We start from the raw sequence: 72,089 nt of genomic DNA, 5'->3' as shown, positions 1-72,089 counted from the left end.
ATACTTAAGGGCACTAGGAGAGATAATGTCTACATCATTAACCTACCAACATCCTCAATAAAGTGTTTTCTAATACAACAAGAGGAAACTGAGTTGTGGCACAGAAGACTGAGACACACTCACACTAGACTCATTGCAAAAATGAGTCAAAATGGTCTAGTTAGAGGTTTGCCCAAATTAAAGTTTATTGAAAACTCAACCTGTAATGCTTGTGAACAAGGTAAACAAACTAAGGCAAATCATAAATTAACTAACCTTAATAGAACAACCTCAATACTTGAGCTCCTTCACCTACACTTGTTTGATTCACATGGAGCCAAGTCACTAAGTAAAAATCAATATTGCTTAGTGATAATCGACGATTACTCAAGATTTACTTGGGTAAAATTTATAAAAAATAAAAGTGAAACCTTTGAAGTATTTAAAATCTTCTGTAAACTAATAGAAAACGAAAAAGACACTCAAATAAAACGAATTAGAAGTGGCCATGAGGGGAAATTTGAAAATCACAACTTTACTGAATTTTGTGAAATTAATGGGTATCAACATGAATACTCTTTCCCTAGGACCCCCCAACAAAATGACCCAGTAGAACGTAAAAATCGAACCCTACAAGAAACTGCTAGGACTATGTTAAATGAATACAAACTATGCAACCAATTCTGGGCTGAAGCGATAAACACAACATGTTATGTGCAAAATAGAATCTTAATTAACAAATCTCATAATAAAACACCTTATGAAATACATTATAATAAAATCCCTAATCTAAAATATTTAAAAAAATTTGGATGTAAAGTACACATTTTAAACACTAAAGACTACTTAGGAAAATTTTCAGCAAAAACAACTCTAGGAATATTTTTAGGGTATTCAACAACCAGTAGGGTATATAGAGTGTACAACAAACATACCCTAAAAGTTGAAGAAACGATAAAATGTAATATTTGATGAAGATAATAAAATAACAAATGAAAATAATACAGAAAATTTCAACCCAAGAACTATTGAAGATGATGAAATTCAATCTAACACTAATAAACCAGAGGAACAAACTTCTGACCCAAATATAAGACCAACAAGAGTAAGTACTTCTCATCCACCTGACAAAATTTTGGGTGATCCAAACCTAGAAGTCAGAACTAGATCTTCCTATAAAAACCTGAGTCAGATTGCCCTTACTTCTAAGATTGAACCTAAGACCATTGAAGAAGCCCTACCTGACCCAGACTGGATCATTGCTATGAAAGAAGAATTAGCCCAATTTGATAGAAACCAAGTCTAGGAACTTGTACCTAAACCTGTAGATAAGTCCATAATTGACACCAAATGGGTATTTAGGAACAAATTAGATGATCAGGGTGATATAGTGAGAAATAAGGCAAGACTAGTAGCCAAAGGGTTCAGCCAGGTTGAAGGTTTGGACTATGACGAAACCTATGCACCAGTAGCTAGACTCGAATCCATTAGGATGCTACTGGCTTATGCAGCACATAAAGGATTTAGATTATATCAAATGGATGTCAAGTCAGCCTTTTTGAATGGATTTATTAAGGAAGAAGTATATGTAAGTCAACCTCCAGGGTTTGAGGACTTAGACAACCCAAACCATGTATTTAGACTGAAAAAGGCATTATATGGATTAAAGCAAGCACCTAGGGCATGGTATGAACGGTTATCCAATCACTTGATATCCAAAGGCTTTAACCAAGGTCAAATAGATCCGACCCTATTTGTAAAAACCGTAGAAAAAGACATTTTCATAGCCCAAATCTATGTTGATGAGATAATTTTTGGCTCAACCAACTCTAAACTTTTAAAAGAATTTATTAAACTAATGGAAAATGAATTTGAAATGAGTTTGGTTGGGGAACTTAACTTCTTCTTATGCTTACAAATCAAATAAACCAAAGATGGAATCTATATTTATCAAACTAAATATGCTAAGGAATTAATTAAAAAATTTGGCATGAAAAATTCAAAAATTATAAATACTCCAATGGTAACCAACATCAACATTGACTCTGACCCAGAAGGAAAACCAGTAGACCCAAAGTACTATAGAAGTGCAATAGGTAGCTTACTCTACCTAACTGCAAGTCGACCCGAAATATTATTTGCAGTAGGTATGTGCGCAAGATACCAATCTTGTGCAAAAGAGTCACACCTAACATATGTTAAAAGGATACTTAGGTACATTAAAGGTACCCTATATGTAGGACTTTGGTACCCTAGAACTTGCACCTTTGACCTTTTTGGCTATTCTAATTCAGACTATGCCGGGTGTAAACTAGACAGAAAAAGCACAAGTGGTAGCTGCCAAATTCTAGGTCAGTGCCTAGTAAGTTGGTCAAGCAGAAAGTAACACTGTATTGCTCTATCCACCATTGAAGCTGAATACATAGCCCTAGGAGAGTGTGCTTCTCAACTCTTGTGGATGATGCATACACTAAAAGACTATCAACTGGAATACAAAAATACAAAAATTTCAATTGACAATATGAGTTCAATTAATCTAACCAAAAATCCAATTCACCACTCAAGGACTAAACATATAGAGATAAAACACCATTTTGTAAGGGATCATGTAGCCAAAGGTGAAATTGTACTCAACTATGTTGAGTCCAAGTCAAACCTAGCTGACATTTTCACAAAACCCTTACCTGAACTTGAGTTCAGTGCACTTAGAAGGCAAATAGAAATGTGTTGGGTAGAATAGATTTTGATTTTCAAATCAGTTTCCTACCTTTATTCTTAAATATTTCACTTGTTTTCAAAATAATCTTGTGTTTTAAAAAATTCTAGGAAAAATTTTGTTTTCAAAATTCTAATTTTACTAGATTTTCAAATTTGGACTTAGCCTAGGCTCTACCTTAGAAATCATATTCCCCTAGAATTCAGCAGAGTATCTCACAAACACCTAGGCTTACCTTGATTGTGCTTGAAAATTTTAGAATGGTGTGAGATGCATAGGGTATAGCCTGGACTCAAGAATGCTTATATCTGTACATCAATATGAGTCTGGGCGTTAAATACCTAATTTACAGTAATCAAGTCAAGTCATCCAGTCCTAGTCAAATCTAACTGGATCTATTGACTTAACTTGACTAACCAAGTGAAAGTTGTTGTCCTCTAGACAATCAGCTAGTAGCTAGATGGTTAGACATGTGGCCAAGAAATTAAGTTTTGATTTTTTTAGGGCTACTCAACCTGCACATTAGGGCTTTGATACCTTACTAAAAGAACTTAGTTAACTTGCTATCAATTTAACTCGACTCATGCTTGGACATTAAGGTTTAAACTTATTGCTCCTCCTTGGCTGTTAAGTATTTTGGAATTCATTATTCATTTACATATTTTTAAAAATAGTCTTGGACTTTCTTAATATTTTTTTATACTTTTCAGAATCTTGTGAAAATTTAGTGAAGTTTATTTTTTTCTTTCCAAGTTTTTGTTCAAAAAGCTTGTTCAAAATTAAGAAAACATTTACCAACAAAGCCTTTCGAATCTATCTAACAGAGTTTGAAAATTTATTTTTCCCCAAAGATTTCAACTAAGTTTCAAAATTTACTAAAGTTATTTGTCAAAGTAAACTTTTTACTAACTTAGTTGAAAGAAAATTATCCCTTTAGACATTTAGCTAAGAATTTTACAATAAAAATTAATTATAAAAAGCTAAGTGTTTGACAAGTTCTTTAAATTAGCCAAAATCCTTTCTTTAAAGCTAAGTGCTTTCTTTAAAAGTTTTTTTCCAAACTTAATTCAATTTTCATACTTAAGAAAATCTCTTTTACAAGACTTTTAAGTTTAATGAAAAATCTTTAAATAAAGTCTTTAAAAGCTTAAGTTTTCAAAATTTTGGCTAAACAGAGTTGTTTTGCACTTAAACTATTTTTACTTAGCAACATTTTTACTAAGTTTTTCCTACAAAGTTTCTTGATATATGGCAAAGGGGGAGAGTAGGACAAAAATTCAAATTAAGGATAGGATAAAAAATTCAAATTAAGGATAAGAGTTCTCTTATTAAGGGGGAGCTTGAAAATTTTAAATTTACCTTAACTTTTGTAAAGTTTAAAATTTCTTTAGCTTGTACTTAATTTGTTACTTAAGTATGCTTACGTTTATGCTTAAACCTCTTATTTAAAAGCATGCTTATGTTTATTTATACATTTTGTTTTACTTAACTTTGAATTTGAGTTACCATAATCAAAAAGGGGAAGATTGTTGGTGCGGGAAGCATCAGACGATCGAACCCAAGTTTTGATAATGGCAAAGGGTTCAAAGTTAAGTCATCTTGTGATCTAACAGTTTGAATGAGCTTGCAGGAAAAGTCCTAAGTGGTACTTAGGCGAAAGTCCTAACTGCCGTTAAGCAGGTGGAAAACCTTAGGGGGTGGTAACCCTAGGTCATAGGGGGTGGTAACCCTATGCAGAAAGTCTCGGCGGGTCGAGAGCTTGAGGCAAAAGTCCTATGGGATGGTAACCCTAGGTGAAAAGTCCTGGTGTCGCGAACCAGGTGGAAGACTGGACGGGCCGGGAAGCGGAAGTCCAGCAGAAAATCCGGAAGCTTCGAACACTGAGCAAAAGTCCAGTCAATCTGGAGGATCGCACTGGCAACAAGTAAATCTCCTGAGTGGAGTAGGTGAGGACGCGTTCCCCGTAGAGGGAACAGTAGGTGTCGGGTCGACCTAGGATTTCTGGTTGGAAATCCGAAGTCAGACCCGGACAGTCCGATACTGTCGATTATATCATTTATCATATTTCTATGCTAACTTTGTTTTGCAGGGTTTGTGTTTGGGACTAACACATTTTGCAAGAACAAAGAAGCACATTTGACCTCGGATGAACAGTGTCCAAGGCACCTCCATGGGGCTTAGAGGCGCCTCGGGTGCAAGCCGAAGCCAGCTGTCCAGAGGAGCTGGAGGCGCCTTGGATGAAGCTGGAGGTGCCTTGGACCAGGGCTTGAAGACGCCTTGAGGAGGCTTGAAGGCGCCTTAAACCTGATAAGGTGCGACCAGGTTTGCGCTGATCCACCCGTGCGACTCGGCGGCCTGGAGGCGCCTTGGACAGGCATGGAGGTGCCTCCAGCACAGTATAAAAGAGGGGTCTAGGCAGCAGCTCAAAACAACAACTTCCGAGCAATCCTAACGCTACAAGCTGCTAACGAGACGATCCCGAAGTGCTGCAACATCATCCCGACAACCCGGAGCTTCAGCTTTCATTTCTTTGTTGTCGGTATTACCTAATTCTGTTGTACTTAATTCATATCTGTACTATTGCGATTTAATAGTGAATTGCCCAAAGTAATCGCTCAACGAGCGAGGGTCTTAGAGTAGGAGTCGCCCAAGGCTCCGAACCAAGTAAAAACACTTGGGTCTTTTCTGTGTTTGGTTTTTCCTTTATTTCCGCTGCATTACTCTCGAACGATTTCCAAATACGAAATGAACAAAATTGCCATGAGTGCTATTCACCCCCCCTCTAGCGCTTTCGATCCAATAGGAGGCGCCTCCAGCACAATATAGAAAGGGGGTCGAGGCAACAGCTCAAAACAATAACTTCCGAGCAATCCTTACGTTACAAGCTGCTAACGAGATGATCCCGAAGTGCTGCAACATCATCCCGACGACCTGGAGCTTTAGCTTTCATTTCTTTATTGTCGGTATTAAGTTAATTACTATTTTTCTCTGTACTTAGCTTGTAATACATTTTCGAGATTATAAGTGTTGCCCAACGTAAACGCTCAACGAGCGTGGGCCTTGGAGTAGGAGTCGCTTAAAGCTCTGAACCAAGTAAACTCCTCGTGTCTCTGTGTGTGATATTCTCTTTACTATTTTCCGTTGCATCTATTATCTCGATTAGTTTTACGATTCCGAAACGAACGAAATAGCCACGAGTGCTATTCACTCCCCCCTCTAGCGCTTTCGATCCAACAGCTGCTACAATGATATAGTAGTTAACCGTCGAAGTAGGTACTACATTATTGTAGCTGCTATACCTTCGAAGTTGCTGCTATAACATTGTAACAGCTAACCGTCGACATAGCTACTATACCGTTGTAGCAGTTACCCGTCGAAGTAGCTGCTACAATATTGTAGCAGCTACCTGTCGAAGTAACTGCTACAATGTTCTAGCAGTTAACATTCCAATTAGATGCTACAATGTTGTAGCAACTAGCCGTCCAAGTAGCTACTACACCATTATAGCATTTACCTGTCGAAGTAGTTGCAACAACATTGTAGTAGCTAGTCATCGAAGTAGCTACTACACTGTTATAGTAGTTAACATTTCAAGTAGCTACAACGTTGTAGCAACTAGCCGTCGAAGTAGCTGTTACGCCGTTTTAGCAATTAGCTGTCGAAGTAGTTGCTACACCATTGTAGCAGCTAGTCGTCAGCATTTGTCTGACCGATCGTATATTAGGATCTTTATATGATGCATTCCAAGGTTCACCCGGGCTTTGACCGATCAAGCGCATTCAGGAAGCCCTATGTTTGATTGGCCTCTGTCCGACCGATCGTATATTAGGAGTCTGCTAAGGTTTAAGTATCTCGAGCCCGGACGACCTCCTAACCAGTCGAGCCTCCTTGAATTTTTCTTTAGTCTTAAAGTACCATTGCGTTCTTAGATATGATCAAGCTTGTGGTTGACCGACCTTATCCGAGAGTCTTACTCTGGGACCATGTGGGCTGGACTTAGGAACTTTGTTGCTGGGTATCTCCATCTCAAGTGAGAAATATTCCTCTAATTTAACTTTGACTCAGACTTTTGACAGCCACATCATCTTGACTTTAACTATCATGTTATCCTCCCCATCCGTTTGATAACCATTGATCGTTCCTGAAATTTCATATCGACTACAGTGATCCCGTGACCCCCATCCTGTGTCCCATGACTTGATTAAAAAGGGGGTTTTGACCTTGGTTCGTTCTCACTGCACTAATCTTACCTTTTCTTTCTCCATCTTCTCTTGGGTATAATGCCGAGAGCTATGAATTCAAATTTTCCTCCTTGGGCTCAACTATTATCTGAGAAAGAGCGATCCCTAGCCGAGGTGATACAAGCTCTGGATCTTCATCACTCACAACAGGGAGAACTTGAGGTGCGTCTATCTGCTGCTCATTCCCAAATTTGAGTTGAAGTCGCCTTAAGAGAAAAAACCTATTTTGACTTAGAGCAAAGGACCGTCGAACTGGATGACTTAGGATTGAAGCATGCTTCCGTGATCACCATCTTGACAAAGAAGACCCAAGTAGATGGTCGACTAATATCGCAATAGCAGTAAGATTTGGAGTAGCAAGCAGATAAAATGAGGTCCTTACAAGCTGAATTAAACCAAGCCAACTCAGAGATAGCCTCTCTTTCATAGACCTGTGAAGGTAAATCTCATAAACGTAGGAGGATGGAGCAAGCGTCTCATATTTGTCCAAATTGTTATTCAACCACACACCCCTATCTAGTGTTGGAGGAACAATCCGACACTTCCACGACGCAAGACAAGTAAAAATTTATCTATTCAATGTATCTCTTATGGTGAATTCATACTAAAAGGTCTAGAAGTTCTATCACTGATTGTATGGTTATTAATGACAATACAAAGTTCTATGTTAAGTTATTATACCTTGTTGTGTTGATTCATTTATCTCTTGATTATCTTTCCCAAGAGAAAGACGATCTATCTTTCCAATAGGTTAAATGTCATTAATGTTCCCAATCTCTCTTTAAAAATGGTAACACCCTATAAGTAACAATTTATCTCTTTATTCCTCCTTTAACCAAATCCTCTGTTACTAATGACCCCTAACTTGGAATCTGATAAACTCCAACAACTTCGCCAACAAATGAACCAACTGAATCTACTGCTTGCTCAAAAAGAAACAGCTCTTGCAGAGGCGCTGCAAGATAGAAACTTGTAGTGCTCTCATCGAAAGGAAACTAAGAAACATTGGGTAGCTTGTAACGACCCGTCTTCTACTGACTAGGTTGTAAGGCCGGGCGTTACATTATGCTAACTATTCTTGTGCGAAAAAGAGCTGAACTAATTTAAAACTCTATGCTGTGTGCCATAAAATCTGAATTTTATATTCGGGATTCATTTATGAAATTATACATATGCTAAAGAAGGAAGCTTAACTTTCTATTTGGTCAAAAACTGAAGTTAGGCACTTCTGGCTGAAATCAGATATTCCAATCGATCGGCTGATCGATTGGAGTTGTCTGATCGATCCACTGATCGACTCAACTCGCTACTGTGCACGGGGACAAGTCTGGATTGATTGGCTGATCGATCTAGCTTGGCCAATCAATCCGATGATCGATTCAGAGGCTCTCTGTTCGCGGGAATTAAACTCCCGATTGATCGGCTGATCGACCCATCACCGATCGATCAGCTGATCGATTCATCAGCTTTTTGTACGCGGAAGTTCGCTTCTAGTCGATCGGCTGATCGATCAAGGACTTCTCAATCGATCAGCTGATCGACTCAGTTGCTCACTGTTTGCGGGGAATCACCTCCCAATCGATCGGTTGATCGATTGAGGACTTCTCAATCGATCAGTTGATCGATTGGGTTTCTGATTTCATTGAAATCAGCCATGAACTCATACAGAATTGTCAGAACTCTCAACTAAACCTAAAACAATATCACTAGACAGGTTATCACTTATACTTCGCTAGCTAATATCAAGATAATAAGCAGTCTAAGCATGACATAATATCTAGTTTCACAATTTATGATACTTAGCATCCTAAAAGTGCAGAGAAATAACAACATAAGGAAATACTAAGTTTTTAAGTTTGCTAGTCTCTCCAAAGATCTTCATTCCAAGTTCCTGCTCACACACATCTTCATAGCATTGCCTCCAGCCTCCGCTATTCCATCTTTCCTTTACCATTATCTACAATATAAGGAAAATGCAACTATAAGCTTGGGAGCTTAGTAAGAATTAAGAAACCATCTACCTCACAAAACATGCATTTGCAGAAATCATGCTTTTTAAAAGATGCTATGCTGATATGCAAGCTGAGAATCTTACTAGAAATGCTAAAACATGGCACATGAGCAGGTAAATCATGGCAATAAAGAACTAAACATAAAGCTATCTGCTATGTGAATAGAAAACTGAACTGAAGCTAAGCTGAATCCACTTATCTGGTTTGTGAAGTTTAAAAACTATTTTCGTAAATAGATAAAAATACTAAACATGCTGTTGATGGGCCCGACAACTGTACTTACTGTGCGCGCATCCCTAACTAGGCCCGAGGTAGCAAGTCCCGAATCTAGTAGGGTTACTAGGTTATCTAAACCTAGGGACGACTATGGGAGCCCAACCCAAGGACAACTGAAGTCCAGTACAGTGCCACTAATAAAGTAAAATACTGTTTATAACTGATTTATCATATCTTGCTTTTTACTAGGTTATCTGAACCTAGAGCTAGGTTATCTGAACCTAGAGGCGACTATGAGAGCCCACCCATTGGACCGTAGTCTCATATAACCGAAGCAAGGCTATGTATGCTATTTAAAATGTATCTAGGGCATTTAACTAAGCTATTAAAATGCCTATTGTAACCTTTAACTACACTAGGCATTTTATCGAGCACTTGGTGTGCTCTAATTCTGCATATGACTAAACTGAGAACATAAATGTGAACTAAGGCATGAAAAACCTACGATTAGCTACTTATACTGTAGGTGAGGGGTTACTTACATCCTGCGCTAGTTTTCTTACGAATCTGATCGCTAGGTTTCCGGAGAAGATAATCTCTTCGGCGATCCTCTCGCATATGCGTTCTTCTCGTGGAGAGGAGCGTCCTTGTATCGGAGACTTCACCGGGAGGTGCTCCTACGACCCTAGGGATGGAACCCTAGATCTCTTGGGCTTGGGCGCCGAGAGGATGAGGAGGAGGTTCGGCGGTGAGGGTTTGAGTGTGAGGAGAAATTGTCGTTAAAAATAAAATCTCTCACTTAAATTCCCTATTTATATTAAGTGATAATTACACCCCGACTAAACCTTAAATATAATTATTCTCCTCTTCTTTCAGCATACCTCTGCTGGGGCCCCTTGGTTACTAGAGTCATCTATAAGTCGTAGAGTTTAATAGGTCTCGGGTTCAATTCCCGCTTAGGCTGTTTTACGTTTTTGTTTATTTTTGCTACTTCGGCTATTCTAAAAATTCCACAAAAATATCCTAAAATTCCAGAAAAATAATAGAATATTTTTAAAATTAATTTGAGAATTTTTTGGGCGTTACAATCCCCCATACCTTATAAAAAGTTCGTACTCGAACTTAGAATAACTCTGGGTACTTCTGCCTCATACTAGCTTCTGTCTCCCAAATTGCCTCTTCTGTCGTGTGATTTTGCCAAATAACTTTTACTAATGGTACTTCCTTGTTCCGTAATTTCTTAACTGCTCGGTATATTATCTGAATAGGCCGACTGTCATAGCTGAGGTCTTCGCGGACTTGTACTGACTAGGGTTCAATCACCTGGGTGGCATCTGGGATATGCTTCTTCAGCATAGAGACATAAAATACATTATGAATAGCTGACATCTCCTGGGGTAACTCTATCTCATATGCTACCTTACCAATTCTTCTAGTGATAAGGTATGGTCCCACATATCTGGGACTTAATTTGCCCTTCTTCCCAAAACGCGTTACTCCCTTCATGGGAGCTACTCTGAGGAATACTGTATCTCCAACTGAAAACTCTAAGGGTCGACGCCGTGTATCAGCATAGCTTTTCTGGCGGCTCTGAGCTGTCTCTATCCTCTGGCGGATTTGCTGTATAGCTGCTGTGGTATCTGCTACTAGATCTGTCTGGAGTTCTAGTTCTTTCTGTTCACCACTCTCATACCAGCAGATTGGAGATCTACACCTCCGCCCATAGAGAGCCTCGTAAGGTGTCATACCGATAGTGGCCTGATAGCTGTTGTTGTATGTAAATTCTGCTAAAATCAGATATTTGCACCAACTCCCCTTGAAGTCTAGGGCATACGCTCGGAGCATATCTTTGAGTACCTGATTTACTCGCTCCGTTTGACCATCTGTCTGAGGATGGAAGGTTGTGCTAAACTTTAACTTGGTGCCCAATGCTGACTGTACACACTCCCAGAAGTGTGATGTGAATCTACTATCTCTATCTGAAATGATGGTCCGTGGAACTCCATGCAGTCTAACAATCTCCTTAAGATACAACTGAGCTAGCTGCTCCATGGAGTAGGATATCATGATAGCTAAGAAGTGGGTTGGCTTAGTCAATCTGTCGACTATTACCCAGATGGCATCAAAACCATTTATAGTTCTGGGTAGTCCCACTATGAAATCCATAGAGATATCCTCCCACTTCCATTCTGGGATCTAAATAAGTTGCAGAACTCCTCCTGGTCTCTAATGTTCTGCTTTGACCCTCTGACAGGTCAGACAGGTACTAACATACTTGGCGATCTCTCTTTTCATCCCAGGCCACCAAAAACGTTTCTTTAGGTCTTGGTACATTTTGGTGGAACCAGGATGCATCGCATAAGGAGTCCTGTGAGCCTCGTCTAGGATCTTCCTACGTAGTTCCTCCTGATCCGGAGCACATAGTCTGTCACCAAAATATAATACCCCACTATCAGCTACTCTGAACTCTCTACTTTCTTATTCTGTTAATCCTTGCTTGATTCTTTGAATTTCAGGGTCCTGACCCTGAGCTGTCTGGATGTCACCAAGCAGGGTAGACACTAATGTCATAGTAGAGAGTTGCCCAACTATAAGTTCGAGACCGAAATCTGTAATCTCCTTTTGTAAGGGCGGTGACATGGCTGATAGGGATAATAAGATGGCACTGGACTTCCTGCTAAGTGCGTCTGCCACCTTATTGGCCTTTCCTGGGTGGTAGAGGATGTCTATGTCATAGTCTTTGACTAGCTCGAGCCATCTACGCTGTCGCATATTCAGATCCTTCTGAGTGAAGAAATACTTCAAACTCTGATGATCTGTATACACTCTGCACTGAGCTCCATACAAGTAATGTCTCCAAATTTTGAGGGTGAACACAACTGCTGCAAGCTCAAGGTCATGAGTAGGGTAGTTCCTCTCATAGTCTTTGAGTTGTCTGGAGGCATAGGCGATCACCTTACCTTCTTGCATCAGTACTGCTCCTAATCCCAATTTAGAGGCGTCACTGTAAATATCAAAGCTGTCTGTGTTTTCTGGCAGAGTCAGAATGGGAGCACTGGTCAATCTTCTTTTGAGCTCCATGAAACTATTCTCGCAATCCTCTGTCCACTGAAATTTTCTGTTCTTCCTGGTGAGAGCTGTCAGTGGGGAGGCTATCCTGGAGAAATCCTCTACGAATTTTCTGTAATAACCTGCTAGTCCCAAAAAGTTTCTAATTTCACTGGCGTTCTTAGGTCTCTTCCAGTTACTCACAGCTTCTATCTTACTGGGGTCTACCATGACACCATCCTTGGAGATGATGTGACCCAGAAAGGATACCTGATCGAGTCAGAATTCACATTTCGTGAACTTGGCGTACAGCTGGTTCTGCTGAAGAGTCTGTAGTACTATCCTCAGGTGCTCTGCGTGTTCTTCCTGAGTTTTGGAATAAATATGAATGTCGTCGATGAACACGATGACAAACTTATCTAAGTATTCTTTGAATACTCTGTTCATGAGATCCATGAAAGTAGTTGGAGCATTCGTCATACCAAAGGGCATGACTACGAACTCATAATGTCCGTATCTGGTCCTAAAGGTTGTCTTGGGTATATCACCTTCTTTAACTCTAACCTGGTGATATCCCGATCTGAGATCTATTTTAGAGAACACTGCTGCTCCCTTTAGCTGATCGAACAAGTCTCTATCCTAGGAAGAGGATACTTGTTCTTAATCGTGACCTGGTTTAATGCTCGGTAGTCTATACACAGGCGCATGCTCTCGTCCTTCTTCTTCACGAACAATACAGGTGCTCCCCATGGTGAGTGACTAGAGCGTATGAAGCCTTTGTCAAGCAGCTCCTGTAGTTGCTCCTGAAGTTCCTTCAGTTCTGCTGGAGCCATGCGGTAGGGTGCTTTGGAAATGAGGTTTGTACCGGGGATGAGTTCTATCTCAAATTCAATCTCCCTGTCTGGTGCTAGGCCTGGTAACTCCTCAAGGAAAACTACTGGGTAGTCACATACAACTCGGACCTCTTCTAGCTTTTGGTCCTTGTCCTAACTAGTATTGACTACATGCGCTAAGAACCCCGTACATCCTGAATTCAATAGTTTCTGTGTTTTCAAAGCTGAGAGAAACTTCTTAGCCTTTCTCTTTGGTTCTCGGATGTACCCAAACTGCACTCCTGCTTCGGGTTGAATACAACTTTCTGTTTACGGCACTCTATGGAGGCACCGTACTTGATCAAAAAGTACATTCCCAAAATGACGTCATAATCAGCCATATCTAGCACGATCAGATCACTATAAAGTTCTCTGTCCGCTATAATGACTGGTACTGCTCGGAGCCAGTGTGTGGATGCCATGATTTCTCCTGAAGGTAGTGTTGTCAAAAACTGACCACTGAGTACCTCTGGAGATATTGCCAACTTTTCGACGAATGTCCTGGATATATAAGAATGGGTTGCTCCAGTATCGAATAAGACAGTTGCACTTTGCTGTAAAATACTGATATGACCTGTGACAACTGTCGAGGCGTTCGCTACGTCCTCTCTGGTGAGTGAGTAGATCCTCGCGTTCGTCGTGGCTGAGGGGGCTTCTAGTCTGCCCTGACTGATATGTGGTCCATCTATAGCAGCCTGCATCTGATGTAGCTGTGCTGGCTTGTCCCCGTACTGAATCGGCTGCAGTAGAGGAATACTGGTCGTGTTCGGGCATTGCTTAGCCATATGCCCCTCCTGGCCACATTCGAAGCATCCTCGTGTGCCCTTGCGACAAACTCCGGGGTGGAATTTCCCACAAGTAGAACACTTGGGATAACTAGGTTGTTTACTAGCTGGTCCTCCTTTTGGGTAATTCCCTGGTTTGCATTTGTGGCTGGAGTTCCCTTTCCAGTTAGAGTTGTGGCCCTGGTGTTTCTGAGTGTCCGAGCCTCATTGGCCCTTAGACTCTGAAACGGCTTGCTTCTGTTGTTTGATGTTGTTCTGGTAATGCTCGGTGGTCAGAGCACTACTTACTAGTTCTTCAGTAGTTTGCGGCCTATGCACGCCGCTGGCCACATTCATTGCTATTTCCGGCCTTAACATTTTAAGCATCAACCAGACCCGTTCTCTTTCAGTGCTGACTAGTTCGGGGCATAGACGAGCCAGTCTGTTGAATTTCTTCACGGCCTCCTCAACTGAAAGATTGCCCTGACGAAATTCAGTGAACTCGTCGTAGTGGCGGTTTGTGACCCGCATGTGAAAGAACTCTTCAAAGAATTCTCTCTCGAAGTCGACCCATGTCATCTGGTTCACTAGGCGCTTCGCTTTAATTCTCTCCCACCACATATGTGCGTCTCCTATTAGGCAGAATGAGGCGCATTTCACCTTTTCAAACTCTGGCCAGTCCAGAAGCTCCATCGTACTCTCCAGTGTTTTGAACCAAGCTTGGGCATCCCATGGGTCACTGGTGCTTGAGAAATTCTCTGGCTTGATCTTCTGCCACTAGATCAGATAAGCTTCTCTCCTTGCCCTTGCTGCTGGGGCTACTGGTGCTGCAGGTTGGATTGATGGAACCTCTATCACTACTGGGGTTACTAAGTTAGGTTCTGGAGTGATAGTGGGAGTGTTCTGCTGATTAGCCCTTAAGGTAGCCATCTCCTGTTACTGTTCAGCTAGTTGTTTCTGTAACTGGGCCACTACTGCTGCAAGGTCTGGGGGAGGCATTGAACTGCCTGCCTCATGCTGGGGCTCAGTAGCTGGTGTCTTTTTAGTTGGGCGTCCTCGTACCATTTTCTAGAGAATAAAGGATATGCATAACTAATACAATCATAGGTACATAACTACTATTATCATGTTAGATGTTATCATATATAAACAAGCTCTAGTAATCTATAAACATGAAAGCAAACAAAACATAAATAAAGTGAGAGGTATTCTTACTTGGAAGCTGCAGGTTCAATGCTGATGTGTGTGTGAGGAAGTATGGAACTTGCTCTGATACCACTCTGTAACGACCCGCCTTCTACTGACTAGGCTGTAAGGCCGGGGGTTACATTATGCTAACTATTCTTGTGCGAAAAAGAGCTGAACTAATTTAAAACTCTATGTTGTGTGCCATAAAATCTGAATTTTATATTCGGGATTCATTTCTGAAATTATACATATGCTAAAGAAGGAAGCTTAACTTTCTATTTGGTCAAAAACTGAAGTTGGCACTTCTGGCTGAAATCAGACATTCCAATCGATCGGCTGATCGATTGGAGTTGTCTGATCGATCCACTGATCGACTCAACTCGCTACTGTGCATGGGGACAAGTCTGGATCGATCGGCTGATCGATCCAGCCTGGCCAATCGATCCGATGATCGATTTAGAGGCTCTCTGTTTGCGGGAATTAAACTCCCGATCGATTGGCTGATCGACCCATCACCGATCGATTAGCTGATCTATTCATCAGCTTTCTGTACGCGGAAGTTCGCTTCCCAGTCGATCGGCTGATCGATCGAGGACTTCTCAATCGATCAGCTGATCGACTCAGCTGCTCACTGTTCGCGGGGAATCACCTCCCAATCGATCGGCTGATCGATTGAGGACTTCTCAATGATCGATTGGGTTTTGATTTCATTGAAATCAGCCACGAACTCATACAGAATTGTCAGAACTCTCAACTAAACCTAAAACAATATCACTAGACAGGTTATCACTTATATTTCGCTAGCTAATATCAAGATAATAAGCAGTCTAAGCATGGCATAATATCTAGTTTCACAATTTATGATACTTAGCATCCTAAAAGTGCAGAGAAGTAACAACATAAGGAAATACTAAGTTTTTAAGTTTGCTAGTCTCTCCAAAGATCTTCATTCCAAGTTCCTGCTCACATACATCTTCATAGCATTGCCTCTAGCCTCCGCTATTCCATCTTTCCTTTACCTTTATCTGCAGTATAAGGAAAATGCAACTATAAGCTTGGGAGCTTAGTAAGAAACCATCTACCTCACAAAACATGCATTTGCAGAAATCATACTTTTTAAAAGATGTTATGTTGATATGCAAGCTGAGTTTCATACTAGAAATGCTAAAACATGGCACATGAGCATGTAAATCATGGCAATAAAGAACTAAACATAAAGCTATCTGCTATGTGAATAGAAAACTGAACTGAGGCTAAGCTGAATCCACTTATCTGGTTTGTGAAGTTTAAAAACTATTTTCGTAAATAGATAAAAATACTAAACATACTGCTGATGGGTCTGGCAACTGTACTTGCTGTGCGCGCATCCCTAACTAGACCCGAGGTAGCAAGTCCCGAATCTAGTAGGGTTACTAGGTTATCTAAACCTAGGGACGACTATGGGAGCCCAACCCAAGGACAACTGAAGTCCAGTACAGTGCCACTAATAAAGTAAAATACTGTTTATAACTGATTTATCATATCTTGCTTTTTACTAGGTTATCTGAACCTAGAGCTAGGTTATCTGAACCTAGAGCTAGGTTATCTGAACCTAGAAGCGACTATGAGAGCCCACCCATTGGACCGTAGTCCCATATAACCGAAGCAAGGTTATGTATGCTATTTAAAATGTATCTAGGGCATTTAATTGAGCTATTAAAATGTCTATTGTAACCTTTAACTACACTAGGCATTTTATCGAGCACTTGGTGTGCTCTAATTCTGCATATGGCTAAACTGAGAACATAAATGTGAACTAAGGCATGAAAAACCTACGATTAGCTACTTATACTGTAGGTGAGGGGTTACTTACATCCTGCGCTAGTTTTCTTACGAATCTGATCGCTAGGTTTCTGGAGAAGATAATCTCTTCGGCGATCCTCTCGCGTCTATGCGTTCTTCTCGCGGAGAGGAGCGTCCTTGTATCGGAGACTTCGCCGGGAGGTGCTCCTACGACCCTAGGGATGGAACCCTAGATCTCTTGGGCTTGGGCGCCGAGAGGATGAGGAGGAGGAGGAGGTTCAGCGGAGAGGGTTTGAGTGTGAGGAGAAATTGTCGTTAAAAATAAAATCTCCCACTTAAATTCCTTATTTATATTAAGTGATAATTACACCCCGACTAAACCTTAAATATAATTATTCTCCTCTTCTTTCAACACACCCTTGCTGGGGCGCCTTGGTTACTAGAGTCATCTATAAGTTGTAGAGTCTAATAGGTCTCGGGTTGAATTCCCGCTTAGGCTGTTTTACGTTTTTGTTTATTTTTGCTACTTCGACTATTTTAAAAATTCCACAAAAATATCCTAAAATTCTAGAAAAATAATAGAATATTTCTAAAATTAATTTGAGAATTTTTCGGGCATTACATAGCTGCTAAGTCTCGGGTTCATGCTGAGCTAGCCTTAAAAGCAAACGCATATTCAGATCTAGACAGTTAGAGACAAGCTAGAATATATTGGAAGATCAAGCATGATTCTGCTATTTCCCTCACGCTTCAGGAAGCACAAGCTAAAGATAAGGGAATTGCACAACAACAGCAAAACGTACAGTTAGCCCAAGATGAATTGAGGTAAACCCAACTCATGCTTGAAGAAGAACGAGAGCGAACGAGGCAGACAAGGCGTCTCTGCCCTAGATGTTGTGCTCGTGATGGGAGTTAAAAGAGAGATTCAATCATCCTAGCAACCTTTATATCTCTAATAATCATAGGTGCAATAGAGTTTAAAGAGATGCAATAATGCACTTCTACACACTAATCTTATCATACATTAATGAAACTCAAAATAAGATGAATTCTAATTCTGATTCTTGCTCGATTATTTTTCCTTAAGGTTTTTTTCATGTTCCTATTTGTGTCTTGAGCACTTATTGATTTTTGAAGATGGTCTGCTAACCGTCGAATTAACTGCTACAGCATTATAGTAGCTATCATTACAAGTAGCTGCTATAACATTATAGCAGCTAACCGTCGAATTAGTTGCTACAACGCCACTAGCTGCTACAATATTATAGCAGCTAACCGTCAAATTAGCTGCTATAATATTGTAGCAGCTATCATTCCAAGTAGCTACTATAATGTTGTAGCAGCTAACAGTTAAACTAGCTGTTATAGCATTGTAGTAGCTATCATTCCAAGTAGCTGCTATAAAGTTGTAGCAGCTAACAGTCAAATTACCTGCTATAGCATTGTAGCAGCTATCATTCCAAGTAACTACTACAATATTGTAGCTGCTAGCCGTGGAATTAATTAACAGTGTAACAACCGGGACGTCTAATAATGATAATCACGTATAAACGGTCAATAATAGGAATAGAGGCAAGGGAATTACAACTTAAAATGAAATGACTTACCAAGTAGCTGCTACAATGTGCAGCAGCTAACTGTCCAAGTGGTTGTAGCCTGCAGGCGTTTGTAGCAGGCGCTGACCTAGTACGTTGTAGCATAAATCCTTCCTTCTAATATATATTAGGATCACGGTAGAGAATTATAATTTAAAATGAAACGAATTACCATTGGTTTTGAAATGTGAGAATTGATGATTGGGCAGTTCCCTTGCAAATGATATAAGCAAAAGCTGGTAAGAAAGCAGCTAGGGCTTATTTGTTGTAGGATATTTCATTGTACAAGTTGCAAACTAGACAGTGAGTGGAGAAAAGCTTATGATCGAGATTGGAGAGAATTTGGTAAGCAAACCAACATAGTGTATGTGTTTAGTGGTAATTTCTCGAACTTTCAGTTAGCTCGAGAACAAGCATGCGATTGTAAGTTATCCAAGTAGGGCGCCTTTGCTTTTGCTTGGTCGGCAGGGACACGCTGCGAAGGAAGAGGAGAGAGAGAGAGAGCGGTGAGGGAAATTTAGAATTTGGAAATTTTCTCTCGCCGCAGATTTGAATAGAAAGTGGAAGGGGAGAGAGAATAAAAAGAATATTTTTTTATAAAGAAATCGAGTTGACAACGCCATATCTGTGCGTCACCCATGGTCGCTCACAACTATATATATATATATATATATATATATATATAGAGAGAGAGAGAGAGAGAGAGAGAGAGAGAGAGAGAGAGAGAGAGAGATTTGGTATGTGAAGCGACGCTTTGTTCGTGACCGTGAGCGAAATCCGACATGGGCTATCTGATGCGACCAAAACCCAATTTTTTTAATCTCTCTCATCTGCATGCAATAACTTTTCTTTCTCATCTATATGCAACAACTATAAAATTTTCATTTCTCTCTCATCTGATTGCATGCAACAATCACTATACTACTGATTTTTCAAGGTGATGCAGCTGCTATAACGTTGTAGCAGCAACTACACAATAGCTGCTACACGTTGTAGCAACTTCTGTACAGTAGCTGCTATAACGTGTGACAGTGTTATTGTGTAGCTACTATATTGTAGTAGCTACTACACCGTTGTAACAACTACTGCACCGTTGTAGCAGCTACTGCACCGTTATAGCGGTTATTGCACCATTGTAGCGGCTACTGTACCATTGTAGCGACTTCTGCACCGTTGTAGCATCTACTGCACCGTTGTAGCAACTACTGCACTGTTGTAACAGCTACTGCATACCAACTGGTACAAGTTGTAGCAGCTACTGCATAGTAACTGCTACACGTTATAGCAACTACTATATAGTAACTGCTACACCGTTATATCATCATTACCATAATAATTTTTTACATATAATAATAGAAAAGAGAAAATAAAATTTTAATTTAGTTTAAAAAGTAAAAGAAAAAAATTATTACATTTATATCGAATTTCGCTCACAATCTCGCACAAAGAGCCACTGAGCCTATCAAACCGCTATATTTCCTTTATTAAACCGCCACTAATAAAAAAAATAATATAATAACACGTTCTGCGGATCTTTCCCCCTTTCTTCCTCGCTCTCTCACATCACTCGCAAGAGAGAAGAAGAGCCAGCCTCGGGCGTCGATCCCTCTCCCCTCTCTCGTTCCCTCCGGTCTCCATCTCGATCTCTTGCGCCGCCACTCGATCCTCCACGCCCTTCGCTCTACTTTTCGATTCGATCTGTTTGATGCCCATTTGAGGTCCTCGGGCTACTCTGATCCCGGCCCGGCGTGGGGAGGTGCGTTCTGGGATCTCCAGCGTGTGGGAGCCTACGATTCCAACCGAATGAGGGATCCTCCCGGAGGAAGAGGTGACCTGCCGCCTCCGTGGATCCATCTTTCGGCGGGCGGCGGCAGGGTCGGGAATCTGGCGGATAGGTTCTCTGGGCTCGTCTTGGGCGATGGACGAAATGAGGGCGTTCACCAAATCATCAAGGCGATGGAGGATGCTGAGAGCACCATCAGGCAACAGGTCAGCTGCACGCGCTTTCTGATTTCACTGGAATCCTGGTTTGTGGTCTAGACTTAGCTCGCAGGGCTGAATTCCCTTGAACTGGAATCCATATTGTGAAGTTTCGTCCATTATCTTTAGTTGTTATGCGTTTGGCTTGAGAAACTTCCCAATTCATCAGTTCATGATTTATCGATTGTTTATCAGCTGAACAAGCAGGACGTGCATACTGGACGAGTGCACGAGGGTCGTTTTAATTTTCTTTAGAATGAAATATGAATTGTTGAAATTTTTTAGGCCAACAATCAATGAATTTATTACAACTGCAATCCCGACTAGTTTCTTTTGCCTTCTAAATCTCACTTATGATTGATGAATTCTAGTGCAGTTCAACTGACTTTTTTACGTTATTAATTTTTTTTTGAAAAGGAAATTCACATTAAATATAAAATTACTTACATGCGAAAATCATCACTATGCTGTCAAAACATCAAAAATGGCTAGAGTTCTACATCTTAGTATGGTTAACTAATATGTGAGCAAGTATTGATTTTTAAGCGATCTCAAATTACACTTGCATCCAATTACTAGTGATGTAGAGGCACAATATAAGCAGCCATCTACAAAATTAGATACAAGACATCATGTCTTCTTGTCGCTATTAAAATATTGATGACTTGAAAACAATCTAAAAGCGTAATGAAATGGATGCAACCTTCCTGCTGGCCTGTACTCAGTCTTAGCATTGTGCATGCAATTGAATAGAAACCTTGGTGATGCTGAAACCATCAACGATTTTGGACCCATATGTTTCAACGCCAACGAATTATTCTCCACATAAACCCTTCACAACACGCATACACATAAGGAAAAAGAATGATGATCACAACAGAACCAATAGTCAGATGTAGCAAATCACTTGTCAAAAGAAGACAAGCTAGAAGTTTCACTATAAACATTTTTTTTGGGGTAGATTTCCCAAATGACATTGCTAGGTTTCAATTTTTCTGACAAAGTACTCAATATTTTGTTATATCAATTAGTAATTGAAATAGAAATACTTTTTCATTATTTACTTTAAACAAACACGTGATAAAATATTAAAAAAAACATTATTTGAATTCATTTTAACACTTGTGGCTTAGTTTTGGCACTAGCAGCATAAGTGACACATGAGTGATTATGTGTGCCAATCAATATGGGATTTTGATAATTTACCAGAATTTTATGTTTTGACCACGCTGCTCGTATTTCAAACTATGATATTATGTATGCCAATTTATCTGATTCAATTTGTGCTCTATATAATTATTCCAAAAGAATGTGGAGGATAAATTATGGATTCTCTTAAGTTCTTTAGTTAAACCAGCAACAATTAATAAAGATGTACTATTTCCTACTTGTGAAAGATAATTCTTTGAAATTCAATTTATCAATTGTTTGAATATCATATTAATCTTGAGCACCTAGAATCTCTGTGGTTATGCATTGACAGGTAGTTGCCAAATTATCAATAGGGCAGGAACCTTTTTGAATATTTAGCATGCTGCATTTTCTATGCTTAATCTAAGGTGTGTATGGGTAGGAAGGAAGACTGTTGATTTAGAAAAAATAATTTTCAAGACAGATGGTTCCCAAAAACTTTTAAAATATTCAAAGTAATTTGACATTAGTGGTAAGTGCCCCTCATGGCAACCAAGAGATAAGCAAAAAGGATACCACAATTCTTTTTTTACTTTTTATAGGAAAGGAGAGAGAGCTTCTTCTTGTGAGCATACTGATTCAGCAAACAAGATAATCATTGTTGCGCAAGTATTTTTGACTGATAATAAACAAAAGAGGAAATAAGTCCCCCTTGTCTAATATCTCTAGAGATGTTAAAAGGTTCATAGTGAACACCATTTGTTTTGCAAGAAAACTTAGCAGAACATAGAAAAGCTGAGATCCACATTCTTATGTTGTATAATTACAATAACAACAACAACCAAGCCTTATCCCACTGGTCGGGGTCGGCTATAATTACCAAAATATATTTCCATGAAATATCAAATACCTTTTGATGATCAAGTTTATGAGGATGAGAGGAAATCGTTTTGAATGCTTCACTTTATGTATCAGCCCCTGTGCAATAAAAATCTTGTTATGGATAGAACAATAAACAATAGATTGTTCAGGATTTATGAGGCAGTTCAAGAAAGGCTTAATTCTGGAAGAATCCAGAGAACTTTATCTTTTTGAGAAATTTGCATTTTGGTCCCTTCTGCTGATGCATTGCCCAGAGATTGTGTTGGATATAAGACAGACATTATGCCTTAAATCTTTCCTAAAAACTCTGGAACCTTCTTGCCTATTCATCATATCAATTATCATTTGATTTGTTATCTGTAAGATTATATCCATCACTAGCTAAGAGCAAGTAGTGCTATTCAAATCTTTTCAATTTTCAGCAATATGGATGTCTGAATCCATTCTGTGTCTTATGGAACTGTTTAACCTATGATTTATTCTAGTTTGAATCCTCATTCATATATTGTCTCTATTCCAAGTATCGCATGGTTAGTATCTTATTTTATGAAAAATACGTTTGACCAGAAGAAAACTCTAAGTGAACGACTGTTATGAACCTGCTTATATGCTCAAAACATTTGCACATTGAGGTCTTCTATCTTATGATTAGGTGTGTTCTTACTTTTGGTCGGCCCGTGTGCTCTACTTAGGTTGAAATCAATCCAGTGTTCAGATCATTATTTTGTGTTTAGCTAATAATGCAACAATAGTTACTCATGTTCTTGCCAGCTTTAATTTCCTTGGTAAAGTTTTGCGAATCTGCAAATAAAAAAAAAAAGTTCCACACTTATACATCAGATTTTTGTGCATCCCAATAGCTTCAATATCAGTGTGATTTTCCCTTTAATTCCCACCCAAATATAAATTACACATCTAAAAACTTAACATATCAGAATCGTATTGTGTTATTTGACCCAAATTATTACATTGACATTTGATTTCAGATGGAGCTACTTGGCTTTGGAGTATTCTGTGGCGTAACACTGCTTGCTAGTTGTGTCTGAGTTTTTTTTTTTGCACAAATTATGGCATTCAACTCCTAGATAGGGAAATACAGTAATAATTTTGAACTACTCTATTCTGTCTTTTTTAAACTAGTCAGTTCTATTATTCTCCCTGCACCTTTCTGTAGGATTTTGTTATTTACTAAAATTTCTTGTTATCTATTGATTATGAAAGTGATGTTAACAGTAAACCATAAAGAACTTATCTTTTCTAATTAGTGCTGTTGTCTTGCAGTTGGAAGAGAACAACTTATTAAAGAATGAAGTCTTGCAAAAAGCACGAGAATTAGAGAAATATGTAAGAACTCAAGACCACCATTCTATCCAGGGTTATTGTTCTAAATTGTTCCCTGTTATGTAGTATTAAGTGGGTTACATGCCCTAGTATATATCTTAGCGTTAAATCAAGCTTCAGGCTGGGATGAATTTTAGTTCTCAATGGTATGGCATATCATCATTCTAAACACTATTTGAGCTGTCCATTATAATATGGACTAGAGGTTCACAGAACCATCATTTTTGGGTGCTTATTAAGTCATTTTAAGCTATAAGTGTTTCAGATGCTGATTTCCAACTGCCTGATAATGCAACTAATGCATTTAATGATACACTTTCTATTATAACAAAAAGGATTCTCTTAATATTTTAGTAGTGAATTTTTGTCGTTAACCTTGCTAGTATTTAGTTTTGAAATTTTGTGGGGCTCAGGCATAAACGGGTTGCATTATTGTGTTGTTATCTGTAAATAAAGTGGATATTCTTTGGCAATCCAAACATTATACAGAAACTGATCTTCCATCTGACAGCAAAATCGTTGCTGATTTATTCTCGTGGCTAGAGTGTGTTGGTTGATATATCAACGTTAGGCATTTGCCCCTACATTTAATGTCATCTTAAAAAGTTTGGCATGTGTGTGTGTGCTAATTTGGTTATTCTTTGCCTGTGCCAAATGCAGGCAGGAAACAAACTTCCATTGTCAAGGAAATAGTGGTGTTATAGTGGTGTTAGTAATAAAGGGCACTCCGATGCACGAAGTTCCCGCGAGCTGGGTCTTAAGGAAGGGTCGGACCACATTGGGTCATTGCACGCAACCTTATCTTGCATTTTGCAAGAGGTTGTTTTTGCAACTTGAATCTGGGACCATGGCAACAACTTTAACTATATATTCCAAAGCATCTTTGGACACTTATTTGTAATGGAAGATGTCAGAAAATTACTTTGTTCATTTGTTTTCTTTCTATTTTAATCAGTTTTAGAATACAATGGTAAGATGCAAATAGAATTCCCTCAATAATTAAAACACAACTCCCTCATGGTTAAAACTTAAAAGTCTAGCTTAATAACTAGGTAATAATATGAGTGTCTTAATATAATTGTTACTTTATTTCTACAGTTCATACCTTTTTGATCTTATTTGAGTAGTCTGTTGATGTCATCTTTCTCCTTTTCTTGTCAGAGGTCAGAAGTCAAATCATTAAGGCCTGAGGTACCTACAAATGACCAGGTGGATTCCTATAAAACCAGTTATTCTAATTATTCTGCTGGACATGAAGCAGAGAGGCGATGGTTAGAAAATCATTCACCTTTGAATCCTCAAGCTATGCTTGTGCTCCATCAGAATGGAGTGGCTGGAACGGAGGAATCAAATTTGGATTCTGGTACTGTTAATCAGCACACGTATGGAGGCAACAAGGTTAATGATGACCTTAAAAAATTTCCTGGAGTACATTCTGGTTTAGATAGTGCTGGTCCATCTCAATACTCTACACCATCCTCTAGATCCTTGTCTCCGAGCAGGTAAGCTAATGTAGAGCATGGAAATTTATAGTGACTTCTCTACCAAATTTGAAACCATATTCATAGATGTCACATCCTAGGAGTATACTTCCATGTAAAAGAACATACTCCTCTTGGTGACAATTTGCTAGAAAACAATGTCCATGACCATGTTAGTAAGAAATAGCATGTGATAAAGAGTGATCATATGTAGATAAAGTAAATGTGCATTTTATTCTTTTCTCAAGGTGACAAAACAAGTTTTCATTGTGTAAGCAAGAACATTTTGTACAACAAAAGAAAATGCTATATAAAAAGTATCTTTTTATTCTGATTTTTTTAGATAAAAGAAAGTGCATTGACAAAATGCTAAATGGTAAGAAAATAAGCAAAAACATATTTATTTAGCAAGATCAGTTTTTGATGTCTGGTATCTTTAGGCATTTTGTTTTTACTTTGGTTTAAATTGGTAGAGACCTCAAAAATTGATCCTCCATGCATGTAAAATTTGAGGCCAAGAAAAACACAGAGTTAACAAAAAAATTCTTAGTGGCTAATTTACAAAGATCTGCATGAATTATAATCTTGATTAAGAATTCAAGAAATCAACAAGAGTAGAATTTCATACCTTGTAAAATTGGAGATTACAGAGTAAGCACAATTTTAGACTATGGTTCAAACCAATATAGACCTCTAAAATTGGCCGTGTCTGTTAAAATTGGAAACCAAGGAAGAGAGGGAGCACAAATTTGATAAGTAGGTAAATATAAAAAGAATGTGTATTTATTATAATTTTAATTAAGAATTCAAGAATCAATTAGATTATAATTCACATCTCAGCATTTAGGTTTTACTTAAGCATACAATAGTCTTTTATCTATAAATTCTTGCAAATAGTCGCTCTTGTATGCTGTTCTCTTTTTTTTTTTTTTTTTCATTTGTTTTAGAGCAAGAATAACTGCTATAAAGTGAATTACTAGTGTTAGGTACATGGTATAGGAAGTATCATTCGATACCTAGGCTGTAGCTTTTATCAGTGATAGTCAACGATATAACGTAACAATCAATACTGATTGCATGCAACACATGCACTGACATTGCATGTGGGCTGTTAAAAGCTCTAATCATATGGCTAGGCGCAAAGTATTCAATTTTTAGCATTTGTTTCACCATCTATCATAGCCCTTCTATTCACTTTATGGTTCTCACAACACCCAGCAGCTGTTTTTCCACTTTTGAGGATATACATTTATATTACTTTTCATAATTTAAAATGTGATTAGTTTTTTAAGGGTCTAACCTATGCCACCATTTATCAAACATTCAGCTAATTAGACAATGTACTTCTCTTGGTTGAATCTCCAGCACAAACAAACATAAACACAGTAATAGCACAGATTTAGAAATCAACCAATATTCACGACCAATGGTTCCAGTCTTAATCCATCAATCACAATACAAACTAAATTGAAGAAAATGAGTCAACATTAACAAAACAGCCCCTAAATTAACAAACTAGCCAACATTAACACCAACTCAACAAAAAACAGAAATGAAATAAGATAAAAACTCTATGCAACAACTCTTTAAATCAAGCATTAGAAGCACTTGCTATGATGGAGAACAACTTGGAAGTCCTATCTGGACAATCAATATCTCTTAGTTTGAGAATAGGTAACCATTTAACAATATCAGCAAGAAAAAAAAACTCACTCTTACCTCAATGAAGCTTAAGCACGGATGCATATGGTAACCGATCCAAATTGGTAGCAACAAAACAGCAGTTACTGCTTGAAATTAACGTAGGGAAAGAAAATCTGATAAAAATAGGGTATCACAGATAAACAGGAGGGATCCAAGGTTCAGTAACCCACTCTGATTGAACCTGGTTGCTGTCCACTCCGAAAGGAAATTTGGATCTTCCCACTGATCTGGAAATGGTAGGAAAAGAAAACCCTAGTCATTGACAATATCACAGAAGTTGGATGATTCCTTGTCCATGTTCACAAGAAGAGGATCAGTCACAGGGAAGATGGCCACAGTGAGGAAGAGGCCAGGAGGGAAGAGTTAGTAAGAGAGGAAGACTGTTGCAAGGGAAAGATGGTGCTGCCGCTTACTGGAATAAATTGTGTGCTGGTGGATGGGGGGATCACAGCCCCACCCAATTGGGAGGAAGTAGCTTGGAGTGAGGAGGGAATGTGAGAGAGAGAGAGAGAGTAGGGATAAGACTAATGGAGGAGAGAGGAGCAACGCAGGCAGCTGATTGCTTCAATTGGCATCTCGGACAATGTCACAAAGAGAAGGGGTGAAGTTTGTATAGGTCTATAAAGGGCAGCTAGGTGCACGAAGCTCCCGCCAATGTGGGTCTTAGGAAGAGTTGGATCATATTAGTTCTATTGTACGCAGTCTTATCCTGCATTGCAAGATGCTATTTCCACGACTCAAATATGTGACCACAAGGTCACACAGTGGCAACTTTACCGTTACGCCAAAGCTCCCCTTCTTTGTTCAGCTCTATACCCGTAAAAAAAAAGGCCAAATGGACACTTAACCCTCAACACAAGGCTTACCTAACGACCCGACCAAAGACTAAATAGACCTTGACCAGACCTCCAAAAGCTAAATTGCTGGTTTGGTTCAGCTTCAGTAGCTGTAAAATTTCAAAATTTAATCATAAAAAAATTAAAGGGATGTACATTCAATATATAACATAAGATGTCTTTTATTGCTCTTGATAGGCATCAAAAGGAAGGAGGAGACCAAGATCAGAGGTTCATTTCATCTAGAAATGTTTTGGTGCCAGTGTCTGGTCTCAATTCTAGTACTCCGTGGAAGCAGGTAGTTTCGGTTGCTTAAAATTGTAGATTTTTTCTGCAATTTGCTATTTCCAGTTGTTTCTGAGTTGTAAAATCTATGTATAAAGGAACTTATTGTCAAGGTTAGAGAGCATGAAGAAGAGATTGCACAGTTAAGGAAGCATCTTGCTGATTACTCAGTAAAGGTTAGGAGGGCTTGTCATGGTGCCTGCATTTTTCCTTTTGGTTGATCATTTTGAACCAATCAATAATTATGGCATTGTATATAGGAATCACAAATACACAATGAGAAGTATGCTCTAGAAAAAAGAATTGCTTATATGCGTATGGTGAGCAACCTAATACTTTCTTACCTTCTATAGTTTCCCTTCTAAATCTGTGATTGTTAATAGTGCAAAATATCTCAAAATGAATATTGCAGGCATTTGATCAGCAACAGCAAGACTTGGTTGATGCTGCATCAAAAGCTATTTCATATAGACAAGATATTATTGAAGAGAATATTCGTCTAACATATGCCTTGCAAGTAATATTCTTTGCTTACCTCGCGGGTATATGCTGTGAAATATTGGATCTAAACTCATAAGTTCAAGTGGCTAATATTAAATAAACTTTTTGCTAATTGCTAAAGAAATAGCATTAGTTTCTTATTGTCCCATGGCCAAGCTTATTCATATTGTCATCTGGTCCATTGGACCAATGTACATAAGAATGACCATTGTTTCTGGGTTACTAGTTAATGTATCCTCTTCTTGTCTGAGTCATGCTACCTTTGTCTAAAATTATATGTTATAATGCTTTTAAATGGGTGACCTTTTTCTTTTTGTTGTTGCTGTGCTGTAGAAGTATTTTGTAGTAATTAACTAACATTTGGCATCTTTGTTTGAATGTCTTATCTATGTAGGCTGCTCATTCAGAGAAATCTACTTTTGTATCCTCTTTGGTGCCTATGCTGTCAGAACATGGTCTTCAGCCTTCTGTGGTTGATGCTCAGACAATTGTCAGTAATCTTAAGGTTAGTATATTTGGACTTTCTGCAAATAACACGGCAGGTAGCTTAGTAGTGAATCATCGTTCCACATTGCTATGTTTGTAGATAATATAAACTTACTTTCCATTTGGTGCAGCCTTTTTGTTTACTGTCCTTATACATGGAGATATTTTCAACAATGTAAATCCACAGTTTCACAATATTTTTTATTTTCTCACCTTTTGTATTCCATATCACTTTACTATTGTAGGTTTTATTCAGGCACATGCAGGAGAGAATGATCATTGCCGAGGTATCCTTTTTATGTATAGATGTTGTGCTTTTCTCTTTATAATAAATTTTGTCTTATCTTGGTTTTCTTATGAGATTTCACTATGGTGGTGAACTTTGTTTAATGGCTTTTTCTTCTAAAAAAACAAAATGTTGTTGATCAACAGATATGTACAAGAGTAGCTGTCTAATTCATTTATCCAAATATAATTAATAACTATATACACATTGATGTAGGTTAAAATTACCCACTAACACCGAGCACTGTTGGATGTGCAACTCCTGTATGGTGCAGGGCTCAGTCAATTTGAATATAGTGTGATCTGATGGAATAGAGCTAGGCCAGTTTGGCCTTGACATGTTCAAGAAGAGGAAAATGCAGCAACATGGAACAACATGATTATTTGATGGTTGGGTGATTTGTGACAAAACATCATGGAAAAGGCTCATATCCTTAGGCCAATAAAAGGAGAAGCCAAGGAGGGTTTTAGCCAATTGGAGGATTGGGGATTGCTTATCATGCAACTAAGTTTTCTCCAACTTAGACATGCACCTAGCCCTTCATCTTTTCCTTCAACTTTTTCCCTGCTTTGACACATTAATCTTCAGAATCTTCTGTGCGCCACCACGATTGATCGCCTTAGCCTAACCCATTAGTCATATCCAAGCACCTAGCTCAACTTATACTTTGGTTGAAACACTCAGAGTTAGCATGAACTGAACCCATCACATTCCCACTTCATCTTCTTCTATTGATCCGAACCCAGTTCAGATCCTGAGCTCAACCTCTCATCTCAACTTGAACTCCCATAGCCTCATTCCGAATTGAGGTCAAAGCTTGATTTTCATAGCTAGCAGACTTCACTAAAAATATGTTGTAATTTTAGTAGTTTACCACAACAGATTTGACTCTATGCTTGAGGGAAGCCCTTGGCACTGGGCATGGAGACGAGAAGGTCGAAGAAGAGTGCACTACAAAGTTCAATAAACTCACAAGTGAGGTGGATGTTGAAGGAGGCAACCCAATAAGGAGAAGAGTAGCATGTGGTGCGTTTCTTGCTGATGAGGAAATTGTTTTAACTCTGGCATACTTCTAGGCTGCAGGGGATCCGATACTGGTTGACGGAGGCTAGGGAGGCAATGAAGGTCCACGATCCCTTGAACCGTTTCAATTGGTCAATCTACTAAAATTCTCTCTCGAAGATCCTTCGGAGAGAGAGGACAGATACATAGATGAAGAAAGTGTGACAATCTACACTTTCTTATGCAAGAATAATAATAAATAATTGTAGCTCGATGTAATTATGGTTCTTGCTGTAAAAGCTTGCTCAAGCATCAATCTACATAGTGGGGTTGCAGTTGCAAGGAGACGACGTAATAGAATGATCGATAGAAAGAATTGTTGTACTTGAGCTTTGATCAAAGACTTCTTTTATAAGGCATTGGGGGCGGCTCCAATGATCTAGGGCGCCTCCATGCATGCTAATTTGATTTGAAAACGTCGGGTTTAATCCTCTCCGGGGCACCTCCAATGATCTGGGGCATCTTCACTATTGTGAAGGTCTATCCTCACAACTTATCCCGTCCAAGTTCCTTTTTAGGGTGCCTCAGTCACCTGAGGCGTCTCCAACCAACTGACGAGCTTGGAATACTGTTAACTAGAGGCGTCTCCAACCAACTGAGGTGTCTGGAGTACTGTTCATTGCAACTTATTTTTTTTTACTTTAAACTTCTGCAAAATATGGAACTCCGCCCATGATGAACTAGTCATGGCTGGTCCCAATCCCGGACAAAGGAGGAGAGTTGCGTTAGGTTACCTGCTAGTGTTAAAACTATGACAAATGTCCAATGAATGGATCCATTAAACTATTGTGCTAATGCTAGGTTGTTTCCCGGAAAGAATGCATTGCAGGGTCCGACTGTAACGTCTCGGCAAGGACCGCTTACATTTTCATAAGAACTTGACTGTAATGTTAAATAGGTAAGAATTCTCATACCATAAGTTCGATAAAAATAAATATGATAGAAAAATTAATAGTCTAGGATTTGGAATATAGAACATAAAAACCCTCATTGGTAAATCAATGGAGGTAGTAGATACGATGATTAGGAGAATGATTAGTATTTTGTGTGTACAAAAGATAAAATGGATAGGTGAGAAGGCAAAGATGATAGAGAACTCGAGTTTTAAGTTACGGTACATAGGAGGGAAGAGTAAAACAAGAAATGGAGTGGGTATTATTGTAGATAGTTCGTTGAAGGATGAAATTATAGTAATTAGAAAAGGGGATCGAATTATAGCTTTTAAGATAATAGTGGCGAAAGGAACTATGAACATAATTAGCGTATATGCACCGTAAGTAGGATTAAATGAAGCTATCAAATCAAGGTTTTGGGATGACCTAGATGAAGTATTACAAAACATTCTGCCAAATGAAATGATTTTAATAGGAAGTGATCTAAATGAGCATGTCGGAGTGAAAAAAAAATAATATGAGAGGATACATAGGGTTATGGGTTTGGAACGAGAAATGAAGAAGGGAAGAGCGGTGGAAGAGGTATTTTCATCAACTTTTTAATGAAGGTTTAGGTGACCAACTTAACTTAAGTAATTTAAGTAGGTCAAATGAGTATAGAAATTTAAATTTTTATTGTAGAATTCAGACTTTAAAAGTAGAACAAGCTTTAAAGCTTTAAATGGGATGTATAATGGAAAAGTTGTTGGACTAGATGACATTCCGATAGAGGTATGAAAATGCCTTGGCAAACAAGGTATTGAATGACGTACAAAATTATTTAACATGATATTGTAAACAAAAAAATGTCTGATCAATGGAGGGTAAGTATTTTAGTTCTCTTATATAAGAATAAAAGAGACGCATAAAATTGTGCAAATTATAGGAGTATTAAACTAATGAGTTATAGTATGAAACTTTGAAAAAAAATAATAGAAAAAAGATTAAGGAGACCACGGTGACTGAAAATCAATTTAGGTATATGCCTGATAGAAGCTATACATCTTCTTAGATAACTAATTGAAAAATATCGGGAGTAAAAACAAGATCTACATAAGGTATTAGAAAAAGCTTATGATAGAGTCCCAAGATAATTTATATGGAGAATTTTAGAAAAGAAAGGTGTTAGCGTAATATATATAGAACTAATTATGGATATGTACGAGGATGTAACGACCAGAGTAAATATTTCAGGTGGAGTAAATGAAGCATTTCCAATAAAGATAGGGTTACATCAAAGATTAACTCTAAATTCCTTTTTTTTACACCAATTATGAACGAACTCACTACACACATTTAAAACACAATACTGGGAAACACTAGAAGGGAAAGATTTTAGGCATAGTAGAATAAAAACAGAATATATGAAATTTAGGTTTAGCAATATTATACGTAATGAGACAATTGTTAAGATAGGAGATGATAAGTTGTCTGGAATCGAGAGCTTTAAATATTTAGAATCATTTTTACAAGATGATGGAGGCATTGAGAGAGATGATTTACATAAAATACAAGTAGGTTGGTTGAAATGGAGGAGAGCGTCCGGTGTTTTATGTGACCATAAAATATCTCTAAAACTTAAAAGAAAAGTTTCGCGAAACCGCAGTTAGACTTGCTATGTTATATGGAGCTGAATGTTGGGTGACTCGAGCACATGAGCAGAAGATGAAAATTATAGAGATGAAAATGTTAAGTTGGATGTGTGGACATATGAGGATGGACAGAATAAGAAATGAGAGCATTAGAGGGAAAGTCGGAATTGCATTTATTGAAAGAAAACTCCAAGGATGCGTTTGTTTAAGTTATCATGTATAATCTTGGTTATGTGATTATTAGGTAATCACATAACCAAGGTTATGGGAAATAAAACATAATCAAATGTTGTTTGGTTCAACCTAGGTAATGCAACAAAAATTTGTTTGTTTGAAGGTTTTAATAAATAATCTAGTTTAATATTTTACTATATTACCCTTACTTACAAAACCAACCATTATTATTATTATTATTATTATTATTATTATTATTATTATTATTATTATTTAAACTCTACGTTTTTTTTATTTTTTATTTTTTATTTTTCATGTTTTTCTTTATTCTTATGTGTTTTTTATTTCTATTCGTTTTTTTATTTTTTAAATTTTTTTTATAGTTTTCTACTTTTTTATTTTTTATTTTTTTTATGTTTTTTATTTTTTTATATATTTTTTTATATTTTTTCTATTTTTTATATATATTTTAATTTTTTATGTTTTTTTTATTATTTTTATTATTTTATTTTTTTATGTTTTTTTAAATTTTTCCCCTTTTTTATTATTTTTTAATTTTTTTAATGTTTTTTCTATTTTTTAAATTTTTTTTAATGTTTTTTTACATTTTTTTATTTTTAAAAGTTTTTTATTTTATATTTTTTTTTCTTTACATTTTTCTTTTTATCACATTTTTCTCTTATTTGAAGGTATTTTAGGTAAAAAAATTTCGTTAACTCCGGAATCAAGAAAAACTCAGTTTTTCGATTCCGGGTTACATGACCCTTTTGCTGATGTGTCGGGCATGGAACATTACTCAGGAATCATCGATTACCTAAACCAACAAGTTTTTCATTGATAACCTTGGATGGATAACCAAGGTTATCAAGGATAACCCTGAACCAAACGCACCCCAAGAGACATGTTTAAGATGGTACGAACATGTACTTAGACGACCAATAAATGCATCAGTTACTCGATGTGAAACTATAACAAACACGCATATCAAACGAGAAAGAGGAAGCCCAAAAAGACTTGGTTAGCAATAATAAAATAAGATAAAATTTATTTAAGTATAGATGATATAGAAGGAGATATAGTTCAATGACGTAAAAGGATCTATACAGCCGACCCCTCCTAGTGAGATAAGGCTTGGTTGTTGTTGTAAACTTTTGCAAAATATGTTTGTCCAATGACAAAACCAGGGAGTGAAATATCGTGTCGTGTCACTTGGCACGCACGGTATTTACTGTTGCAGATCGAAATCGGCACCCATCGCGCGAAGAATTCATCGTCACGTGCGTGCCTCCATGATGGCACTCATGACAGAAGGAATCAGATTCGATTCCTCCTGTCGCCACGATCGTTTGTATAAAGGAGAGAAGGGGAGGCAAGCACCGATGGATCAGCGGCAAGTGACTACGAATCAGATTTAATTCCTTCTGTACAGAAGGAATCGGATTCCTTCCGTCGCAGATCAATTGATCACGTGACAGAAGGAATCTATTGCGTGATCGATTGATCGCGATTGAAGGAATCCATTTGATTCCTCCTGTCGTCGCGATCGTTTGTATAAAGGAGAGAAAGGGAGGCAGGCACCGATGGATCAGCGACGAGCGATTGCGAAGCAAGCAGCGACGGTGAGGCAAGCAACGACGAGCGACTACGAGGCAAGGCGAACAGCGCGAGCAACGAGGTGGCGATGAGTAGCTCTAGACTGGTATTATTTTCTTTGTTCGCAAACGGTCGGGACGCCTTCGACTATACCTCAGACACGAGCACACGAACAACTCGCAGGTGGCGCTGGAGGCATCGCGGGAGGCTTTTGGAGCCATCAAAGCTCCTGCGTCGCCGAAAGCTCCGGCGTCGCAAGGCGAGGCACCTCCCGCGGCGGCTAGAAGCGTCGCGAGGCAACTCTCTTGGTGTTGGAAGCCTCCCGACGCCTTCCGAGCCCGCCAAAAGCTTTCCCGACGCCTTCCGACTCCCTCCCTGACGTCGTTGGAAGCCTTCGCGACGTGGCCTGTCGGAAGCCCTAAAATTGAGCAATTTTTTTCCCAATAGCGTAATTTAGTTAATTTATATTAAAAAATTATAATATTTCAGATTTATATTTTCATATTTTTATTATTTTAAATTCCATTTAAATTTTTTTAAAAATTCTAATTTTTTAATAAATTATATTTATATTTTTATATTATTCTGATTTTTTTTACTATTTAAAATATATATTATTTAAATTAATTAAATAAATAAATATTTAATTTATATAATTATTATATATAAAATTCCAATGGTAAATACATTTTTATCGTTATAAAATGATGATCATTACTTGGAAATATGTATTATTGTATTATTCTTAATATTTTATAATGTATAGGTAATGACATCAAAACAACAATCTCATGATACAGCTTGAAGACACGCACGTCGATTAGAAAATCAGTTCCATTGGTAATGTTTGCATTGCGATATAATTGGACGTGATGGTGGAGTCACACTCCTAAACAACATCTTGCTAGTGGATATCCAGATGTTTCTAATTGTCTAAAAGTTTCTCAAGAAGTTCATCGTCCAATGAAAGAGGAATTTGATGGCAAAAAAGTATTAAAGTATAAATAACAACAACATCGTGAACTTATTGATAGACAAAGCTCTAAAGAACCAATCTATGATGAATTTGAAGATTGTGATGAAGTTCCAAATGACGAAGACTTTTTAACAGCTCTCAGTGCCTCTTGAACTCAATATGACTATGAGCAAAATATGTGACATAAAAGTGACTAGCTGGTCCTGCAGCAACATTAGGAAGAAGTGTAAGTGTTTATATTCTTTCAACACAAGGTGGTATTGGTCGTTTTTTTCCTTCTATGAGACGAAAATGTGCAGTTGATATTGCTAATATTGATCCACTGGCATTCCCAGAAATCTAGTATTGCTAAATTAGCAAGCAAATTAGGATTAATGATGCATATTCAAAAGAGAAAAAGGAATCAATTGGTAAAAGTATTGCTAAATTTTTTCATTTCAATCATATTCCCCCTAATGCAACAAACAACACATACTACCATATCATGGTATCTAATATCCAAAAATCTAGTCCTGGTATTCAACCTCTAACTACATATGAAATTGTTGGTCCATATTTAGATGAACAAGTGGAGGAGATAAAGACTTGGATCCTATCATGCAAGAAGCAATAGAGCTTATATGGGATTATGTTGATATGTGATGGCTGGGCAGGACCTACACGGATGAGCATTATCAACTTTTTACTATACTGCAATAGAAAGGTGATATTTCATAAATGTATTGATGCAACTAGAGACTATCATGTTGCACCCTACATATATCATTTAATGGATAGTGTATTCAAGAGATAGGTGCAGAACATATAGTGCAGGTGATTACAGATAATGGTACCAACTTTAAGAGGGTTGAAGAGTTATTGGAGCAATAGTATCAAATATTATTTTGGACACTATGCACAACACACTATATCAATTTGATGATGGCAGATATCAGTAAATTCGATATAGTGAAGAAGGTAGTGAAAAAAGGTCAATCTTTAACAAAATTCCTCTATAATCATTATTGGGTTCATAGATTAATAAGAAAATTTATTGATGGGGAGATTCTACGACCAAGAGCGACTAGATTTACCACTCACTTTCTCCTGTTAAATCGTTGAATCAGAAAAAAGTCAGATTGAAGATCATGTTCTTTTCTAACGATTGGGAAGCCTCTCGATATTCTAATATGGCCAAAGAGGTGCAAAAAATTATTATATCTGTCAAATTTTGAGACTATATCGCAAATATTTTTATAGCAATAGAACTATTGTACGTTGTTCTACATAAAATTAATATGGACAAGAAGCTACAAATGGGCAACGTTTATCATTTAATTCATGAAGCAAAAGAGGAAATTACGAGACATCTACAATCACCAACCAATTATCAACATTATATAATCACTATAAGATGGGACAATCAAATAGGAAAATATATTCATTTGGTCGGTACGTATTTTTTAATGATAAATAATTTTTAATATTGTTATTAATAATTATATATGTTTAATTATTATAAGTTATTATCTCAATTCGGCATATCAATACCATTATAATCTTGGCACAAATAATGATTTATTAGTAACTCTCAGACATGTAATATCAAGACTACGTACAAATAGAGAATCAATTGCTGAGACTATTAATAAAAGTTGATTATTTCTAAAGGCATATGATTCTTTTAGCGATCTTATTGCAGTATCATGTAGATATAAAATGGATGCAGGTAAATATAGTAAAAATTATTACTAATTATTGTCAACAAATATAAATACTATTTTAATTTTCTTCTTATTTATCTTACAGCTAAGTGGTGGTTACAATATGGAGGATCCGCTCCAAATTTGAAAAAGATTGCAGTACGAATTCTCTCACAGACAACGTCTTCAAGGGGTTGTGAAAGAAATTGATCAACTTTCTCCCTCATTCATATAAAAATACAAAATCGTCTTTCTTATCGTCGCTTGGAGAAGATGGTCTACGCTCATTATAATATACGTCTTCAATTAAGAGCAATAACAGAAGAGAATGAAGAACAAGAGTTGATGTAGACCCATTTGATATTGGATTTGTCCAAACTAAGAATGATCCAATGATGAATTGGTAGAGCGCCGTGGAGACTGAGAATCCATTACTTGATGAAACAGGAGACCCTCCACGACTATCTCAATTTCTTACTCAACAGATTGAAAAAATATAAGCTAGAGGAGATATCTATGAGGAAGAAGATGATGAAGTTTTTGATCAAGAATTTTAATTTTCTAGATCTCAGTCTAAACGTTCTCAAACATCCCAACCCCAAACCCAACTAAAGTTCATAAATAAAGGCAAAGGTAAAGCTCCTGCAATTTTTACTAAAAAGAAAGAAAAAGGTAAATCTCCTGTTTTACAGGAAAGGGCCAATTGAGAATTGGAGAAAATCCACCCGATGCAATTGATGAGCAAGAACATGATGACAGTGATGAAACATCATCACCTTCTGACATCGTAGTCCGATGAGAAATTCAAAATGAAGATAGTGATTTTGATAGCAATGCAAGTACTTATGGAAGTGATGACAGTGGTGATGCATATAGTGGTCCCTACTCTAGCACCGGAGTCATGGACATGTGAGATAGATTGCACACATACAACTCAAGATTTTGATCATAGAGCTAGAAGTAGTGCTATTTAATATCAACGTCGATATAAGAGTGACAAACAAAAGAAAACTTATAATTATCAAGATATGCGGGAGAGTTTAGCTGAGATTGATTTTGATCGAAGTTCATCATACTCGTAACCTTCTTATTATAACTCTAATGCATCATATGATGATCCATCATACCAGAGCTCAAGGACGTATCCTTATCCAGTTATCCTTATCCTGTGCCTGTACCAGTTCCAATTTCAATAATGCCAGTTCAAATTCAACATCCAGTGATGAATCGAGACATGTTGATAAATCTATATCAATATTGCATGTCATGGGATGATTATTTAATTTGGGCGTTGGAGAACTATGAAGTTGACCTAATCAGAATGTTGCAAAAACCAATGCTTTTATCTAATTCACACCACTCTTTTTGGTATTAGTAAGGTAACATATTATGATGTATCAATTTTAATTCAAGTTTTTTATAGATCATTTTTTAAAAAAATATATATATTTAATTATTTTTTTAACAATATTAAGTTGTTCAATAATTGAGAATTTGTATAAAATCAATAAACTTATTTTTAGATTATACACTAAATATATTTATCTAATAATTACTATATAAATAAAAAATTACTAAAACGGTATTAGCACGCACGATACGATATCGAAACAGTATCGTTCCGGTCTGGGACCGAAACCTCGGCACAGGTCGAGATTTTAAACTTTGAACAAAACTACTTGCATAACAAAGTTAGCACAGATGCATAAATTGTGAATTAGATCCTGTCTAATCAAGACTATGATCTTGTCTTGGTCTTAACTTAGATTTCTAGGTTAGATCTAAATTGGACTAGCGTCTACAGTCCCACTAGGACTCGTCTTTACTGGATCTTTCTCCTCTAATTGCTTACATAACTTATCATTTGTAGCATTACTTGACGTCTGATCTCTTGACTCACCGACACTTTAGTCTGTTGTCTAGTCCTACCAATTTGTAGAATTACTTGACGTCTGATCTCTTAACTCACCGGCACTTCAACTAGTTGTCTAGTCCTACTGGACTTCCTGCCAGATATCTGGTCCTCTTTAACCTATCTAAGTTTCCTGCCAGTGATGTGGTCCTGGTGTCCTCTAGATCCGTTAAATCCTTCAATCTGCACTCTTGGTAAACATATTAGATCACATCAAGACTTAACTTTGAACATTTGACAACATCAAAATATAGGTTCAATTCTAGTGCTCCCTACACTAACACTTATACCTGTGGATAATAGCTAATTGTTTTAGTGATAGCATTCCAGGAATTGGAGAAAGAAAAGGTAAAGCCAGCAAAGTCAAGTTAAACTAACAGAGAATTTAGAGGGAAATATGGTTCTGATGAGGAGAATGTGGAGTTGAATTAACCAAGGAAAAGGAACAAATATGTGCTAACGCTTGATGTGGAGGAGCCAAGTAGTGGATCAGAACCAAGAAGGGAGTGTCTAAGATTGGGTGTAATAAGGTACCCTTCATCTTCAATTTGCAGAAGTCAATACATAGGAATTTTCAGATGCTGCACATACGGACACATACATATAGATTCTTCGGAGCATGTTCATTCCCTTATCTACTTATGTCCCTGTATGGTATGTCTGATGTTTTGATGTCCCGATTTTCTCGATGATGTTGAGAGGATAGCTTGTCGATTGTTCTTCAAGTTACTTCTAGGGGAATTGATGGGTGACTTTTTGTTGTGAGTAGATTAGAAGGAATAAATCTAAATGCCCCATAGATCTTGGTTCTTTTAGAAATAAAAACAAGAATCCGCCTTTATCTCAACCACGTCTAATCATGTCTACATTTCACAAGACTGATAAGTCTAAGTAGGTAGACACCAAAGGGATAATGGGCATGATACTGATGAACCTGTACATTTGAATATTCAAATTGGAGAGTTGATTAGGAAAGGACATCTAAAAAAGTTTGTTAGGCCTGAGAAGATTGAAAAGCCAAAGGAGGCAAGATTAAATAGGGTATTGGTGCAGAAGCACATCAATGTTATAATTGGGGGACCGACCTTAAGTGGAAAGAGTAATAATAAGTCTAAATCTTATGCAAATTGTGGAGGAAACATTCATACTTTGCTCTTCACTTAGAGCCAGAGTACAAGTTGAGTTTGGAAGCTTACTAAGTGGATGTAGGGGGAATTAGCCAGAACCATCTAGGTGTGATAGTGATCTTGCTAATTGTTTAGTCTGAAGGGTGATTTGGTCAAGACACCTACTAATTTGCTAAAATAGCATATTTCACTTTTAAATGGAGCTTTTGACCTTGTTTACTTATGAGGAAAGAAAATAAACAAAGAAAAATGTTTTCAATAGTTTTGTTTTCCTTGGAGAGAATTATAGTAGAATTTTCCTTGACTATTTCCTCAGAGGGAATGAAAGAGGGAGAGAGTTAAATTTTAAATTTTTATTTGTTAAAACATAAATAAACGTATTCCTTCTAAGCATTTCTTTGGAAGGAAGCAAAGAGGAAGATGAGAGAAACTTAAAGTTTATAGGTTTATTATTTAAAAAGTAAGCATAAATAAAAAATAATTTTAAAAATTTTAAAATCAGATTTGAGCTTCGTTGCATGCAAAAGTTAGATTTCTATCCGAATCAAATGGTACTAATACAGTGAAATCTTAGGAAAGACTTTCCACTTTTTCTTTTCCCTCTTTTTCTGCCAAAGGAAATGGAAGAAAATTACCAGTCGGAAAATCTTTTCAGTCACCTTATTTGCCTCTGCTTCGGTCTAATTCTAGAAATGAAGCTTTAAGGATTCCTGCTCTTATGAATGCTTTAATTCATCTATATTGAAGGGAATAAATTTGGAAGAAATTTACGGTTCTTTTCTTCTCTCCCTCATTTTCTGCCAAAGAAAATGGGAGAAAATTACCATTTGGAAAATCGTCCAATGACCTTATTTGCATCCGCTTTGGTCTAATTCTAGATATGAAGCTTTAAGGATTTCTGTTCTTATGAATGTTTAAGTTCATCTAAACTGAAGGAATAAATTTGGAAGAAATTTGCTTCCCAAAGCTGAATGAGCCTCACATAAGATGTAACTACACAGGAAAAGCTGAAAGAGTCTCAGTATCAGATAACTCCACTATATGCAGAGATATCAGATGCAAACTTTCCTGCACAGTCACCTTTCCACAAAGTCGCACAAGTGGCGGTTTCTGTATGTCATGAATGCTTTCTTATTTTTGTTAGTTGCATTGAATTCATATATTCTAAATTTTAATGTATCATTTTGTAAGAACAAGAATAGCCTGGAAATTGTGCCTCAACCAGCATATTCACATGCAAGGTCTCCAATTTCTTCTCCTAATTTCCAAACAAATCATGATTGGGAGACAGTTGGGATCCAAAACCAGCAAGTTGGTCCAAGTAGTATTCCTGCAAAGGCTCTGGACCAGGACATTCCTGAAACAACTGGTCCTTCCATGAGGAGGTCAGGTTTGATAATTATTTCTTCCTTTAGATGGTTTAATCAAAGTTCAAACAATTTGATTTGTGTAATTTTTGGTTGATTTAAATGATGCATTAATGTATTGTATAAGGTTCCTTCTCGACTGGGCCTTGAATTATCTTGGTTCCTGGAGTAATTTGTTATGCCTAGCAAAGTTCTATGAAATTAATGCAACAGCGCATGGCTGAACTTCAGCCACAGATATACGTTTTCTTCCCTTTGTTTACTTGAAAGTATCACAGGCTTAGAATTGCTACACTTTAAGCAACTACAATAAAGAATGATTTTGAAATTGGTACATGATGGTATCTCCAGATATTTAGATGTTATTATAGCATCTTCATTTATATTGACCACCTTTTTCTCGTGCACATGATTTGGAATATCATCGAAACATATTGTTCTGCTTGCAAATCGACACGTGAACAGGTCGAGACTAGCTGAATGAGGGTTCTCTACTAAGACATGCAAGTGTTTGGTGACCATCTTCTACAAGTGAGAGGATTCGAAACAAGTCCTCAGGGATCACTTGGAGCAGCTCCTTATAATTGGTGAATATCTTTTGTGAGCCAAGGGTTATGCAATGACTTGATACAACTCCACAAGGACTGCATTGACTCACAAATATCTCCTCAAGGACAACACCTTGTAGTGGAGTTCCACAAGGGATTTCTTTAGCTCGCAAATAACTCTGAGGAATGTACATTCTCTGAAAGTGATTTCTTCAACCTGCAAACAACTTTGGAAGGGCCAAAGTTTCAAACATCTTATGTCAACTGAGTAATAAACTGTGGAATAACATCTTCCCTCTCTGTCTCCAATTAGCCACCAGCCCCATGTGTCGGTACTCCGCCATATGTTGGCACTCTGGCACAATACTGAAATCATCTCGTTCTTATTGGCCATTGAAACTCTAGCTTGAAACGAGATTTATACCTTGCTTTCTTACATCATTATTTGCTGCCAATAAATTTTTTCCACCTTTTTGGTTATTTTTCATTACGAGACAAACAGAGTTCATTTTTGGGTTGGGGTGTTGATCTGTTTGCTAGTTGTTGCTCATTCTCATTGCTCATTTATAATATGCTGTATCATTTTTGATCTTCTTGTTAGAATAACATCTTCCCTCTCTGTCTCCAATTAGCCACCAGCCCCATGTGTCGGTACTCCGCCATATGTTGGCACTCTGGCACAATACTGAAATCATCTTGTTCTTATTGGCCATTGAAACTCTAGCTTGAAACGAGATTTATACCTTGCTTTCTTACATCATTATTTGTTGCCAATAACTTTTTTCCACCTTTTTGGTTATTTTTCATTTTGAGACGAACAGAGTTCATTTTTGGGTTGGGGTGTCGATCTGTTTGCTAGTTGTTGCTCATTCTCATTGCTCGTTTATAATATGCTGTATCATTTTTGATCTTCTTGTTAGAATAACATCTTCCCTCTCTGTCTCCAATTAGCCACCAGCCCCATGTGTCGGTACTCCGCCATATGTTGGCACTCTGGCACAATACTGAAATCATCTTGTTCTTATTGGCCATTGAAACTCTAGCTTGAAACGAGATTTATACCTTGCTTTCTTACATCATTATTTGTTGCCAATAACTTTTTTCCACCTTTTTGGTTATTTTTCATTTTGAGACGAACAGAGTTCATTTTTGGGTTGGGGTGTCGATCTGTTTGCTAGTTGTTGCTCATTCTCATTGCTCATTTTATAATATGCTACAATGGATATCTCTTTTATATGTGATCTTTGTGCTAATCGGGGCTGTGCTTGCAGTATTAAATACATGAATTATTCCTGATTTGGGCCTTAAAATTTATCCTGGTGTTTATTTGACTATTTTCAGGGATTACAGCACCTCCCAGGATGTTTCATCCCAAACAAATCAAGGGGAAACTTTTTCTGTTGAATCTAAAAGCCAGACATCTTTCAAAGACCCTGTTAGAAGTTCCCAAACTGATGACCCAGAACCAACTGCTCACCATGGAAAAGAACCTTCTGTTCATTGGGCTCCTGGAAACTCACCTTACATGAGTACAGGACAGGATGAACCAAATGCTTATTCTTACCTTCCTACTGTCCTCGAGGAGCCTAATTCTTCATTCTCTGAAGGTGCAGGAAAATTTTTTTGCATCTGAGGAATTAAGGATTTATTCCAGCATCTACATTGGTACAATTGAAACTTCTAATAATTTTTGTGGTATGCAGCTGATGATGATCCACTGCCAGCCATAGATGGTCTTCGAATTTCTGGTGATGCTTATCCTGGATGTGAACTTCATGCAAGTGGGTACTCGATCAACGGAACAACAAGTTGTAATTTTGAGGTATGCGTATTAAATTTTGTCACATCCCATATAAGACTGTAGAATTTTGCCTTTGAATTATTGACTACTGAATTCAGTCCTATGACATTAGTTCTTTTATTTTGCAGTGGGTACGATATTTAGAAGATGGCTCTGTTAAGTACATTGAAGGTATTCCTTAACTTGGCCTGGATGTCTTCTCATCTTTTTTCCAGGAATTTCTTGCTCATTACATTTCTCTATATCTCTCATGGTAGGAGCAAAACAACCTGACTATCTAGTTACTGCCGATGATGTGGACTCATACCTTGCTATTGAAGTCCAACCTCTGGATGACAGGAAGCGGAAGGTTTTTTCTTTTCTGTTGATGTGTGTGTGCATTTCATATTTAGTATTCATTCATGGTATAACCTCGAACCCACTAAGAATTAAACGTCATGCCATCATATGATAGCCTGCTTGAGTTGAAGGCAGATCATACTCCTCTCGACTTGGTTTCTCTAGTATCATGTCAGCATATGATAGCCTACTTGACTTTGTTTCTCCTATCTGCTGCCTTGATTAATCTGTGCTCTTTTAGCTAAGGGTTAGGAAAAGATAGAGACAAGGTTTTGGTTCACATCATTCATTTTAAGAGTTGCTTAGTCTGGTACGTGGAAATTAATTGCATGGTAGAACGTACTTAGAATTCTTTGTATCGGTTGGTTAGAAGAAAATGTAATTTTAGTCAACATTTTTTCACTTTGAGAGTTGTCTGGTACATGGAATGATTCAATACGTGGTACAATGTTTGAATTATATTCTCTTTTGAATCACTGGTTTGAACAAAACGTGATTCTTTGGAATTTGAAGTTGATCCTTGTATGAATGTGTGTACATACAATTTGCATACATTTGGCCAAATCATGATGCATGGTTGAATAATATGGGTGAGGTCATAAAATTTCCCGGTATTATACAACTTAGCATATTTATATAAATATCCAAATGGTAAAAGCTCTGACTTTTCTCATTACTTTCAATGTTTCATGTTAAAAGTGTAATGTGGCTACTTACCGACGTTTGCCATTCATCAGAGTGAAATGTCTAAATGAACACTGGTTGAAACATTCCTGCATTATCCGAATACTTATTCTATATTAGTACTTTTATAATCCTGGTGATTTATTTAATCTAACACAGACTCTTTTTTCTTACTCTAGGGTGAACTTGTAAAGGTTTTTGCCAATGATCAAAGGAAGATAACTTGTGGTGAGTAACAAATTTTTATTATGTTGGATTTTCTTTTCCTTTATATCATATTAGCTATTGCTTCCTCCCGAATGTTTGCCAGCTTATTTTGCCGAAGTTTTGCCAATGGGGATGTATGACCTACAAAAGGTTTATGTTCTGAAGCAAACAACTTTTCTGTTTTGAGATGTTTGTTTGAGATTGAATAAGGAGATTGACAATCTGTCAGGAGTCTCAGGAGTTAAGTCGGCAGTATATTTATTCTGTAGAAGAAGACAAGTAATACTGGTTTAAGCATCTGCAGTTTGTTACAGTAACACGGAAGCATAAACTTTTTCATGTATAAGATTTGGTTAAATTTGTTTTTACCTATTTCATTGGGCCTTCCTCTAGGATTGTTTACTTTGTGGGAAGATAGGAGGGTGAGGGGTGGAGGGAAATGACACAATATGCACATGTGATTCCATATGTAATTTTGTGAGCCTCTCTCTCTCCCACCTTCCCTTCCCTTTTCTACCTTCGTAAACTCAGCCCTAATATCACTTGCATACTATTTCCAGATAGAATTAACTATATTACAGTGAAGATTTGCTAGTTCCTTATTGCCTCAGTTTTAATTATCAGTCAAATGATTTACTTTTGATCTTTATGGCAATTATATAAATTTAGTTTTTTTTCTCCTTGATTGTTCACAGATCCTGAAATGCAAGAGAAAATTAAGAGAACTTTGACTAATGGGCATGCAACTTATGATGTATCATTATCGGTACTTTACTGCTTTCCATAATTTTTGCATCTCTGTGATTTCATGTACTATTAACGTTCAAGAGCTTTACCTGTTTCACATGTTAACTAATGCCAGACTAGATATCTTGATATATGGGAAACTGCAATTTTGGCAATAAAGAGAGAAGGCTATAGCATAAAATGTATTGGATCACGTGGTGGTGTTGTTACAGAGAAGTTTCAGCAAAATACCACAGTATGATTTTTTATTCAATTATGCATTTGGCTCTAAGTGTACTCTTCCCTCTCCACCAATGTCTTATCCTTCCTCTCTACACGTTATTTGTAATCTTATGCTCTTATTTTTTATTTAATCCCAGAATATGTTCAGTTGTAGATGTTTTTATCTATTTTTTGGCCTTTTTTATTTAATTCTACTACATGGTCTTGTTGGTTAGGTTAGTATCTTTGAACTGCGTTGAAGTAAAATTCTATCATTGATTATGTTGTGCTTGCTGCAGATCTCCATTCCGTATGGACATCCCACAGAATTTCTAATTCAGGATGCTAGCGGGGATTATCTACTAAAAACAGAAGAGAGTAGTGTGTAAGTTAATATATCTGTATACACCAATTCTAGGTTGCTTATATTATATATAATTGTGAAAATTAGGATTCTCATTGCGCAAGTACTTCCCTTTACTTGGGTTTATTACTTATTATTGCTACTTTGCAGTTGACACCCTAGATTATGAATTATCCACAATTAGTTCCTTAACACTCTTGCACAAGTTGGTTCAAAGATATCATCAAGACTTATCTTAAGGATTTTGCTAGGACTATTGGAGCCAAAAAACATTGTGGCAATCTCATTTGATTGCACTTTCGTCCCTCAATGTCTCTGTTTTGTCATCTTGTGAAACACTAGACTATGAAGGGAGAATGATTGATGTAGGTGTTATGAGATTTCTGAGATTGTATTATGGGGAAAATAAAAATCTTATTAAGTTTATTTATTCATCATACACCCCAGAATATGAATTATTTATAATTAGGTCTGTAACAATATGAACACTTTTTTTCAGCGATATATTACGCCACATGATACTTGGCACTATGGCATGCACAATTTAGCTATCATGATATTCACTCTCTAATGTCTTATTGTTGAATTTTTCAGGTCGAGAGATACCATTGTTCTGACATTGAGATTATTCATAGTGATGGTACCTACTTGACTAAATACATTCCTAAATCTCCTTTGCACAGGTCTTTTTTGTCCATGCAATATCAATATGTCAAACCTGACCATTTGATGCACCTTGTTTTTTTAGGTTTACAATTTTTTTCTTTTGTTCTAAGATTCAATTCATTTATTTGGAAGCTAATTAAGAAAATCCGAGTAACTTTTTGGAAATTGGTTTGTTGTTCTAAGGACAACAATACCACGAGTGACTGTAATAGCATGTAGTTACACTGCTCAGCTTGGTCTTCCCTTTGTTTTTGGAAGATATTCTATCATAACCCTGTGATGCTTACTATCTTATCATCTTTAGTGAGCTTACGCTAATCAACCTTCAAACTACCACTTAATGTGTTTCTTTATACATTTTTGCGATCACAATTTTTGAAATAGTTGTTTTATAATCTCTGTATCTAGAACCCATCATTTCCACGTTGTGCTTCCATTGAGAATCTAAATTCTTTGCTTTATAAAGCATGTAGTTGCTTTATAATCTAAATTCTTTGCAATACTATATTCCAAAGAGTACTCCCAATGTTTAGGAGGCGCACAAACCGTCTCCCAATAGCGTTTGCACGTCATCCTTTTCTAGCTGTTTCAAATTATTTAGCATTTCCAATTGAAATTATAAAATCAGTTGCAGTTGTATGAATATATTCCAAAGACATGCAAGCTTTTGTTAAATTTTGATTGGGCGATAAACAAAAGCTTATCGTGTAAGTAGGATTTAAGAAAGGAACTAATCTTCTTTAATACTCATCTTGCCATTTCCGCTTGTTCGTGGGCATACACGAACTCATATATGTCCTTGCTGAGCTGGCTCGTCTTCATTGTATTTTTAGTTGTCAATTGATAATGAATTGGGTCTTTCTACATCTTTTTAAGTCTGGAAAGACTGGTCTGAGTTTATTTATCCACATTTTTTCTAATGTTGTTTGTATGGGACAAACCTATGCGCCTTGATTTTTCTTTGGCAAAATGGTTATCCATTCTTGTAACCTGTTCAAGGACAGCTAAATGAGGTTTCCACTTGCATTGCAGGCTGGTGAGAAAAGAAAAGGGAAGAAAAAGAGTATATTTTTCAAGTAGAATTTACTAACAAACCAAAGGATTGATGTATATTTGTTTTTGTTTTTTATTCTTTTTATCCTTTTGGTGTTGTACTCGGTGTACGCAAGTGAATTGCTAGAAGGTAATCACTCTGTGCTGCCATTGTGTAAAATTTATTTATCTATTTTATTTTAGCGAGAGGAAGCTTTCTCAACTTAAATTTGTTTGGATATACCCTAATTTATATTATGTGATGTATAATAGTATCAATTGTAACAAAAAAAAAGTGATTATATTTACTCTAAATGTTCCTCACAGTTTGACTGTCAACATGTTTCACCAAAGTAGTTCATCATATTTATATCAATCAACGTATTGCCAAGGACTTGTATCAATCGACATAATACCAAGGCCATGCCCGTACAGTTATAATAAACCAAAACTGGTAGAACGTATACTCATAATAAATCATAAAAACATTTAAGTACTCTAGGAACATCATATTTTTTTGAACAGCTAAATATCCACAGTATTTGAATCTTTTATTAATTTTTTAGTACACTTAGAGCCCCCTTAAGCTTAAGTTGATTAAACAAAAGTATCATTTTTTTTTGTTAGTGTTTTATTTAACTAGCTTATTAACCTCACCAATTCATCTTTTGTGATTGCCCGTAATCTTTCACTCGAATTGTTTAAACTTGCTTTAAATAGACTAAACCTTAACCAATTAAGACCATGGCACAATTATGATCCTATACAATAACTTGGCACACTTATCACAAGATGTAGAATAAACAAATTAATGTGACCCAAAAAGGACCATAAATCAAAATTTACAAGTTTATATGAATTTACTTCTCTATGAATCCAAAGGAGCTAATTATACAACAGAAACAAAGCTTCTATGTTGAACAACTCCCTTGACACTGTCCGTCCTCGCAAGTTGTTCTCCCTTGGCATGCTTGTTTTGTCCGCGAGCAAGTGCTGCCGATCGGCTTGGAAGTAAAGTTTGTGCAGAAGCAACAGATAGCTGTACAATTAGTATCAACTCAGTAGATTATGGTGTTGGAACTGCATGGTGGACTTTCCTTGTAAACTGACTAACCTTCACATCAAGTCGAGCAGAGACCCCGACAGTTGTTGGTCTCACTGATCTCTGTCGGATCATGTGACAGTAGTCGGGATCTTCCGCCTTTCCCTCATACCTTATCCACTGAATCATGTTGTGGTACATTGGGAAGAATCGCATCTGGATTGCTGAATAAGTGAAGTATGGGATGACGGCCGCGGTGACGACAAAAAGTGTGGCAATCCAGTAGGAGGGGGCTGGTGCCAATCCCTCAATGAACACCAAGTATGCTGTGGTCGATATGGAGGGAGGAATGGCTCCATAAACAACTAGAAAGAGGTACCATACGGCAATGCTTCCCCAGATGAAGATGTGTTGTATCAAGGTGAAATAGGTGATGTACAAAGCCATTTGGCAGTTGACAACCCAAACTACACACGTGTACATGACGGCGCCAAGTATCTCAAGGCCGACTACCTGACCACCTCGACGGAAGGCCTGATGCTGCATAGCACTTATACAGAAGAAGAAGATGATGTTGGCATTGCAAAGGCCAAGGAACATCCAGCCAAGGATCCGAGACCAGCTGAAGAGAACATTTTGTACACCTTCTTGGTAAAGCATGGGGAACTGTATCGAAACATAGTAGAATTGGATGTTGTCAAAAGGGTAGTTGAGAATCTACTGTTGTCCAGTTATGGACTTACCTTTAAACAAAATCTAGCTGAAACGTCTTGGTCAAAGACCCCGAGAGCGATCACTGGAAGAGAGGTGAAGATGACATTATACAATGACAAGAACCAATCGTTATAAGCGGTTTTTCCAGAAAAAGATGCGTATGCCTCATACAAGAAGAGCGTGACACCAAAAGTAATGTTCTTGTAGAAGAAGTAACATATCTGCAAATTGTTGGAACCTGTCAATTCCCAAATTGGAAAGAAGAGTGCTTCAACCTTGTAGGAGTCGAGATCAAACCATTGATGAAATCCTCCGGTAACACCAGTGCCCATGCACCAATAGTAAGCGTTCTAGAAAGCGAAACTGAGCAATAGCAACATCACTGGACATGACAGCCTGAAAGTTATGTAGACCTATTCAGAGTTGTTTTGAAGATGCAACACTAAGGTAATAAAATAGAACACGTCGACCTCAAGAACATAGGCTAAGGTACCTTAGTGTTGCATCTTCAATACTTTAAGATGCAACACTAAGGTACTAAAATAGAACACATCGACCTCAAGAACATAGGCTAGTGATTTGGATACTCATGCTAGAGTCTGAGTAACATAGGCCACACTGACCTGCATTCCTTCAGCACCACTGATTCCAATCCCTATATCAGCTTCCTGAAGCATGCCGACATCATTGGCACCATCACCGATTGCTAATGTCACCTTACGAGTACCGGCTTTTACAAGGCGCGTGACCTGAACAGTTTAGTTGGTTTTTCCATCACAAAAGACCATGAGGATTAATAGAGCTAAAGAATCTGCTAAACTCACAAGTGCCTTCTGCTTGGGAGAAGACCGGCAGCATATAACAGATGCACATCCCATTGCCAGCTCCAAGAACATGTTCTTGACATCATCTTCCAAAGCATATCCAAGTGACTTCCCATCGATTATCAAGGCAAATGAATCTGTATTTGATGAACCAAGGAGTTTCTTCCCTTCATGTATCTGACGGATGACACTTTCCTTCGAAGCCTGAAACAGCAATACCAGATTTGCAGATTGAACCAAATCAACAAGGTCCTTTCAAAGCAAGCTATCCATTAGTAACATCATAAAGTATTCAGAAGCATATTGAAAGATCGAATAACATGAGGTTGGTCAGCATATTAAAAGTCCCTAATTGAATTACCAAGGCCTCTTCAGTAGCTATTGATTTCCCATTGGAAATATTGTCATAGAGTAGAATAAGATAAAAAAAATATACTAAAGTACCTTAAGAATGGCTTCCTTGTCCCCATCTTTCTCCAATTGAAGTATTTCTGGTGATTCCAAAGTAATTATTATCTGTATCATTCCTTGCCGTAAAAGACTACATGCGAAGCTGCAAGGTATACCAAAGTAACTATGAGGATGCATAGAGACAAACACAACTAAGTAGTCTAAGTATGAATGGAACAGACGCATAAGCATACCCGATATTGATGGCTGTTTCCATTTTGTCACCTGTCAGTACCCATATTTTGATTCCAGCTTGGGCTAGCTTGTCGATGCATTCAGGAACCTGTGAGCCATTAGAATTACAGGAGAAAATGAATTAACATTGTGTGTGATAAAGAAACAATGATTCAAGAACCTTTGATACCTACTCCATTTTGCAGTTTGTCTTCAACAGCTGTGGCACCAAGAAGAATCAAGTTCCTTTCGATCATATCTGCAGCTTCCTCAATCTTTTCTTCTCTATCAGCACTGACTGAATTCTTAGCCGCTGTGAATTTCTTGTTGAATTCCATGTATTCTTCTTCATCGAGCTCACGGTATGCAAGAACCAAGGTCCTCAAACCAGCATCAGCGTACTCATTGATTTGCTCTCTAGTACTTTGCTCGAATTCTCTCCCATCTTTAGCAAGCCTCTCAAACATCACACTGAACAAGTAAACAACCTAATTTATACAAACTATTGTAGTTACTGTGTGCATACTAACCACTAAAGTGGCTCCTAAAAATTGAAGGAAATGGAAAAAACTATAGCGTTTGGTTCCATTTTCATTTTTTGAAAAACACGCATTTTTCCTTTTCTTAGAAAATGACTTTTAAACATTCTCTATTTTCCCATAAAATAATCTCCTTTTCCAGAAAACAAATATGGAAATTACCAACCAAACAATGTTTTCCCTTTTCTCAGAAAATAAAAATGGAAAATAACCAAACTAAATGCTGCTTAAATTTACAAACCTGTCAGCACCTTTACTAAATAGCAGCAGCTTCCCTTCTTCATCTCGAACTATAACTGACATACGCTTCCGTGAGCTACTAAACTCCAAGATATTCAGTAGAGTATATGACCTGTCAGAAAAGATCATACACTTAAGTTTCCACTAGTTAGACTATTCCGGAATCACATAGGACATAATGTGCAAGAGTTACCATATGATGTTTCTTACCTGTCGATAAGTTTCCCTGACAATGGATCAAGCTCATGCAGAGAGATACTTGATTGTGTCCTCTGATAAAACTCAAAGCCTAGTTCCCTGGCAGCAACAACAAAAGAAGCCTCGTCTGGTGATTCAGCTTCGTATGATATCTTTCTTGTCACCTCATCAACTTCAGGTATGACAGTATGGCAGATCGCCAATAATCGAAGGAATTTATGAATGACATCAGAGCGAGGCTCATTAATCCAGTTGCCATTCATGATACGCTCATCAGAGAAATTAAAACCTTTTACAGAAGGTTTTGCAACCACATGATTTCCTTCAATTATTTGCTCTGTGTCTGGCTGATCGACCAGCAGTGCTCCTTTCCTTCTAGCCATTGCTCTCTCAACTTCAGTCACACCATGTCCATAAGCAGTTCCAGCTATTGAGCACTTAATAAACTCCATTGAGTTACAAGTTAGAGTCCCAGTCTTATCTGATAAGATTGTGTCTACTTGACCAAGCTCCTCGTTCAAGTTCGATGTACGAGCATGAGCAGGCTTGTCTGATTCTTCGTGGTACATCTGGATGTCTTGATTGATAAAAATGCTTTGCAAGATCTTGACTATCTCAATGGAAACATATAACGAAATAGGAATGAAATAGCCATACAACATCATAGCTGTTAAAAAGTGCAGCACTGCTGCACTAGCTGCTCTATCTGGATCAAAGTAAATGTCAGAATCATCCGGTTTGAGGTACCATCTATTGTCTCGACGCGAATCTTTCTTAGTTGATATGCCAAAGAATACCGAACCGATAAATGAGATGAGGACTAGGAATGACAATAACAGGTAAATAATCCTGTCTAATTTTCTTTCAACTTTGCTTCTTTTGGATGGGGGGCTTGTGGCATTCTGCATGACCTTTGTGTCATGACCTGTGAAAACAACAGCACCATAAATGTAGTCGGTGTTACGCAACTTTGAATCTCTAAGAAGAAGCTGCTGAGGTGCAAGAGAATACTCTTGGTCCTCATTCTCCATGGTTCCAACAAAAGTGTAGAGGTTTGCATTTGGATCTTCACATTTAATTATTGCTTTGAAGCCACTAAAATCGGTATCTGTTTGCAAACCTGCAGTCACCTCCAATGACTGTTTTAATTTCAAGTTTGTTTCTCCATCAAGGTTCATAGTTTCAACATAACATATGGCATCTTCGTAACTGGATGAAAGCAAAATAAGGTCCGCGGGAAAGAATTCATCCTTCTCTACCTTGACAATATCACCAACCCTAAGATTCTTCCACTCTGTGTCACTGAACTTGCCTTCTCCTTGATGCACTTTGACCTTTCTATTGTTCACCTCAATGTCCTGTAGAAGAAGCAATGTTGATTAAACATCAAAAAAAAAAAAAAACAAATCTAACTCGGATAATCCAAATAGATAGAATGGTCAAACTAAATTATAACTTCAAAGTTGCAATTAAAGAGATATATTGTCTAGTGACCATTTCTATTATAGAAGTTTGTCCAAAGAATAACACTTCAGCTATCCAACTTTGCAATAAACTTTGTCTTTACTGGTCGAATCAGAAACATCAATAGAGCACAACAAAAAACTCATCACATATCACTAAATGAAGAGTCGTCAACTTTGATTAGCATCATGGTAGTTGTCGTAGTTGCTAAATGAAGCAAAAGAACAGCATAACGTCCGAAACAATCCGATAAGCCAACAGTTACACAGTTTAACGTGAAAAGAGCTAGCAAGCGACCTGTTGATATCTCCGCCAGTCCTCGATGGCCTCCTTCAGCATCGTGGCCCCAATCACCACAATTAGAGGGAGAATCGCACTGACTGCAGTGTACGGAGCCAAGGGAGTGAAGGCAAGGCAACCTGCAACCAGAAAGTACATGTTCGCAACTCTTCTGAACTGCTCGAACAAGGACTTGGGCAGGAAGGTGGCCAAGGTGTACTTGGTGGTGGAGACATAGTTTGACACATAGTCCAGGTTCGTGGCCTCGAAGCAATCTGGATCATTGGCGAAGACCACGCGCGAGAAGCCGGGGCCTCCAATCTGGCCCTGGCCTTCCTCCGGCCTGGCCCTGCCGCAGGTAACGAAGGTGTACAGTTTACTGAGGCGAAGAAGCCTTCTTCTACTCCTTCCTTCCATTTTTACCTCCTCCACCAGGCCAAATCCGGAAGGAAGCTACAGCAAGGAAATTTGAAGATAGAGAGACGAGGAAAACTGAAGAGGAAAAGAGGGGGACAAAAAGTAGCCTCCTTTAATTCACTGGAACTAATTCAAACCCTGGTCCCCGGTGACAGAGTCATCACGAAAAAGCCTCCTTTGGAAAAAAACTTGCAAAGCTGCAAAACCTAAACCCCATTCCATCTCCTTCCAGTTCATGATCAGCACAGCAAGGAGATGAAAAGGTAGAAGAAAGAGAGGGAAGCAGAACGACCGATCAAACGTAAAATCCCACCAAAGTAAAATGAAATAAAAATCAGTCCTTTTAGATTCCAGAAACGCAATAATTCGCCGATAGCAGCCTTCTTCCCAATGGACGTCACGGCCGACGACGGGAAGACTTTGAAACTACAGAACGAGAGGGGAAATGGGGAATCGCTTCTCGGAGAGGGACACAGCAAGCCGAGATGGATTAACCCGCAAGGCAAAGTCACATCCCGCAGACCTTATTCCTAATAAAAACTGGAGCTTTCGGAGCCCAAATGCAGTCGCGATTTCTAGAAGGTCAACAGGGCCTTGCCTGGCGACAGCAGCCACAACTAACCAGCGTGCGCCCAACGAGAAGCCGCCACAGCTCTTCCATTGCAAAAGCTGCGTTTTTTATTCCGCGATCCGGTTCTCGCCTCTCGAGACGCCGCCACGAGGGAACAGGGGACGCCGAGGACGACGGCAATCTCTCGGTTGCGAACACGTAAAGGCTTCTTCCCACCTGCTAAACTTCGATAGGAGAAAATAAAAAACGAATCTTTTCGATCGTCTCGTCCTCCAAGGCTCCAACTCTCCCAGATTTCTTCACTGATACAGTTAACGGTCAAGCAAGGATAGATTTATTGTTTATCATTAAAACGCCTACCACTTTGGGCGGTGACTTTGATCGTGTATATGATGGTTGCTCCCGTAGATTTTAAAGTCAATTCTGTTAAGTTCTTAACAGGTATAAAAAAATTTATTGGATGGCTGACTTTTTTTATCCTGACTATGAACATCAGTGAATCGTCGATGAATTGATTTTGTTGTTAATTTAATTATCAATTATTGAATAATAAGGAGGATAATGATGTGGCTGGGAGCATGGACGGATCTAAAAATTAGAATTGTCCTGGCCATAATTTTAGATATAAACCTTGTCTTAATTTGTATGCTTTGGTCTCAAATAATTAAAGTGATAAGTGTTTGACAAAAAAATTATAGAGCACTCAATTTAACTTTTAATTTTTACTTCATTTTAATCTCGTTAGATAAATATCAATATTAGCTCATATTTAATATCAATTATATATATAATTTAATTATTTATTCACAGATAAAAATAATTTAAAGATATAAAAAAAGATAAATACACTCATTTATATGTGTAAAATTATCTTAAAGATTTGTCTACTATCAATCTTTTCTTGAGTTCATTAAAAAAAAATATTTTACCATTTTAATATAATCCTAAATAACACGAGTAATTAATTTTTAGAATTATTTAAATTAATTTAATAATTTAATCAATTAAAATCATTTAATTTTATTATTATTAAATCATTTATTAATTACTTGACAACTTAAATTCACATTTTAATTTTTTTTCTAATTACCAATGAATTAAAATTATTCTCAATCAATCAAAACTTTTCTTCAACCTTTTGAATTACAATACTAAATTAATTAATCTGTACCTTTTTTCTTTCTTTTTTTTTTAAAACCAATAGAAATTAATTCATACTCATATTTAATTAAACTTTTCTTCTTTTCCTTTCGTTTTCTCCATCGCGATGCAAACTAGTGGAAACTCTTGTTACTTTTTTGCTTTCCTTTCGTCTTCTCCCTCAACAGTAACTTTAGAACATCGGAGGAAGGAAAGCTTTCATTACTTTTACTTATTTCCCCTTCGTATTCTCCCTTGCAATGCAAAACCAACTGAAACTTCAGAACCTCGGAGGATGGAAAACTTCCGTTGCTTTTTCTTCTTTCCCTTTCAACCTCTCCCACGTTTTGGCCGAAGGTGATCGCTCAATAGAGACAACCAAGGAATGATCCAAGAAGGGCTGGGCTATAGCCCAAGACAACCCTTGCTTGGATCCGTCTCTAGCTAGGAGAACCAGAAATGGAGGATTAAAATGATGATAAAGGATTTCCAGTGTAGTTATTCTGATGCTCAAATTAAAGAATGAAGAAGATAAGTACTAGAGTGTTAATATACGTAGATGTGCATATATACTTGGATATCAGAAAGGATTATCTTTTATAAAGAGACTACGAACTTTTTTCTTCCATTCTCATTCCCTATTATTTGTTACTTAAAATAATCCTAGATTTGCACGATAATTTAGTTTTTTCCCAAAAATTGTCATGTGTCCTATGTCACCAAGAGGTCGAGAGACCCGAGAGTCGGGAGGCTAAGGAGCTAGGAGGCCCAAGAGGCCATGAGGCTAAGGAGCTGGAAGTCCTGAAACTTTCCTCTGTTGGAACCACCTCAACAGGTTTTACCAATCTTCTCTTATCTACGTGGTATATCATTCCCCGGATCACAAATCTCCCCTTCAAATCTAGTGGAAGGAGGTGAGAGTCCGAGTGATTAAACTGTTGTGTAATCAGAATGATCTCAACTGTCTCGACTGCTTAAGTCATGTGGCAGATCCATTGTATATTTATGAAAAGATTAAGCATTAAATGTTAGTATATCTCAGTCATCATATCCTTAAATGCAACCACTCTTTTTAATCACGTTGTTTATATCATACACCTTGATTCCTAAGCCCAAAATGTACCAATGAACCTCTGAAATTGTATCACATTAATGTGATGGGACTCACAGTAGAGAAGACTAGATGTCTTTCAACATGTAATGATTGCTCTTGAGTTATTATTTATCTCATGTATTTGATCCCATGGTAGAAAATTTGTCTCGCCTTTGTAACAGTAGAGATTCAACAGTCTCTATTGAATGAGTCAAGCTATATTAGGTCAGATAAAAATATTTCTGCACACACTTGCTAATTCTTCAATCATCATTTCTTTATCTTCTTCGTCTCCTTCATCTTCGAGTTTTCCTCTTCACCCAATAAGTTATTTCAATTTGTCTTATGATTCATTCTTTCACTAGTCCTTTGGTAGCGCATTCGTTGGCCGGAGAATCTTCTTCCACTCTCTGGTATAGATCTACTGCTTTGAGTTTTATTGATGTACCCTAGATCGGTTGAGGATGGCTTATGGGGTTCCGACCGATCATCTATTAAGGCTTTTGAATGACAATGATCGGCCATACCTCCTTCTTCAGACTTTGTAACCTTCTTCCGAAGCCAAATGTTGAGCGAGATACGCTTCCCTATCCTTGTTTTATTTATTAAAGTGTCATGATACTTTTGCATCGTATTGTCATAACTTGACCCCAATTCTTTTCGTATTTTGACTGGGATAGTGATTCTTTTCCACTTGTATTGCATTCCACTTTCTTCTCGCTTCTTTTATTTTTTTTCTTTTACTCGAAGAAGATAGAGGATGGGGTCTTTTTCTCTTCCCAGTTTGAGATTAATTTGATCAAAAAGTTTCCTTCTGTTGGATTGTAAGCATGTGAGGAGAGGGGTGGATCATATATTTTTTGAAAATAGAGTTATTTTACAAATTTAAAGTAAAATTACAGCGTAAAGTTTAAACTAAAAATAACACAAGAAAAAACTTGATCGATTTTACTTAGTTTAGAGCCTTTGGTGACTCCTACTCTCAAACCTAGTTTCCGCGGACCTATCGATGGGTAATCCACTAAACGCATCTTCCGGAACCACCAGAAGAGGTAATTGAATAGAAAGATAGGGACTATGAACCTACTCAAGGCGCCTTCAAAGCTCTCGAAGGTGCCTCGGGTACTATTCACCCGAGGCTTTTGTGCTTCTTTTATCTTGTAAAATGTATTAGTCCAATACTAAAACATCTAATCTACAAAATAAAGTTAGCCTAAAAAATAATAAGTAGTAATAATTAGTTCCTGTCCTTCCAAAACTAGGAACTAGTCAAAGTCTCAATTTAGGAATACAAAATGGACCTAAACTGGACGAGCGCCTAAAGTCCAAACTTGGACTCGTCCTCACCAGAAATCTCTCCTATAGTGACTTACCTTCACTTTACAAACTTGTAGTCTATTGACTAATCTCTCGGCCCACCAGGTCTTCTCACCAGTTGTCAGGTCCGTAGACCCAACTGGACTTCGGCAACTGTCAGGCCTCGCAGACCTAGCAAGACTTTCAGCCAAATATCAGGTCAGCCCTTTGACCTATCTGGACTTTGCACCAACTATTAGCTCCTCAGACCTAGTTGGGTTTCATCCTAGTGTCAGGTCCCCTAGACCCATTAATCTCTACACGCTCGGTAAATATGTTAGATCACAAAAACACATAATTTAACTCGTTTATCATTCATCAAAACTTGAGTTACACCGTTAGTGCAAATTGCATCAACAATCTTCCTCCTTTTGATGCAATCACAACCTAAGTTAAAGTTAGAAAAGATATGCAAAAATAAAATAGTAATAATATAATTCAAGAGAAAAAATTAAGTAATTTCAATTTTCATTTTGTTCTTTGATCATTTTAGGTTTAAGATTTTTAAGACTTATTTTGTCTTTTTCTTACTTAACTCTTACCCTCCCCTTTAACATTCATAAAAAATACATATAAATGTAGCAAATTATGAAAATTATAATAAAACTTTTAGTAAGTATAAAACTGATTATAAAAATCTATTAGAGGGACGAGTTAATAAAAATTTCTAAAAGTTTTCAACATTTTGAGATTTGATTTTGTAAAAAAAAATAAACCATTTGAAAAACTAAATTTTGTAAGAATTTTAAAAATTATTTTTCAAGATTGATTTCAAAACACTTGTTTTTTTAAACTATCTTTCCAAAATAATTTTTGAAAGGAGTTTCAAAGGATTTGTCCAAGTAACATAATTTTAGAAATATTTATAAAATAATTTTCAAACAAAATTTAAAAGTTTTATCAAAAATATTTTTTTAAAGAAAAAAATAATGTTTGCAAGAAATTTATAAAACTTTTTAAAAACTTTCCAAATATTTTTGAAATATTTTTTAAAGTATGTTTAAAGCAACTTTCAAAGCACTTGCATTTTATTTTTCAAAACATATATAAGAATTTTTGTAAAGTAGTTTTGACAGATATTTTATAAAATATTTTTTACAAAGATTAAGTAAAGTTTGTTTTGTTAGTGCAACTTTTGAAAGTAAAATTTTACAAAAAAAAAGAGTTTGAAATACCTAGCCAAACATTTTTAAAAATTTAAGTAAGTTTAAAAATTCTCTTTTTGTAGTTTTCAAAAAGTAGTAAGAAAGGAAATCAATCATTTTGAAAGTCATTTTCAAATATCCTCCCCTAAATTTGATATAATTTTAAAAAATAATATTTATCTAAAATTATCCTTAAATGTCTAACCATTAGTTACTGACTAACTATCAGAAGATAGTAATGTTCACTTGGTTAGTCAAGTTAAATACTAATGTCCAGTTAGAAATTCTTGAAAAATGACTACTTAACTTGATCAATGTACTATTATATTTTTTACCCAAACTTATATTGATACACTGATATAAGCACCTGAAATCCAGCCAATAGGCCTATGCATCTCATGTCATTCTAAGTTTTTGAATACACAATCAAGGTAAACACAATGTGTTTGTGAGATGGTCATTACCTATATCTATAGGATCATGCTTTCAAAGGAAGTGTCCTAGACTAAGGTCCAAATAAATTTTAAAATACTAGGAAAATGAGAATTTTTAGAAAACATAAATAATGAGTTTTCCTAAAATTTGCAAATCACTTGAAAAACATATTCTACTCTAAAAAGGAATTTCCTAGAATATCCAAATAGAGTGGCAAAAAGTAGCTGAATATATAGATCAAGTCAAGCATATGCACAATATATATAAGTGTGTTGAATACAATTAGATCTAGTTATCATCAACAGGTGGAGGTGGAGGTTGATCGATCACTCGTAAAGCTCGAAGGATTGACTACATCTATAGGTCTAGCTATCAAAATCCGGTGGTCATCTCCTCTCAGAGAGAGGTAAATTTGGTGGTTATCTCCCCCGGAGAGAGGTGAAACCCTCCAAGACAGACTATCGGATCTGTGCAAAAGAATCCTCAAGTCTAGCAAGTCGGTCCTCTCTATAAAGGGGAGTCGAGGCTGGGTCGAGGTCGAGGGTTGGGTTGGAGAAATCCAAGAGCTTCTCAACCGTAAATAATGTCATTTCCTCCCCCTCGGCCAAAATAATAGGTGGGAAATCCTCCTCGGCCTTGTTTGGAATGTCTGGTTGCGGTCCCACTCTCCAAGACAGCCCCGCTGAGTAGTAATATCTATATGTACTAATGCAAGCTAATGTTCACCAATCTCATCATATGCACTAAGAGAAGTAGACATACCCTAGGTCATATCTTTCCCTATGGTTGAAAATATGAAAGTCAAAATGTGACAATAGGGCATATGAACTTGTCGCCTAGCGATGAGACTAGATGCATGAATGACATTCTGAAACATGTGCAATGCAATGTCGATGTCTAGGCACTGGCATAGTGCATAAAGGAAGAAAGAGTGGGAAGGTTGCATCATCACAACATCGTGAGATGTAATGGGCAAAATGTAGGTGATCAGAACTCGATGCAGGACATAGTCTTCAACCCTAAGAGAGAGACCTAAAGTCAGTAATAGTAGGTACTCTTTGTTACATTACCGCAAGTACACGGTTACGTGGTCAGTAATATAAAAAATTGTCAAACCCACAGAGACTGGTTATAAGAAGTAGCGATTTCTCATGGAGAATTAACTAAACAATTAATGGTTGAGAGTCGCGTGCTAAGTAAAGAGAAATGAGATTGAGAAAAGAAGAGAGAGAGAGAGACTTGATTTAGAAGATGTTCTAGGGGTTCGATTTTATTGTGATATTTATCAATGTATCATAGTTCACCAATTGTCCATCCTCGATTCTCATACACTTGTAGGAAGCTAAATTTATTACCAACTCTTCTATGTAGTGGTCAAGCTGGAATGCTATTTGGATCAATATCTCATACTATTAAATAGAAATGATTCCTATGAAGTCTGGTAACGAGTCACCCTTGTCACTAGGGCCCCTTGTTTATAAATCACAAAAACACACTTATACTCTATAACCATAGAGATAAAGATAACAATCACGTTCAATTCCCTACTTCCTTGTGGGGAATTACTTCTCCTTTCAAGGTAATGCCCTAAACGTCTGGAAACGGATTATCTCTGTCACTAGAACCCCTCGATCATACAATTTGAGGCATTCCCCCTACGGGATTAATAATTTTATACAAGCATTCAATAAAACATGATAATTAAGCTCAAACATAATGCATACACATAATATCAAATAGATACAAGGCATGATAATGTCATATAGATAGGAAATTGGCATATACATGAGTTCTTACATCGATCCACATCACAATTACTCTTTTAATCCTAAAACAATAGATCTACTCCATGGCATGAAGGAAAGAATCTAAAGACATAAGAATTGAAAATATCAAAACCCAACTAGAAGAGGAAGGAAAAAGAAGCTTATCCAATTACGTTGAGTGATCTTCGGATCTAATCCTTTGCTTCTGGTGTCAATGAGATGATAAAAATGACTTTGGAGCATCGAACAACGATTGAGAAGAATATAAATCAGTACCAAGATGGATCTTCCAAAGAGAGAACCTTCCTCCCCTTGGAAAGAGAAAGAAATCCCCTTAAATAGTGTTGGGCAAGGGCCTGGCACGACCGTGTGGCATCTACATGGCCAACTTTTGCTTGTTCTTTGGTCAGGTGACACGGTCATATGGATTCACACAGCTGTGTTCTTCTTGGTCTTTGATGATCCACACGGCCTTATGGATTTCACACAGTTAAGGTCTGTTTCTCCTCTGGAAGGCCACATGGTCGTGTGGCTTCACACGGTTGTGGCCATCTCCTCCTCTGCTTCTTAGTACGGCCGTGTGGAATCACATGGCCAAAGTCTTCTCCACCTTTGATAAGTGGCATGACCATGTGAACTTCACACGGCCAAGCCTTTTGTCTTCGCTTGTTCTCCAAATTATCTATGAGCGTTGTTTTCATCCTAAAAGTGGCTCTTGTCAGTAAAAAAGCACACAAAGAGTAGCTCTTTGATAAAGAAAAGTAATTATATTGAACATATGATAAGAGGTGTAGAAATTCACAGATCAAGCACAAATAAAGTACGCGAATGTGCTTCAAAGTAGTATAAAAGGTTATATAATCTATGCACATAATGCCCCCAGACTTGAACTTTTGCATGTCCTCAAGTAAAATGTCACAATCTAAATTCATGTGCTCCTATAATGCATTATAATCTCTAGTGTACTTGCCTAATTCTATCAACTAGTTTCATTAGTGAGCATGATTGTGGAGTAACTTAAGTATGACCTAAGCATAAGTTCTTGTGCACAGTGCAATAAGAGACTCAAATTCTTCAAGTTTTAATCTCTGTCATAGTCAAGTAGTCATCCAATTGAGTTCCTAATGTTCCCGGTGATAGGCACTTACCTGCCACACACTTAGTTCATACTTCTTAAACTACACAACGTTTCAAAGGACTACTTGAAATGAAGAGAAACATAATATTTATTTCCCCAATAACCTAACTCGGTCTCAAAGGGATAAATTATTAGTTTCCACTCACGATAATTATTTTTTTATCCCTTCTTCATATGATTATTTTTTGGTGCTTTAAAGTTGTAGCACTAACATAAATATAAATTTGTAAATGCAAATATAGGGATTTTAATTTTTTTCAAATGAGTTAACATGATTTGAGATCATCCAGTAATCAAAATGTAATCCAAGAAATCACCATGAGAACCAAAGTACTAAACAAATAGGATGAATCATGACTATTCCAAAGTTATCCAATATCCAAGCTTAAGTAAAATGGAGATAAGATCCTCAAGGTTAAGCCAAATCTCAAACTTATCTCTGTATAATACTTAACTCATTTCATACTACTAGAGATAGAGAAAAGAAGTACACTAAATACACTAGCACTATCTCTACAATAATATGAATCAAGAAATGGATGTGTAAATCATTTTACTATTAGACAAGTCAACTGTAATGTGAGGATTGATGTTCTTGACATGCTACAAAAAAAATAAAAAGACAGTCAAAATGACAATTAACACAAATTGAATAAAGACTGGTAAACACTAACATGAAAATAAAGAAAGATACAGCATGGTAAATGAAAACAAGCAAAACAAACGGAAGTGCTGAAGATGTAAAGAGAAGAAATGCAAAAGACTCAGACTGTGTAAACACCCTCCCCTCCCTAGACTTAAGCTTTTCATCGTCATGATGACATAAATATGGTGGAGGAGGTGGGGAAAAGGGAGATCCTCATCCTCGTCAACCAAAAGGGAAACTAGGGAAACTAGGGGTCTGGCCAAGGTACTTATGGTAGTAGTAAAGAGTATCTACCTGATATCTAGTGATGTCCATAGCCTCCATAAACTCTCTCATTCTTGCTTAGTTAGTATCATAATCCTGAACAAACTCGGTCACCTGGCCTTAGAAATTCTTCATGAACTAAAAATGATCACGTATCTCTTGGAATTGGTCATCTGACAATATAAATCGTCCCTCCAATATTTTTTGTTAGACATTGTGTTTCTCATGAAGTGAATCAAAAGAGACACAAAAATCAAAAAAATCAAATCTGGAAGGACGCGTACTATAGACAAAAGAATGTCTAGCAAGCTTCGAATGTCCGAACGGCTATGGGTGTCCAAATGACGAGGGCTCGATGTGAGTTTCAATGTCCTCTACTAAGGGGAACAAACTCGGGAGCTACTTTAGTAATAACCCAATTAGCAAGGTTGTGAACTGTGGTACGCTTGGGATAAGGTAGAGGTATTAGAAAATCATCCTTTTTAGGAAAGGTAAACTCGTTCTCATCCCGACAAATCATTTTCATGGCAAGACATGCATTGATATCGATCTTGTTGTTGCCATGAATAAATTTCAACTCATCAAGTTTACAATCCAGATTTATAGCTATTTGGGTGATCAATTAGCCAAAGACTATCAACCCTGAGGTTGCTTTCCCGACTCTTACAAGGTTTTGTAGAAAATAGAAACTGGTATCAAATCAACTGTATTGAGCATAGCCCAAAGAGAGTAAAGTTCCTCCTTTCTAACTACCTCATCACTATCCCCTCTACCAAATATGATTTTGCTTAGTACACGATGAAGGTATCTGAATATAGGATTTTACATGTCGGAAGTTTTAGCTCTAGAGGGTTCATAAGGAATTTTTAACCTGGTAATAGAATTCTAAAACTGATTCCAATTAAAATCTAAATTAAATTTGTGAGATTCTTCGATGGGTAGGCCAAAATAATTATTAAAATCACTAAATATCCACTGAAATTCTTGGTTTATTAGTCTAAAATTGATAATGTCAATATAATATATTCGAAAGTGAAGTGGACTTCAATTGAACTTAAAAACTCAAGGACAAGACGGAGATATGTTGGTAGATGTGTGTACATCATATCATTCCAATCAAAAGCGCTAATCATCCAATCTATATCATCCTTAATACCCAAAATATCCATGATAGTTGGATCCAAATATCTAATACAGACAATCTTTCTAATAATAAGAGAATCATATCTAGATTTATATTCTTCATTTTTAAAAATAATACGATACTCATTGTTGTTACTTTTGTCGTGTGCACTCCTCTTGTCTTTACCCTTTGATGTAGCTTTTCCTTTACCTTTGTCCCCTCCTAGTTTTTCCCTCCACTAGATCCGCTACTTTCATGTCAGATTCTTTTCAAAAGATGAGATATGATGGGAAGATAAGTGAGGGAGAGTGATTAATTGAAGAAAAAGGAGGAGAAATTTTGTGAGAAGAAGTAGATCTTGAGAAATGAAGAAGAAGAAGATCAGGGATTCTTAGACTTGAATTTAGATTTGGAATTTAGATTTAGATCTAGATCTGGATCTTGGAGAAAGGGAGTTTAAGAATCCTTAGTGAAGAAATTGTGAGGTCGATGAAGAAGGATTGAGGAGAAAATTGATTAGAGAGAAGAAGGGGTGGAAATAGTGAAGTTTAGGGTGGTGTGGGCCGAACACAACCATGGCACGACCGTGTCTTAAAGACACGGCCCCGTTGAGGGTTTCTCCACACGGCTATGTCGATTGACACAGCTAGGCTCTTCTTCCTCTCGGCTGAGTTCACATGGCCGTGTCGATTGATACGGCCAAGGTTGGCTTCCTCTTCGCCAGCTTCACACGGTCGTGTGGATTCACACGACCGCTTGTCCTTTCCCTTCTCTACTAGATTCACATGGCCATATGAGGTCACACGGCCGACTCTTTAAGGTGTATAAGGGCTAAGTTTTCTCCTTTTTGACTTCGTCGATGCCTCTACGCCCATGAGGTGATCATGGCCTGCTCGTGGAGGTCACACATAGCTTGAAAATGAAATTAAAAGCGGTTAAAATAAAATATAAACAAAATTAAAAATCAAATTAAATGGAAAAGAAATTCTTGGGTTACCTATCAAGAAGCGCTTGTTTTAGGTCTTTAGTTCGACCCCACACGTCTCCGTTGATACAGAGTATATCCTTGGAGGCATGACTTTCCCTCCTAAGGTTGTTGCTTTATGCTCTTCCTTTATCCTTGCCATTTTTTGGCTTTTGTTTAGGAGTCTCCATTCCTTTATTGCCGGACTAGGAACAACATTCGGCAACCTCCTATGAGGATGGAAATTCCATTCTTCTAGCTGGTGAGCATCCATCATATTATTGGCATAGTTAGAAGATTCAGACAATTTAAATTCTAACATTTCCTTACCTATCACTAAAGATAGCCTATGATTTTTAACAACAATCATAGCTCCTCCAGTAGCAAGGAATGGTCGTCCCAATATGATTGGAATTTTCGGGTCTTCCTCCATATCAAGCACCACCAAATCAGTGAGTATGATGCACCCACTCATCTCTATTGGCACGTCTGTTGGGTCACTTCGGACCTAGAGGGGGGTGAATAGCTCGTCGCGCTTGTTTGCTTGCTTTGAAGATGATGATGATGCAACGAAAAACCTCATAGCAAGCTCACAATGCTAACACTAGGATTTACTTGGTATCCATTTTGAGAAGAGATGACTAATCCAAGGATCCACACACACAAGCACTCTCCACTAATAAAAATACTCCTTCTCGAAATAATTCAAAGGTGGAGAAACTTCGTACAAACTCACACAAATATACAACTTAAAACAAGAAGTAAATGTAAACAATACAATGAATAACCTCTCTTGTTCGATCTAGTGTAGTTTGTCGATGCCTCTTGAATTTTGGAAGTTTAGCAACACTTGTCCCCAAGATGCTCCAAGAATAGGTGGAAGAATCATGAGCTCAGTGCAGAAGATCTTTGTGCAAACGCTGCCTCATTTGAACTCGCTATTGCCTTTATATTCTATGATCTAGGGCTCCCAATCGATTGGACCTCCTCCCAATCAATTGCCACATTAGATTCCAGCGATCTCAACCGTCCAAAACCTGTATCTCGCGCAATGGTCATATCCTAATCGATTGACCAATCAATTAGGGAGGCTTGAATCAATCGATCGATCGATTAAGAGCACATCTGTGTGTTGGTGCAATATCCCTCAGGTCAAGGTTGACCTGGGTAACCAAGCTGAGTCTTGGTTTGGGTTTAGATGTTTGACAATAAGATATTGATTGAAGAAGAGTCAAGTAGGTCAAGGTTGACTGGATACTTGACTGGGAAGTCCTAACTGGGATGTTAGGCAAAATGAAAGTCCTGGTGAGTGAAGCCAGGCAGATAGAAAAGTCCTGGTGAGTGAAGCCAGGCAGAAGAAAAGTCCTGGTGAGTGAAGCCAGGCAGAAGGAAGTCCTGGTGAGTGAAGCTAGGCAGATGGAAAACCCTAGTGAGTGAAGCTAGGTGAAAGCCCTGGTGAGTGAAGCCAGGCAAGGGAAAATCCAGATGGATCAAGGATGATCGGACATCTGGTGCTGGGAAGTCCAAGTAGGTCAAAGGATTGACTGGATACTTGGCATGAAAGAAAAGTCCAAGTAGGTCAAAGGGATCGACCGGATACTTGGCACAGAGAAAAGTCCAAGTGGGTCAAAGGGATTGATCGGACACTTGGTAAGGGAGTCCTAGCAGGTCAAGGGAGTGACTAGATGCTAGGCATGACATACCAACAGGTCAAGGTTGACCGGATGTTGGTTTGGGAGGTTTGGGACTTGGTTTTGGACAAAAATCAAGCTTTGGATCGATCCGTGGATCGATCCAGGCTCTGGATCGATCGGTGGATCGATCCGGACTGTCCTCGGTCGGATCGATCCGTGGATCGATCAGAGGTCCCAATCGATCGCGATCGATTGGGACGCTGTCGCTCGATAAGCGCCGGATCGATCCGTGGATCGATCCAGCGCTTTCCGCGCGATAGCGCTCGATCGATCCGTGGATCGATCCAAAGCCTCCCGATCGATTGGGAACATTCAATCGATCGGGATCCGACCGTTGGCGTCGTTTATAGGTGCTGGCGTATGGCTGCGGCATCTCTTCTCCGATTCACTCCAGCTCGTCAACTCCACAGCGCTCACAAAGCTCAGATCGCCAGTTCTTGAAGGATCTTGGAAGCTCTCCAAGTCAAGAGGCGGATCAAAGCCAAGAAGAGAAGCTAGGGTTAGGGTTTTGTACTCATTGTAAGCTTGTAAGCTTGTATTTCTTGTATCCTTTCCCTCTCTTCTTGTATTGGGTCTTGTAGGGCTTCTCCGCCTTTGGTAGTTACCATAAAGGAGAGTTTTATTTAATGGAGGGTGTGTGTGTTGGTGTGGATCCTTGGATTAGTCACCTCTTGTGAGGTGGATACCAAGTAAAACCAACCGTGTTAGCGTTGTGTGTTTGTTTCTGTATTTTCCGCTGCACATCTTTGAAGAAACAAGCAACGCCGAGCACCGAGCGAACGCGACGAGCTATTCACCCCCCCTCTAGCTACTTTTGGTTCTAACACTGTGCTCTCACTGGAAAAGCTTTGAATTGATTGACCGACAGATTCAGGCATCCTCGCATTCCTACGAGAAATCCAGCCCCATTCGATTGGCGTAGCCCAATCGATCGGCTGATTGATTGGGAACCTTTCTGTGCTCATGAGAAGGCCTCCCCAATCGATCGACTGATCGATTGGGCTACTTTCACTCGCAGCACACTCCCAATCGATTGGCTGATCGATTAGGCTCTTGTTCAATCGATCACTTAATCGATTGATCAACCCTAACTTGCCTAGCTCAAGTGTAGGGTTTCTAAATCCAACATCCAATCAACCTTAACCTGTTAGGACTCCTCACTGCCTAGCATCGGATCAGTCTTGACCTGCTGGGACTTCTTCACTAAGTGTCCAGTCAATCCCTTGACTCACTTAGACTTTTCTCCTCGTGCCAAATATCTGATTGATCCTTTGACCTACTTGGACTTCCAATCACCAGATGTCCGGTCATTCTTGATCCACCTGGATTTCCATTGTCCGGTTTCACTCACCAGGACAATCTTACTGCATGACTTCACTCACTAGGACTTTTCTTCTACCTGACTTCACTCACCAAGGCTTTTACCTAGCTTCACTCACTAGGATTATCTTTCTTCATGGCTTCACTCATCAGGACTTTCAACACCAAGTGTTCGATCAATAATAATCCACTTGGATTTTCCTCTTTTGCTAACATTTCCATTGGATTTATCCTTGCATAACTTTTAGTTAGGACTTTCCTAGTCAAGTATCTGGTCAATCCTTGACCTACTTAACTCTTCTTCTTATCAACCTGGTAAACCTTGACCAATCTCCCCAAATGAACGATTGCTCCTGCAATCTCCATACATTGTCAATACAATCTTTATATATTGTCAAATATAGAAACTCACACATTATGACTCAAGGTTGAGTCAATTCAAGCTTAGTCAACCTGGTCAACCTTGAATAGGGGAATTGCACCAACAACGTCGTCGATTATACCCATAGGGTATCTGCAAAATGATCGGCTAATTGCAATGTCATAGTGGTGAGCTTAAAGTTTTTCAGACCTAGCTTATTACAAATAGAATAGGGAATGAGGCTAATACTTTCCCCCAAATCACAAAAAGTATTTTCAAAAATAGTGATCCCTATATTGCAAGGGTTGGAGAAGCTTCCGTGGTCTTGTAGCTTGCGTGGTAACACATTCAGGATTAGTGCACTACATTCCTCAGTTAATGTTATGGTCTCATGTCCTTCTTTCTTTCTTCGGGTAGTTGCTATCTCTTTCAAAAACTTAGCAAACTTTGACATTGGATAAATTGCATCTATCAATGGTACCTCGATGCAAAGCTCTTTAATTCTCTCTAAAAATTTGTTGAATTCTTCATCCTTCTTTGTCATAGCTAATCTTTATGGGAAAGGGACTGTTTGACTTTGGGGTGGTGGTGGAAGAGTCTCTTCAACCTTTTTGGTAATCTCCTCATCATCTTAGATCTTAGCTAGGTTAGGTGAGGGAGGAGATTGCTCTTCTAAATTATCAATCTCTTTAGATTAGTCACTTGGGAGTCTCCCAAGATTCGTCCGCTCCATAGCTCAATTCTTTTACAATATTCAATCGGATTCACATATGCTTTTCTTGAAAAACCACTGGGTGCTCTTGTAGATGAAGAAGCAATTTGAGCAATTTGGCTATCTTGAATCTTCTGGTATTTTTCAATTTTGTTCATTTTTTGAGTGAACTACTTGATATCATTTTTCATTTCCATTTAAGTTGCATGAACTACTTCAAGCAACTTTTTGATTCACGACTATTGATAGCCTCATGGTGGATGTTGTTGTTGAAAATACCCTTGTGATTGTCCAGTTGGTACCTTGCCTTTAATTTATGGGTTGGCCTTGATCTTGATTGTTTTTGTAGGAAAAATTTGGGTGATTTCTCCATCCCGAATTATAGGTGTTAGAGTACGGATTTCCTTGTTTAGGGTTGAAGCTTGCTATTGTTGGGATCTTAGATGGCTAGAGGGGGGTGAATAGCCCCTTGAAAAACTTAAAGCAAAACTTCTACACAGATAATTGTTAGCACAGCGGAATTCGACAACTAAAGAAAGGCTAGGATTTACGAGGTTCGGGGATAACTTGCCCCTACTCCTCGGCGTGTCCGTAAGGTGGACGACTCCTTGATCTTCGGTAGATCGCACCCCGGATAACTTCCGGCTACAAATCCTCCTTCTCGGTGGAGTAACCTCCCCACAACGTCTCAAGAAAGATCTAAGTTAAAGCACGAGACTTACAGAAACTCGGTGGCAAAGGAGAATTGAAATGCTTATAACCACGCGAGGATCAGTAGCAGAAAACAAATATCGCAGTTCACCCGAGAGCTCAAGAACTTCGCACAACAGCACACTATTTTCTTTCAAGCTTTCTTGTTGTTGTTCTTGTTCCCCTTTCGCTGTTTTTACTGCTTCTCAAAACCTTATCTCTGCTGTCACAGATCTGGTCCAAACTGCGCAAATCAGCGCTGCAGCCAATCCCTTTTCCTCCTTCTCTGAACTCACACCAATGATATCACAGTCAACACTGGCGTCTTCGAGCTCAAACCAATCCCGGAGTCAAGCGGATCGCAACCAGATCCGTTGATGCCCAAATGCACCATGCGCCGCGAAACACAGCAGAAAGACCATTTGTCGCATTCCTCTTATGAACTTAATTTGAAATTAGGCTTGGAATGATACTTGTAAACCTGCAAACTCAAAAGCTAACAGACAGAGGATTACATCACATAAATGAATGAGATATATCAAAAGCGGTGAAGGAATCGATACAAATAACAAATCGAGTGTGTGGATCGGTCACGATCGATCACGGTGGACCGATCAGCAGCCGATCGGTGCGAGGCCATTCGATGGGTCGTAGTGACCGATCGATTGAGTGTGGATCGGTCCACGGACCGACCACCTCTTTCTCTCTTCTGCGGGCTTTTCTCCGATCGGTCTCACCCAGGTCAGATTACCTCGATGTGCTCGAGTGTTTTCGATCGATGCGGGCCGATCGATTTCACCCGTGCATCGAGTGTCATCCGATCGGTCATCGACCGATCCGTGGAACACACCGGATCGGTCCGCCGACCGATCCATGCGATTCAAGTCACTGATCGGTCCCACCGACCGATCCAATGTGCCATGTAATGTCCACTTAGGTCCCTCTCGACCTAATCCGGAGAACGAGCTACGAGCCCTCTCTGACCTAGTCCGGTCCGG

At 37.9% G+C, this 72,089-nt stretch overlaps 2 protein-coding genes across 2 annotated transcripts; one reads left to right on the top strand and one right to left on the bottom strand.

The window, feature by feature from the left end:
* The first annotated feature begins 19,928 nt into the window (after positions 1-19,928).
* On the top strand, positions 19,929-48,561 carry LOC122002309. Its single transcript, XM_042557438.1, has 21 exons — positions 19,929-20,402; positions 23,688-23,750; positions 24,909-25,249; positions 27,967-28,066; positions 28,152-28,229; positions 28,314-28,373; positions 28,466-28,570; positions 28,949-29,059; positions 29,286-29,327; positions 41,378-41,488; positions 41,568-41,761; positions 43,633-43,898; positions 43,995-44,113; positions 44,221-44,263; positions 44,350-44,441; positions 45,295-45,343; positions 46,018-46,088; positions 46,185-46,304; positions 46,570-46,655; positions 47,229-47,274; positions 48,333-48,561. The coding sequence occupies exons 1-21, from the start codon at positions 20,217-20,219 to the stop codon at positions 48,378-48,380; spliced, it is 2,331 nt and encodes a 776-aa protein (XP_042413372.1). The 5' UTR covers positions 19,929-20,216; the 3' UTR covers positions 48,381-48,561.
* Positions 48,562-49,127: 566 nt separating this feature from the next.
* LOC122002308 (putative phospholipid-transporting ATPase 9) lies at positions 49,128-55,569 on the bottom strand. The gene is made up of 12 exons (XM_042557437.1): positions 54,275-55,569; positions 52,526-53,871; positions 52,317-52,427; positions 51,731-52,007; positions 51,557-51,645; positions 51,357-51,465; positions 50,913-51,116; positions 50,712-50,837; positions 50,386-50,484; positions 50,118-50,309; positions 49,447-50,040; positions 49,128-49,371 (listed from the first exon to the last, which is right to left on the bottom strand). The coding sequence occupies exons 1-12, from the start codon at positions 54,671-54,673 to the stop codon at positions 49,222-49,224; spliced, it is 3,696 nt and encodes a 1,231-aa protein (XP_042413371.1). The 5' UTR covers positions 54,674-55,569; the 3' UTR covers positions 49,128-49,221.
* Between the last annotated feature and the right edge of the window lie 16,520 nt (positions 55,570-72,089).

Source organism: Zingiber officinale, chromosome 7A, assembly GCF_018446385.1.
Source record: "Zingiber officinale cultivar Zhangliang chromosome 7A, Zo_v1.1, whole genome shotgun sequence".
NCBI classification, from domain to species: domain Eukaryota; kingdom Viridiplantae; phylum Streptophyta; class Magnoliopsida; order Zingiberales; family Zingiberaceae; genus Zingiber; species Zingiber officinale.
Note: the sequence above shows the minus strand (reverse complement) of the source record. Positions and strands in the feature narration are given on the sequence as shown.

What these genes read in the sequence shown, in the direction of transcription:
- LOC122002309 (XM_042557438.1), top strand. Translation starts at nt 20,217, where the DNA reads ATGAGGGATCCTCCCGGAGGAAGAGGTGACCTGCCGCCTCCGTGGATC. An exon ending in CTAGTACTCCGTGGAAGCAG is followed by an intron (nt 28,067 to 28,151) that starts GTAGTTTCGGTT and finishes CTATGTATAAAG; the next exon opens with GAACTTATTGTCAAGGTTAG. An exon ending in GTCTAACATATGCCTTGCAA is followed by an intron (nt 28,571 to 28,948) that starts GTAATATTCTTT and finishes TTATCTATGTAG; the next exon opens with GCTGCTCATTCAGAGAAATC.
- LOC122002308 (XM_042557437.1), bottom strand. Translation starts at nt 54,673, where the DNA reads ATGGAAGGAAGGAGTAGAAGAAGGCTTCTTCGCCTCAGTAAACTGTAC. An exon ending in TCAGGGAAACTTATCGACAG is followed by an intron (nt 52,428 to 52,525) that starts GTAAGAAACATC and finishes CTTTTCTGACAG; the next exon opens with GTCATATACTCTACTGAATA. An exon ending in GTGGTGCTGAAGGAATGCAG is followed by an intron (nt 50,485 to 50,711) that starts GTCAGTGTGGCC and finishes CATAACTTTCAG; the next exon opens with GCTGTCATGTCCAGTGATGT.